This window comes from Cryptomeria japonica, chromosome 6 (assembly GCF_030272615.1).
Source record: "Cryptomeria japonica chromosome 6, Sugi_1.0, whole genome shotgun sequence".
Lineage (NCBI taxonomy): Eukaryota > Viridiplantae > Streptophyta > Pinopsida > Cupressales > Cupressaceae > Cryptomeria > Cryptomeria japonica.
In genome coordinates, this window is record NC_081410.1 from 178,641,816 (window position 1) to 178,713,904 (window position 72,089).

Below are 72,089 nucleotides of genomic sequence, written 5' to 3' on the forward strand. Positions count from 1 at the left end.
CAGAGAACTTAATCGACCATATGCTGTAGTACCATGGGATTACAATACAAGGATATGGTGTGAATGTTGTGGAAGATATGGACATATAAGTGCCAACTACTTTATAAGGTTTGGAATGAACAACCGAAGATCATGGAGAAATCATGGTATGGCATGTTTTCATTGTCACAAAGTTGGACACTTGGCTGGAGATTGCAGAGATCAACCTAGAGGAGACACTAAAGAAATAAAAGGCAAATTACAGATGATTTGGAAAAAGAAGGAAATTGTGTCAAATGAAGAAAGCACCTTACCTATCGAGTTAGGTGCACCTATTCCAAATTAATCGGTAAAGGTATGAAGGAACTGCACTCTCTCAAAGGTCAAATCTTAACAGTTCCTACTTTATTATGTACTTAAGTCAAAATCTGCATAGTTAAAGATGTATTAGTAAGTTTGAAATTCTATTAGTCTTTTGAAGCACTATACAGGAAACCTATCAAGTCGATAACTACAGGAAGCCTGTCTAGTCGGTAAATGAAGGAAATCTGGCTACTCGGTTAAAGCAGAAAAAGGAGAGTAAATCAGTTTAGTGAAACCGAGTGCATTTAATGTTTTAACCTAACCTGCACGGATCCCGATAAGGTCTATTGTGTACTTAAAGCATTTATGCAGTCATTTTCACTTACCAAGTTTTTGAGAGAACAGAGCAAAGCGAATCTAAGGCGATCAAACCTCTTCCGAAGTGAAATTCAAGGTATTTACATCAATCTCAATGCATTGTTAAGCTAGTTTATCGATCATATCTGTTGAAGATTTCTGTTTCATATTTGTTAAGAGGAAAAGCGTCTGTTGTTTGAAAGTTTTCAAACCCTAAGGATCTTTTGATAATTTCTATCTGAAATCTACAATGGCACCGAAGATCCAAGAACCCATTATTGTTAAGAATGTTGAAAAGCCCTCACTAAAATACTCTCTAACTCCCAAAGTAGCATCAGAACCAGATGACAAAACTGCACTTTCACTCATCCCGGATAGAGTTTTACTAGTTGAGGATGTCAGATTCTTCACCAAATGTCGAGTTGAAGAACTAGGTCATGTTGAAATCAAAGACACCTATGATGAATTATGCACTGATCGGAAATTGGATAGCAAGTATGAGAACATTAAGATCAAGGGATTGACTGAAGCCCTAACCTATCCCCGTGTCTTCAAACCCCAATGGGTCAAGTTTGTTCTAAGCAGAGTTCATGATGACTTCATGTGGCTAGAAGAGCAACTGTTTAAGATCACCAAGGAAATCATTCATTTGATCACCGGTTACCCTATTTATGATCATGCCCGAGCCCAAAAAATGATATCATAGAAGGAATTGATCAGTTTAATTGGAGTAGAATCAGATTGTAGAGGATTGAAACTAAATAATGTAACTTATGCAAAACTAAAGTTTGCTATTAGAGTAATAGGTTATTGTTTCTTCCAATCAGCAAGGGAATATAGTGTACCTTGTGCAGCAGTCAACTTAGCATACAAAATTGTGAAAAAGGGAATGAAAATTGATCTTTGTGAAGTATTGCTGAAAAACCTATTTGAGAATCTGAACACCATCAGGAAGCCGAAGAAGAACAACTTGGCTAATACACTAAAGTTTGGATCATTGTTATTATGCATGCTTTTCTATTTTGAAAAATTCTTTCCATCAGTCGATAAAGTAGTTTAGGAGCTACACCGACCAGTCACCCATCAAATCAATGACTTTATCAAACATCCAGGTGACAACTTCAATGATATTATGCATGATTATTTCAGCAAGTTTCAAGAGAAGATGCATAACATGTATAGAATTCCACCCTAGCTAGTGGAAAAATACAAAGATGACATATGTTTTGAAGTAGACACCGACTACTGCTATGTGAATGCTGTGGAACCAAGAACTCAATCTTTGCCACCTATGGGTTATGAGGTTGACTTTGACATCACACAACAATAGATAGATGCCTTTCTTACACTACTAAGGAATGCTACCAAGTTGAGGTATGGAACGTATGAAGAAGTGAAAGAGAAAGTAAAGATGAGCATTGTAGTACCAAAAACTACAAGAAAAGCAACAAAGATGATCAAGGCACTATCAGAGAATTTTGGAGAAGGTTCTTCCTCCACACCTGTCAAGGGCACACTAGTAATCATTGAGGAGGAATCAGAAGCCCAAGAGGCTGCCATTACACTAAGCATCGATTTGCCTAAAGGGAAAATTCTGAAGAGGAAGAAACATGACACATCAACAGCATCACCGACTCCCTCAGTAAAGTGCCCAAACACAAGAGCATCTGCAGTGTCATCGAGTAAGAAACCAAAGACTGTTGTTGTTCCTAAGGTAACAAAGACCTATAAGAAATCTACTCAAAGACTCATTTTGACTAAAGAGTCTAGTGACACAGAGTCTGAATATGCTAGTAAATTTCAGATTGTTAAGAGCAAGAAGGTAAATGTACATAGTGTTGAAAATTTTTGTGCTAATCTGAAAGAATATGGTGGATTTGGATAATTCAGATATGTAAAATATGAATCCAGATCTGATGATGAAAAGAGACAAATAGAAGAAGCTGTCATCTGCACACTATTGAAATTCTGATTGGCTCCATTGGATTTATCTAAGTCACTTCCAAATGAATTATATTTGCATATTGATAACATGTGGAAATATGCAATGGACTTGGAGAAATAGATTAGAGAAAGAAGTCTGGTACATCTCTTTCCAGACATGTCAGTAATTGAAATAAAAGAATATTTGACAACCTACAACTCAAAGTTCCTCGTCAAGCAAAGATCCTTAAAACTGATGAATGGTCTATATATTGAAGTGGAGAATGAGACAAAACAAAAGTGGCTGGAAATCTTTAGAATCAAGAATGCTGGTGAGCAAGCTACAGTTGAAATTGTTGATGTCACCAAGTAAGATCCTGATGTCATCGAGCAAGACCCTGCTGACACCATACAAATTGATGAAGACATCATGGACACTGAGGTGCCTTAACAGGAAATGATAGAAGGCAATGCCTATGCAAAACTGGTATCCAGTGAGTTAGTTTTGGAACAAGTTCAACCTTATCCTCTGGTCACTCATTCTACTGCAACCGAGGCCCCTCAAGATACTGAACAAGGTGCAGAGGTTCACAAGTTTATAGAAGGAGAAGCTACTCCTCATGCCACCGGGGAATAGACCTCTCAGGATCCTCCTAACACTGAAAATGTTGCAACTGAGACCCCAAGCATTGAACCATTGAAGGACTCAACAAAGGCTAAAGAAACCGATAAAAGTGTTGCCTCCACCGAGCAACCTACTGAGGATCGACAAGCCTCCCAAGCTATTGTATTGGTTCAACTGGTCAAATCTAAAGAAAAGAAGATGAAAAAGCATAGTTTCAAGGTAGATATATCGAAACCAATAGTGTTGCCCAATGTAGACATATCAAAATTAAAAGGGCAAGCACTAATTGAATTCGGTGAACTATGCAAAGCAAAGGCCGAACATGAAAAACAAATGGCCATACAAAAGAAAAATAAAGTACTTCAGAAGGTAAAGACACTATTATCAGATATGCTAATAGCAACTACAGTGTCAATAGATGCAGCCATCCATATTCAACTGGATGAACTCCTCAATCAGCTAGAGACATCTGGAGTAGATGCATCTGAATATTTGAGCAAGTTAAAGGACAAAGAGCTCACTGCAAAAATGATTGAAGAGGTACAAAAAGCTATTGCTATTGGCAAAGTTAAACTTGTCAAATTTATTGCTGAGTTGTCCCCTCAACTCAAGCACATTCTTTATTTATTTCAGAAACTCTATAAATTATCTTTATTCATTAAAGATATCAAAAATAAAACAGAAGCAATTGAGAAAGAGATCCCCGATCTCTCAAATAAGTTGACCACCGAGCCCAATTCTATTCAGAATTTTTATACAAAGTTACAACAGCTCATGGATCAACAATTGGAACTTAGGAATGAAGAGCAAAAAATAAGGATGGACATTATGACTCTTCAAACCTTATTCATTCCACACTTGTCCTTCGTTCAAGAACAGATCAACCGAGCCACTTACCTATCTACTACACAAGAGGGAAGCACATTAGATGGCTTAATTTCTCTATTGGCTAACATTCAAGAACATAATTCTTTAATGGACAGTGTCAAGGATGCACTCTCTGTTGCCCTCACCGAAGCAAGGACAAAGTATAAATCCATTTTTGACCAGTTGCCTCCACCAAATGGTAACTAAGTCTTGATGTTTGTCAAAAAGGGGGAGTGAGTATCATATCAAAGTATACAAGGGAATGTAGTATACAGGGGGAGTATACCGAGTAGTGAATAGAGCAGTAAGCAAAGAACAAGAGCAACACATAGAACATTGATCACTGAGCATGCAAAATCAGAGTTATGTACAGTATGTTGATGAGGGGAGTATATTTGAATATACTATTTCATTGACAAATGTATATATTGTCAGTTTAGTCAAATTTTACAAGTATATAGATTTTTTGAGTTATAACTTTGAAAGTAGTTTTTGTCAAACATCTCAACTAATTTCAAAAGGGGAGATTGTTACTACTTACTAAGATTTCCATTAGTCTTATGTTCAAAGTTATTCTATATATTCTAGTCGGTTACTTCTACCAAATCTTTTAGTCAGTAAGCACAGAACAATCAGTAAGCACAGTGCAATCGGTTATAGAAGAAAGTAGTCTCAGAGCGTAGTATACAACGAACACGACCAATTAACAGTCTATGTATACCAAGCAGCAAGAATGATCTACCAAGTGAACACACATCAAGTGAAACGTGTTACCAGATTCACTGAACCTAGACATATATGGGAAACATGTTACAAAGATCGAGGAACAAGTAATCATTATCACATTAGAAATTGCACTTAAAGATTGTGTATGATTTTGAGGTCATCTAACCAATGAAATATTTTGCATGGTTATTCATTTGATAAATCATGTTTGTAAGATCGAAGCAATGGACCAGATCACCAACATAAGAGATCTATTTATACAACATGAATTCAGGATTAGAAATATGTGCAAGTATATATGTGCATGTGTGTGTGAAGCAAGACATATTCAAAATGGAAAATCATGAGATATCACAGTGTGTTATGATTGTTACAGTTGACAGAGAAACATAGAGGTCATCGAGAAGAATTTCAGAGAATAGTCAAGGAATAGAGTAAACATAAGGGTTTACCGAGTTAATATATGGATTACCGAGGTATGCTATAAGCAAGGTAATATCATTTTGAGCACATAGAATCTGCTATAACATTCCAGATGTAAAGTTGCAGATATTTGTAATGATTTATTGTAATATTTTGAAGTTGTAAGAGAAACCTTTAATAGGGTAAAAGACTCTAACAAAGTCTATAAATTGTAAATCCTCTAACTAGGTGCAACATTTAGAATAAGTGTTGTAAAATCCTTTAGCAAGGCAGATCTAACAAATCTTGATACTCCTAACAGGGTAAGCTATCAAAAATAGCTAAACATGTAGCTCTAACCGAGCAACTTTTATTATTGCAGTAGTGAAGTTGTGGGTGTCATGCCCACCGCATTTTTTCTCTCTAACCAAGAGTTTCTGCGTAACCAAAATATGTGTTATGGAGTGAATCATGTATGATTGTTATTTATTTGTTTTAGCATTATATTATGTTACTGCACTATTTAGTTTATGTTTAATAGTAATTTTATTGTTGAAGAAATTTTTTGAAGTACTGATTCACCCCTCCCCTCTCAGAACATTAGCTTTCCATATTGGGCCTAACACCAACAAATCCGCAACACACGTTATGCCAAAATAGCTCTGGTCTAACTAAATTACCGGATATTGGACCTCTAAAATTGCTCATGAATCAACACTGCATACTAGGATCACAAAATAAGCTACCTCGAACTCTGAATCATTAGCCTTGATCACCTCAAGCAAAGTTACATCACCAAAATCAAGATGTACACATTGATCTCATGCTCTACCGGTTATCGAGTTCCACCTTCTAGACTTATGCCTTATGAACAAAATGACTTCCGCTAAACCAAATCTATGTACACTGGATGTGATTTGCAAATTGAGTTTCCATCAATGACAACCCCTAAGCAATAATCATGGACCAATCTTCACCAAAAAAATGTCTCTTGCCAACAATCTTCCCCTTTAGCATTGATGGCAACACTGTGAAAAATGAACTGTACACTCAAGGCTGTAAAACTTCAAAATTTCAAACTCACCAAGAATATAGAAGCTCCACCTAAGAATTGTCACCATTTTTCACTCAGCGCTCTCCCCCTTTGACAACAATGCCAAAGATAGGACTTCACCAAAATCTATATACAAAGATATGTACTGTTTTTCACAAAAACTTGAATATGTTTGTAAAAATTATTCGAAGGGGAAAAAATGGGTATCCCATGTCTTCTTTAAACTCTCCAAAATAATTATCATCCTACTGAAAAGGTAAGCATGCATCTCTGCTCCTCTTCTATCTACCAGAACAGGCTTATCCAAATTATCCTTAGCATCTTGCATGCTACTCATCAATGAATCTATCTGAGTGGTAATAAGACTCCTCACTTCTGACACTCTACCCAAAACTCTTTCCTTTTCTTGATTTAAACTCTTGATCTTATCTATTATACTCAAAACTTGGGGTTCAAAATTGCTAGTCAAGACTGATTATGGTGCGTATGACTATGATATATTCGCTAGCTAGCCTTCACATTCCCTTATTTTCTTGTCAATCTCTATAGTGAACTTAGGAAAAATTAGACATGACTTGTATAACTGATCACCTTCATCAAGTGCATCCTGAATACTTTTCATAATAGTAACTAGACTGACTCTATCATCCTCATTCATCTTCAAGAATTGTTTTAATCGCATAGCATTTAATTGATTGAAAAATTTAATATTTGCTTCCTTCTCCAAAGACTCAATTTAAGAACCTACAACATTCAACAAACCTTTGAGCTTACCAGAGGGATCAGATGTGTCTAGTTGGAAATATGACATAATTTTCACCAACATGTCTCCTACCAATGATATCAACTCTTTGTCAGCAGAATGGGACTTAATTAAGTCCTCAATAGATTTGGATTGAGTGATATTTGCCAACTTTAGTGCTTGAATATGAGATAAATATCTCAGGTCAATAGGCCCTTTGCCAAAATCATCTAAATCTATAGCAACTTGTTTCTCTTTATTAGGTACAATGTCTCTTGCCACTGTTACCGGAGCCTGATCTACCTTACCTTCTCCTTTCTCCTCCCTAGCAACCTCTGCACTATCATCCTTTTCATCTTTCTCACCATCATCTTCTCCCTTTTTTGCATCATTTATCTCCACAACTTCCTTATCTAACACAACTTCAATTACAGGAGGTTCCTGTTCAACTTCATCGGTGATATCATTAGCATCATCAATATCATTCTATGCTACACACCTTGGGCTGCTCTTCAAGAGTAGCTTTCTTATATGATTGGTCTTTCTGTTCATCAGGGATGGTTACGTGCACTTCCAAAAAAGATGTGCCATGAGATTGTTCTGCTGGATGCGTGTCATTGTGCACCAGATTTACATCATACCTCTGACTTATCAAAAAATGTCTCAAAATTGTTTTTGTCTCCTTGGTCACCTCATCTATCTTCCCGAGCATAAGCTCATTAACTCTCTTATTGCTTCAGAATCTTTCCTTTGCAAGTTTTAATAGTCTAATAACCTCATCTTTGGAGATGATAGACGATAAGTTTACTAGTACATACTCCTTTATTCTCTCATCCTCTAGGCTAGCTGTATGCCTCCTAGCATCCAAAATGTCATATAACTCCTTTGGAATCATAAATGATATTTCTATTAATGCCTTACTATAAACATCCATGTATTAAACAACTCCTTCCTCAACTTCTCGTTGATCTTTATTATCAAAATTTTCATAATATATAGGTAGGGTTTTCAAGTTTATTTCTTTTACAATTTCATTAATATTCACATCCAAGGATTTTGGGGGCACAATAGTATAAGAATCTTCAATATTACCCAATTTAAGAGATTCATCAAGTTCTAATTTATTCTTTTTGCTCGCTCTAGCCTTTCCGGATGACTCACTTTTTGTTTTAGGCTTCTTTGCTGGTTGAACTCCACCAGATAAAGTCTTCTTCACCACTTTGGCATAAGTGGCCATCTTCTTCACTTCTCTAACCTTTTCATATGATTTAGTCTCTTCCTCAATAGCTACATATTTTCTTATTGCCTTCTCCTTTCTCTTCGCTACACCATCGGTTGATGTTGTTTGTGACTTGGGTGGAGGGACGAGCTTTTGCATACCGGAGGTATGTGCAGACTGATATTGTCTTGTCTTTGATTGCTTTGAAGGGGTGGAAACAGGTTTTGACTTCTTGGGATTTTCCATATCTTCCTCCTTTAGTATGTTTTGTTCTCTTTCCCTTTGCACAACCTCCTTTGATAAACCCATTTTCTCTGCTATCTCCTCAACCTCCTTTCATACTTTTCTCCTTCTTGTCGGTTCGATAAAATTCTTGTGCAAATCAAGATCTTTTTCTTTGCAGGAACCAAACCTTTCTTCCATATCATCTACCAACTGACTAAATAGGTGTTGAGCATATGCATCAAGAGTGTTTTCATCCACCTCATACCCCATGGGCATGATCCAAATAGTTCTCAGCTCAACTACCTCCATGTGACATTGGTCTTTATCAACCATGAAGTAGATGGTTTTCTCATATTTTTCTACAATCTCTTTAGGGATCCTCTCTCTGCTTTGCATCATGGCTTGAAAGGATTTGAAATATCCCCACAAAGTATATTTATGTGCAATTGTGTCACCTAAACCCTATAATTCTTCCTTTATTTTAACTTCCACTAGTTTATCATAACCCCATTGAATCTTTCCAATACCAGGGATCTCATTCATGAAGGATAGTGCTATACAAGAAATTAGGGAACAAAATTAAAAAAAATTCTTCTTGTCCTGTTTTATCTTCAGTAGATTTTTCAATAGCTCACTAAGAAGAACTGCACAAAGATCATAGCTTTTGTCCTCCTTTAGCATTTGATAGGCTGCAAATATAGTAGTGCCAGATACAAAATTCTACCTACTGGATTGTGTCTACCCCAACTATAATGACAATAATAATACCTCTAATTGAAATCTCAATCCGAAGTTTGGACATTCATATGGTAGAGTTTACTATTCTCATGGCTGGTGTTCATTTAGTTGTCAATCCAGGAACGTAAAACTTGAAATAGGTCTGCAATATATATGCACTAGGCTCCTTAAATGATTATTCTTAATTACTGTAAGAAAGGTAGAAATGGAAATCATAAAGGCTAAATGAAAGCTTTGCAAAACTCTGCTGAAATGATCTAATGGAAATAACAGGAATCACACTATTCTGCCTTGGCTGCAGGAACAACCCAGTCATGAACTTCTACTACAACTAAGTAAAAACTAACTTCAATAATCATAAACATGGGATCACTTACCAAGTGGGCCCCCTTGGATGAGTGATATCAAACTCTCAACAAAGAACTATTAATAGATTAGAATAACATATTTTTATTCATTTCTTCCTAAAAGATGATTACATATTCAAAGAGAGAAAATTCATAATACTTGACAAAAACTCTACTCAATCCCTTTTCATTCTATCTAACTCTTAGAAAAGAAAGAAGAGCTTATTATAAAGAAAAGACAGACTACAATGGACAACTCTAGTTACACCTGGAAGAAGAGGTGAATAGTTGTCAGATGAAGGGGATAACAAAGAGCTTGGCTGCAGGAACTATGGATCTGAAACCAAACCACAGTCTTTGCACGCCAAAGAGATATTTTGAAAATTAAACATGCACCGGAGTTAAATTCCCATGGTGAAGTACAACTGCTCTGATTATGCCATAGATTGTGCTCACTTGAATCTCCTTCAATTTGACCTCCAGCTATCTGAACGTGATTCTCCAATCCTTAGGCGCAAAAGAGAATTCTCCATCGCAGTATCAATTATTATCTGCACTAAAACATAAACAATATACAAGGACATACATATGTATCTTACTTAACTAATACATTCATTAACTCACATATGAAATCATCCTAAATAATCCGCATATAACAGGGACAAACCATTTGGCTGCAGGAATAAATTGGCATGATTGCAGGAATTAACAGACAAGGTTCAAACATGATTTCTTAAGTTCAGTTTTAAAACATGGATTACGTATAGTCAATTCACAATATTTTACTATCACAATGCAACCCAAAAGATACCAAAAAAATAGGAGTCCTGATAAAAAACATGTCAATACACCGACTTATCATGCCCCCCAACTTTAAGGGTTTGCTGCTCCTGTAGCAAAAGGAAAATTTTTGATTTTTGCTGAAACCCTGAAATCACCAACAGTGTCCTGTCCGGTTTCCTTAGAAGGCAAATTCCAATAAAATCCCTTCATTTTCTCCAACCTAGACCATCTACCTGTTTCTTCCACATCTATATCATAATTCTGTTTTGTTGGTTGGCATGGCAAAAGTGGCCACATTAGGATAGGATTCTGAAAGATTAATGGTAACCAATTATTGGATTTCTCCCTTCCTAGCTGTATGTACTTGGAGGCTCTTTGTATAGCTACATGAAAATTTTGTAATGAGTAGGGTCCTCCTAGTTTTAAATGATCTGGTAGATGATTCCAGCATTGAGTTAGTCCCTCTAGTGCTATTGTCCTATGGGTCTAAACTAATTGCTCATACGCTTGATAGACTTCCTCTCTCATTGGAAGTACTATCTTACTAACATCATCTCTTATTAGCAACATTTGCCAATCATAATATAGAACCCTGGGTGCTTTTGATTCCCTCCTCAATGGCAATGGATAGTCATTTTCCAATTTTTCAAACTCCCTGGCTTGTGGTCCTATAATTATTTCATTTTGTATCCAAGACATTAGAGCTCTGAGATGGATATCCCCAATGTACAACAAAGGATTCCATTGTCTGTCCTGGGGTACATCATAATTATGTAAATATAATTCACATAACAGGTTCCTTATAGAATGTGGGGAGGTTTGATAAGCATGATAGAATTCCTTAGGTGTTTCCAAGGATGGATTAAGGTCCCTTACTATGTGGTTTAATCTAAAATTCAGATACCGTTCTTTCATGTGCACTGCATAAATTCTTGGGGGAGCCCTACACTGCATTATCTCAGGAACCATACCATAAATCTCTTCTACCTTAGTCTCCAATTATTTAATTCTATTATCTTTCTTCTCAATCTCTTTTTGCTGCTTATTAATTATCCCTTGCAACCTATCCTTCTCTATTTCCCATTGCCTAAAGAATGTTAAAGCAATTGATAAGCTAGTTAGGGATGAAGGAGTTCTTATGGGTCCTACCTTAGACCATGGGATTTCTTCAATAACTTCCTCATTCTGGATTGACATATTTCCCACGTTTTCTTCAGGTTGCTGTGGAACATCATCAATAATATCCTCACATTGCAATGCCACTGAAGCCAGATTTGTATGCTTATCCATTACAATTTCTTCCTGAATTTCTTCTTGGATTTCTTCTCCTGTAGGGTTTTCTTGAAATTCCTTCTCTACAACATCTTCTTCTTCTGAAGTTTCTACTGCAATCACCTCTACTAGATTACTCACTGGTTGAGTCTTCTATGTCCTCCTTCTTATTCTCCTCACATACACTTTTGAAACAGACATAGGAATTTTTGTTTTTGTTCGACGCGTCTTGGCTGTAGGAGGGATATGCACTTCATGTGGCCAGATAACAAATTCTTCATCTGACTCCTCCTTTTCCAATTCTTTTCCTTCCCTCTACAAAATAGGTGAACCTCCTTGAAGAGAGGTAGAGGGTTGTCCTTCGATTGGCTTTGCTTCAATATTTTCTTCTAAAATAATTGCAGCTCCTTCAGCAACCAGCAAACCCTCATCTTCACAAGAAAGACCTTTTGCAGCTATCTCTTCTTGAACCAGTGGATTATTTTCAATAGGGGCTTCATCTACCCTAAATTGCAAAATATCTTCAAACACACCCCACTCCTGTGAAACTTCTCTCAGGGACCGTTGTACCAACAACTTCACTAGTCCATGATGGCTAACATAGTGATTTCCATATTTTTTAGTCTCCTTAGCACTTATAGAAATGAGATAATACAAGAAATTTGGGACATTAACTTGCTGGTCATGACACAGATGACTAAGTAACTTGAAGTGAGGCGAATGGAGATTTGAATACCATCCTTCATAGGTAATATATTTCATAATATACAGAGCTACCTGAGGCCAATGTGCTGGCAAAGAAACCCTTCTAGTCCCTTGCCTATCCACCATTAAGGGTTTGTCAGTAGAAATTGTGAACTCTGCATTGGCACTCCTTGCATCCTTCGATTCTAGAAAGAGTTCTCCTTCCTGCAGCAACCCTGTGACCTTTGCAATTCACTGCTCTGTTGCAATTACCCTCAACCCCTTAACTGTAGCTTCTCCTTCGTCAAAAGAATGCATAAATTCCGTAGCTATTTCATCATTGAAATCCCTGGTTCTCAAGAAATAATCCAGCCAGCCATGGTTTTGGAAATAATTCACACAGACAACATCCTGCAGCAACCCTTCATGGATAGTTGGTTCATGGCGAATCAGATCACCACCCATCTTTTACTCTGATACTTCCATAGCTTCACCAAAATGTTTGACAGATTCACAAAGGCTAAAATCTACATATCTTAAATTTGGTGACAGAACTTATTATTCACTCGCGTGAAATAATAATCATCATAAGTAATGTCAGTTAGGAAATCAGTTTGGGATAATAAATCTTACTGGGAAAAAGGACCATAAAGTAACCCCCCCAACTTAACCTAGCACGTGTCCACACAGGCTAACGAGATTTTGAGTTTGAAGCGGATTAAAACAGGGTTAAAATCATAATGAACTAATAAATGCAAAATTAAAATAAAGTACAATATACACGTATCTACAGTTGGACGAAAATGATGGCGAAATGAAATGAAGTGATAGGTAAGAAAGTGGGATGGAATGTAGTGGATAGAACTTTATGTAAAAAGAACAATATTTCACATGGAAATATTTGATTATGATACGGTAAATAAGTTCACTGCAGAGGCTGCAGGAACATCACCTTTATCAACATGTTCAAGTGCAACAGGAAGCTCATGAATTGTTACCGAATCACTGGCAGTTGCTGTAGGAACATTGGCAATTGCTGCAGGAACATTACCAGTTGCTGCAGGAACTTGTATTTCATTTTGAGGAGCAAACTGCTGCAGAAACTCTTCTCTAGGAGCTGGCTTGTGATAAAGTCGTAGTCGGTGTCCATTCACTAAGAGTTTAAATCGAACAAGATCTATTGTGGACAACCGAACTGCTCCATTGTGAAAAAAAATTTCTACCTCATAAGGACCCAACCACCTTGTTTGGAGTTTTCCCATAACATCCTTATATCTGGAATCATACAAGAGTGCCCAGTCACCGACTTTGAATTTCTTTTCTCTGATATATTTATCATGCCATCTGGCTCTTTGGTTTTGAATCAACTCTGTCTGTTGAACAACTATCTTTCTCCATTCATCAAGAGAATTTAACTGTTGAATGTGTTCCTTCTGTGCTTCAGACAATGTCATATTCAGTTGTAGATCTGTTCTCAAGGTTTTATGCTCAAATTCAATAGGCATCATTGCTGTTTTGCCATAAACCATTTCAAAAGGTGTGAATCCAATTGGTATTTTCCATGTTGTTCTATATGCCTCAAGCTCTTTGTTGGTAACTTCTACTTGGCCATTAGACTGTGGATGGTATGGAGTAGATTTCCCGTGTCTTATATTATATTCATTGACCAAAGCTTTTATCAATGTTGATGTAAATTGAGGTCCCTGATCTGAGACAATTTCCCTGGGTACTCCATACCTTGTAAATATTTTTTCATAGAGAAACTCAGCTACCTTATTATCTCTTGCATTTTGCATAGCTCTAGCTTCTACCCATTTTGTCACATAGTCTATACATACCAAGATATAAGATTTTCCATTAGAAGGTGGATCAATAGGGCCAACAAAATATAATCCCCATTTGTCAAATGGTGTAACATATATTTGAGGATATAGTGGCATCTCATCAGATTTTGTAGGTCTGCCCATTCGCTGACACCTGTCTCACTTCATTGTGTACTAAGCTACATCCTTGTGTAGTGTAGGCCAATAATAACCAGTATTGAGTATTTTCAGTGCTATCCTTTTGGCGGCAAACTGACCTCCACATGGTTCATCATGACATGCATGCAAGATGTCATATGTTTCATCTTCTCTGACACATCTTCGCATAACTTGATCAGGTCCAGTATAAAATAGACAATCAGTAATCCATGAAAAGTTAAAACTTTTTTCAACTAGTAACCTTCTTTCCTTAGGAGAAAAAGAAATTGGCATCTTAGCTGCAGCTAAATAGTTGGCAATATCAGTATACCAAGGAGTATGAGCTTGTATGAGAAATAAATGCTCATCTAGAAAAGTGTCATCTATCATTGTAGAGTGTTCCTACAATTGAAGACCTGGAAGATAATCTGCAACAACATTAGACTTTCCTGGCTTATCAACAACTATGATATCAAATTCCTGCATCAACAATAACCAGCGAGCCAGTCTACCGGTGATGGATGGCTTATTCATAAGATATCTAATTGCAGCATGATCTGTATACACAAATATTGGATACCCTGTAATATAGTGTCTAAACTTGTTAAGGGCATATATGACAGCTAGCATTTCCTTTTTAGTAACTGTATAATTCAATTCAGGTCCTGGCAAATTCTTGCTAATATAATATATTGCATTTTCTAACTTGTCAACTTTTTGTCCTAACACTGCTCCTATAGTATAATCAGATGCATCGGTATGGATTTGAAATGGTAGAGACCAATTAGGTCCTTTAAGAACTGGTGCCTGAGTCAAAGCATGCTTAAGCTTTAAAAAAGCTTCATTGCATGCCAAGATCCATTTAAATTCTACATCGTTGGTAAGCAGTGTATATAAGGGACTTGCAATTTTGCTAAAATCTTTAATGAACCTTTTGTAGTATCCAACATGGCCAATAAAACTTCTCACATCTTTCTGCTTCACAGGGTCATTAATTTGCTGAATAACCTCAATCTTTGCTGGATCCACTTGTATGTCTTGTACAGATATATGATGACCAAGGACTATTCCTTCTTCCATCATAATGAAACACTTTTCACTATTTAGAGACAAGTTGTAGTCTTCACACCGCTACAAAACTTTCTTCAAATTATCTAATGCTTGATCAAATTCAGAACCATAGGTTGTAAAGTCATCCATGTAAATTTCCATTATGTCTTGAGAAATATCAGAAAAAATACTGATGATTGCCCTTTGAAAAGTGGCTGGAGCATTACACAACCCAAAAGGAAGAACAAAATATGCATAAGTGCCCCATGGACAAGTAAATGTTGGTTTCTCCTGATCCTCAGGAGCTATTTGTATATGATTATAGCCACTGAATCCATCCAAAAATGAAAAATATCTCTTACCAGCAAGAGAATCCAATACCTGATCTACAAATGGCAGTGGAAAATGATCCTTCCTTGTGGCTAAGTTCAAGGCTCTATAATCAAAACATACTCTCCATTTGCCTCCCTTTTTAGGAACTATCACCAATGGTGTTACCCATTGACTATTAGAAATAGGATAGATAAATCCAGCTTTCAACAATTTCTACAATTCTTCTTTAACTATCTCCTTCAGGGCAAGATTGACTCTTCTTTGAGGTTGTCTGAGGGGACAACACTCATCCTTTATGTAAATGTGATGAGTACAAACTGCTGGATCAATTCCATTTATATCCTTGTAATCCCATGCAAAGGCATTTCTATGGAGTTTTAGCAAGTCCACCAGGCTATCCTTCTGAGTATCTGCTATATTCTTGTTGATGTTCAAATATTTATTCAATGCAACCTCTATCTTGATAGTAAGATCAATCTGATTTATATTAGAAACATGAGAATATGACAATTCTTGTGGCAACAAGGTATGCAAGATATCAGTGGCTGCAGGAAAATCCAATCCTGCAATATTCGGAACCAATTCCTACAATTCTTGGTCTTCTATTAATTCATTTGTCAGAACCTTATAAAGGATTGATTCTTCATCATATAACTACATGAGTGGCACTCGATTAACCATCATAAGGTGATTAATAGAGTCAATTTCTTCAGATTCCTCTCCCAAAATAGGCCAAACAACCTGTTGTTGCTCAAGTTGAGGTTGTGCAGGGGAATACAACGCCAATGTTTTTGTGGAACTGCCATTTGAAATAGTCATGTCTCCTGATCTACACCCAATATATGCATTAGCTATGGAAAGCCATGGTCTTCCCAAAATGACTGGATATCCCCCCAATGTTGCTTTTGGGGATAAAATCATAAAGTCTGTAGGATATTCCCAGGAATCTAGAATGACCACTATATCTTCTATCATACCATCAGGTCTTACTGTAAAGCCATCAGCAAGTTGAAGAACTGTGGGTGTAGCCCTTAAACTATCTATCTCTAGATGTTTCATTACTTTCCTTGTTATTACATTAATGGCTACCCCTAGATCAACTAAAACATTCTTTATTTGACTGTCATTAATGACTATACTCACAACAGGACTGTTTGGATCAGAATACTTTGGAATAGCAATTTTTCCTAACATAATATCAACCAATTGACCCATAACATGAACTGTTTGTGGATCCTTTTTCTTTCTACTAGGTTTCATTAGGCATTCCTCTCTCAATGCCTTACCATATATTGGAACATCCATTATTGCTTGCAGCAATGAAATTTTAACACAAATGTGCTTCAGTTGATCAAGAATATCAAAGCTTTGTTGTTGATCAGTTGAAACTTCTTTGTCTTTCAATCTTTGGGGAAATGGTGGTAATATTTGATTATGAGGTATTACATCATTAGGATCAGAGATTGGCTATTCTTCTTGTACCTCAGTAATAACTGACTAAGAGGGATTAGGTAGTGTTGTTCTAGATCGGAGGTGAAAATCATCTAGTGATAAAGAATAGGCTGGGTATTGATTAGCATAAGTTGAATAAGCTTGTTGTTGTTGCTGAGATTTGATATTTGGATTAGGCAACGGTTCAGTAGGCAATTGTGTTGGCTTGGGAGGTGGTGTTGTGACTACAGGAGGTGGCATTAAAGAAGGAGGTTGTGGCTGCTGAATAGGAGGCTGATATCCAGAAGATTGGGATGACCATGATGGGTTTCCCCTCCATTGAGAGGTAGGTTGTCAATTCCCTTGAAATTGGTTCCCTGCACCCTGAGGTGGATACCAATTTCCCTGTGGATGCTACCACTGGGGTATTTGATTAGCAAATTGCTGTCTTTGGCCTTGTGATCCATACCAATGTGGATAATTACCAAAATTTTGAGAATACTGTGGTTGCCATTGGTTATTTGGTGCATAAGAATTACCACTATAACCAGAAAAGGAAAGTGGATTAGGTGGCATACCTTGTCTCTGAAAATTTGGTTTTTTCTAAGCAACATAGAAGACTTGTTCATCATCCCCTTGAATTGGTTTGAAATCAGGTACTTCAACATTTGTAATCATCTTACATCTACAATCTTTCTTTCGCTGCTTACAATGAGGACATAATTTTGCAAGAAATGCATCAGCTTCCTCATGCTTCTTCTTAGTTGCCAAAGTATCCAACTGAGTAGCCATATTGTTTATAATGTCCTCCTTGAAATCTTTTAACAAATGACTAAGTTCCAATCTAGAAACTCCAGTTCCAGATGATGATGATGGTGCTCCTGGCTTAAATCTCCTATTCTTCTTAGAAGTAGATCTGGAATACTTCTCGCAAATTTGTCCTATTTCAGCCCAAGTAGATTGTGTAATGTCACCCCCCCAATTAGATCTAAGGAATCGGTGCATTCATCACTGATACCTCTTAAGAATATCAATTTGAGATAATCTTCATTTAGAGTACTATGCCTGGACTTCTTGACACTAAACAAAAACCTTTCCAGATAATCCTCAAGGCTCTCATCTTTAGTTTGTGTCATTCTAAGGATATCATCCCCATGTTGATCAGTGCCTCTACAATAATCTTTATATTTTGCAAGAAACAACCATTTCATCCCATCCCATGTATTGATTGTGCTACTACCCAAGCTCATGAACCATCTCAAGGATGACTCCTTCAAAGTGGCTAGAAAAATTTTGAGTCTATGGGCATCTGTAGTATAGTCAAAACTCCTATAGAGAACATCAAACTCAAACAGAAATGTATCCGGATCCTCTGTGACCAACCCATAGAACTTAGGAAGTGAAGATGCTGGAATGTTCTTGAGGTTAGCATTAGCATGCTGGTCAGAGATGGGAAACTCAAATGTTGGACCAGGTGGTGGTGGTGGTGGTGGATTATTTCCACCAGGAGGTGGGTTCCCTTGCATTGGACTTATGGGGGTTATTACAATAGGCAACTCTTCTTCTTGTGGACCAAAAAGGAGCTGAAGACTACCTTCTGGAAATTCGGACTCAGGGTGATTCAAATTTTGTGGGACTTGATCCAGCTCAGAAAAAGGGTTTATATCTAGAAAACTATCTTCTGCATGAGTAGATGAGTGGGTAAAAATCTACTTCTGGCATCTCTTCTTCTATTATGCATGCAGATTCATGAAATTCAAACAATTAACTAGAAACTAAAATAATCATAAAAGGCTCTTAGCTTGACACCATCCCCGACAATGGCGCCAAAAATGTCTACCCCAACTATAATGACAATAATAATACCTCTAATTGAAATCTCAATCCGAAGTTTGGACATTCATATGGTAGAGTTTACTATTCTCATGGCTGGTGTTCATTTAGTTGTCAATTCAGGAACGTAAAACTTGAAATGGGTCTGCAATATATATGCACTAAGCTCCTTAAATGATTATTCTTAATTACTGTAAGAAAGGTAGAAATGGAAATCATAAAGGCTAAATGAAATCTTTGCAAAACTCTACTGAAATGATCTAATGGAAATAACAGGAATCACACCATTCTGCCTTGGCTGCAGGAACAGTCAAAGGATCTATTTCTAGTGGCTGCAGGAACAACCCAGTCATGAACTTCTACTGCAACTAAGTAAAAACTAACTTCAATAATCATAAACACGAGATCACTCACCAAGTGGCCCCCCTTGAATGAGTGATATCAAACTTTCAGCAAAGAACTATTAATAGATCAGAATAACATATTTTTATTCATTTCTTCCTGAAAGATGATTACATATTCAAAGAGAGAAAATTCAGAATACTTGACAAAAACTCTGCTCAATCCCTTTTCATTTTGTCTAACTCTCAGAAAAGAAGGAAGAGCTTATTATAAAGAAAAGACAGACTACAATGGACAACTCCAGTTATGCCCAGAAGAAGAGGTAGATAGTTGTCAGATGAAGGGGATAATAGAGAGCTTGGCTGCAGGAACTGTGGATTTGAAACCAAACCACAGTCTTTGCCCGCCAAAGAGATATTTTCCAAATTAAACATGCACCGGAGCTAAACTCCCATGGTGAAGTACAACTGCTCTGATTATGCCATAGATTGCGCTCGCTTGAATCTCCTTCAATTTGACCTCCAGCTATTTGAACGTGATTCTCCAGTCCTTAGGCGCGAAAGAGAATTCTCCACTGCAGCATCAATTATTATCTGCATTAAAATAGAAACAATATACAAAGACATGCATATGTATCTTACTTAACTAATACATTCATTAACTCACATATGGAATCATCCTAAATAATCTGCATATAATAGGGACAAACCATTTGGCTGTAGGAATAAATTGGCATGGCTGCAGGAATTAACAGACAAGGTTCAAACATGATTTCTTAAGTTTAGTTTTAAAACATGGATTACATATAGTCAATTCACAATATTTTACTATCATAATGCAACCCAAAAGATACCAAAAACCTAAGAGTCCTGATAAAAAACATGTCAATACACTGACTTATCAGATTGGTACACTTTATATCCAGTCACCATCAAGGCAAATCTCACATCATGCTCAATTATATCGCTGATTGTCATTGACCGATTGTCATATTGGGATCCGGTAACATATGTCACTATAGTGTTCTAAACTTTTCTTAGATCGAGGATCTCACCGATTGCATTCAAATAGGTATCTGCCTGAATGGCTTGCTTGGTGACCTTGTAAGGTTGGTCCAACCATATAAACTCATTGTGGACTCGACTCAGGATATATCAAACCCATTTAGATTCATCAAACACCAAAAAATAAATAAACTGGATGAAACCTTTATCTTGTAATGACTTGAATTTTGGCTTTAAATTTATCATTCCATCCATCATATGCTTGTTATACAGAGAAAGCATTGTAGCGTCCTAAAATTGTGACACTTGCAATTTCGACTGCATTGGGGTCTTCACGATGGCGATACAACACGGAACCTGAATGGAGACCCCAAAACCTGTTTACAACATCAAAAACTGCATTTTTCAGCACCCTGGCCTGATCCTCCTTGCACCCTGCTGTCCCTGGAGGTGGGACCATGGCACCTAGTGCCCTGGTCCTTCAGGACTAGGGCGCCCAGCGCCCTGGTCCCTGGCCCTATTTTTGGGCCCGGTCTCTTTTGGGTCTCGGGTCTTTATGTTTGCAAATTGGAAAATAATCTTCCCAGGTCGGCCTAAGGTCAGAAAAATCAGTCTATCAGCCCTAATTGACAAGTATATAAACTACATTTCACCTCTCAAAAAAAGGGAGGACATATATGTGCAAAGGCGCGAAAGCGATATTCAAACATTCAAGCATTCAAGCATTCAAGCATTCCTTCAAGCAATTGAGCATTCTAAGTCTCCATTCAAGGCTAGGTGTTGCATTCAAGACAAGGATTCAACCATTGAAGAGGAGATCACATACAACATACAACATACTACATACATTAGACCTTTGCATGTAAGAATACAAACATTCTTACAACAAGGTATCAGTACTTGTTTACATTACAAACATTTACATTTACAACATTCTCATCTCTTGGTTAATTCCAAAACCGGGGTTTGACCTAAAGGCAAACCCCTCATCCCTAACCCCCTAATCGTCCTCTCTTTTCTGTGTGTAGGTTGCAGGTACGCAGCTGTAATTGAAGATCTAGAATCCTTGTGCAGAGACGAACAGATCCACCTTCGTTTCGCGGATTTTTCAGAGGACCATGTGCACGCCAGGCGCCATCGTCCCGTCAACTTTCGCTCAAATTTGCAAAACAGCACCGTCTCGGCATTTTACTACTAATTCCAGGTCTGCAGATTCATACCATATCCCTATCTCTATTTATAAGCGAATCTTTCCTACTTTACATGCATTCCTAGTTCAATCTTTCTATCTACATTCTTTACAAAAGAGGGTATCCTGTTGGAAATATGGATGGAGTAACTGAGAGGAGAGGGGTGAATCAGTTACCACAAAAAAAAATCCACAAGTCCCTTAGATGTCTTAAATATAAACTGTTGAAACTCGGTAAATTAACTTATCATTGTTCATTAAACATTAACATGCATAAAACAAATAACATGAACACAAGTAACACCAGATATAACGTGGAAACCTAATTTTGGGAAAACCACCAATGTAACTAGTTACTGATTTTCACTCTTCTGAAGTGAGCCCTGTTAGGAGCCAACCCTGTTAAAGGTTACAAAACACACTGTTAGGTGTGACCCTGTTAGAGGATTTAATCACCCTGCTAGGAGTGGCCTTGTGAAAGGTCTTAAGAACAATTCAACCGAATTGTCACCTTGTCAGAGGATTTACAAAAATGGTTGTTAGACCAACTCTGTTAAGAGATTTCAGTATCACTTCTATAATGGTTAGAAAGCAACAATGAAGTGATCTGAATTAAATACAACTTATCTTGCTGATACAGATCTCTGTTCTGCGCCAATAGATCCTTACTGATCACATATATCTTTTCTGCACCTCAAGGATATCACTGATCCTTCATCAGAATTCGCACATTTCTGCTCCTTCACATTTCCATACTTCTCACACTTCCTCACACTTCGAAATTGCAACTTGATCTCTCATATATACCATTCAGGTTACCAAGTCGGCCCAATTACAAGTTACAATAAATATTACATAGGTCGGCTACATATACAAGTTTCAATAAATATTGCTTCGGTCAGCTGCATAAACATTTCACTGATGCTCGGTGAACACTGCTGATTCTTCGGTAACCGACTGAACTCGGTAAGTACTGCGAACTCGGTAAAGACTGACTTTCCTTCACATATTCTTCGAAGACCGACTGAACTCGGTAAAGACTGCGAACTCGGTATAGCATTCTGGAGTGCTAGGTAGACTCTGTAACTTGCTTCTCTTACCGTCTGAACTCGGTAGACTCTGTCTAACTGCCTTGCCGAAAATTCTGAGCTCGGTAGACTGATATGACATTTGTGTAACATCAAAGACAATACACAATTAAACAATTGTATCCAACATATCCTTGATGTCTTAACCCTTGAAACTCATATAGAATCCAATCTTGCATTGCGTGGGATTGGATCTTGTGGGTTTCAACCCCTCTTTTGAATGTAAAGTCTCTCCTAAGTGAAAATCGTCAACCCTAGTGACTCTCCCTTCTCTCTCCTTGGAGTTGGGGAGGGTAGAACAACTAGGGTTTGATTTTTCTGCTTTACATTTTGGTGAACCCGACGTGAACATCCTCATTCTGATTATTCATGGTTAGGTCTAAAAATTTGCTTCCTTAATTACATTTCCATGTTTGATCTTGTGCAAATTTTAGAGGTTGATTGCATAGAAAACCCTAAAATTTTCTTTTTAGTAATTAAACTTGTGAAATGTTTAATTTTTAATGCTTGTTTCAGATCTACCCTTCTATTGCAAATTGTCAATTGATATTTGTGCTTTAATTCTGAAAATTAATTGGTTAAATGTCAAAACCCTAATTTTTAAGACCTTCTTGATGCAACCTTTGATTGATAAATTCACTAATCAAAACACCTCCAAATCGGCTATAATTTTGGATTCCACAACAAAATCACAATATCTTTCATCCTTGAAAATTTGGAAAAAAGTTGCGAGGACCGTGTGCACCCCGAGCGCCATCGTCCCCGACATTTTTTCTGAAATTTCGGGAGCTAGATCTTACTGTATTTTTTTGCTAAAATCCAGAATTTTGGCTGATTTTATCAATTTTAACACTTTCAAAATTAAAGTCAAAGTTGGTCTACGATTGCTTGGATTAAGGCTTCTAATCATTCAAAAATCATTGAAATTGAAATTCATATCAAAATTGTGTTTCTTACAGTCCTAAATCTGAAAAGTGTGTTGGCATTCATTCAAAATTTCAGTGTTTTATTCAAATTTTTTGCAATTTGTGACTTTTGAAATTAAGTGTTTAATTGCAACATCTTTGATTTCCACTTTCAAATTCGAATTTTGCATGAAATCGAGTCAACTTTTAAATTTCAAAACTTGCATTGCTTTCAGCATTCCCTCTAAAATCATAAAATTCAAAATTTCAGTTTCCCTCTCTTTTTCAAAATTTAAAATTTGCATTTTTCAACAATCTTGGTAGGGTTCAATTTTGAGATTGCAACTTTAATTTGGCCTATCTACAGATCGTAAAATCACTCAATTTTTTCAGATTAGCTTTAAAATCATCATAACTTTCATCCCTGAAATTTCAAAAAAAGTTGCGAGGACTGTGTGCACTCTGTTCGCCACGGTCCCGGACATTTTTTCTGAAATTTCGGGAGATTGTCCTGATTGCATTTAACAGCTTAAGTCTAGGAGATTGGCTGATTTTATTGAAATTTGCTACCTCTAAAATTCAAAATCTTCTCTCTTTCTTTAGTGCATGAGTTTTACAACAATAAGCCCTACTTACACTATTCCCGTTAGACGAAGCCTTAGAATTAAGTCTTTCCAAGGTTTAATTACTGAGGAGATGGAACCTAATTTGAATGGCCTTTTTAGCGAGGACATGGGTAATTCCTCTAATCCTCTTAATGATGAAGAATCTCTCCATGAGGTTTCTCTAGAACAACTTTCGAAATTGGATAACCAATTTGATGATTTTCAACAATGGATGTCTCAAGAATACCCCGATAGCGAAACTCTTTCATTAATTGAGGGTCTAAAACGTATGGTTCAAAGTGATAAGAATGGAATTGATATTTTGCGTGGTATTGCACACATTGTGGATTCGAATGTGGTGCCGATGAAAATTTGTGCCGAAACCTTAGGTTATACACAACCTCCTAATCAAGTTAATCATTCTATCCCTTTGACAACTTCTATTGCTAGTATACCTACTTTTACATCAAACATAATGACTACTTCAATACAAGACATTCCTCATATGATCACTAATCATGGGGGCAATCCCTCTTCTTCAATCAACCCTCTTCCTTCATTCAATCCGACTTCTTCATTCATTCCTTCAATGAGTGTTCCTATTATATCTCCACAAATGAACCTAGCGCAAGGGGGTAATTCATTTAATCATTCCATTCCTCCTTGTAGTGTTCCTCCTTTCCAATCATCTCCTATGACTAACTATCATAGTGTCCCGCCACCTTACTCTCTACCTTCTTTCAATAACATAACACCTCCATCACAATCTAACTCTTCGACTGAAGCGACCATTAACAATCTTGCACAAACTGTCTCTTCTTTACAGCAACAAATTGCCTCTATGAATCAATCTAAGTTTAGTGTGCCCACATTTGATGTTGCGAGCCCACTTTCTCTTGACATTGTTCGAGCTATTCCCCCTAAACATGTTGAAATTCCACATTTGGAGCTTTATAATGGTAAGGGTGATCCTCTAACACATGTTAAGACCTTTCAAACAATATGTACTGATTTTGCTTATGACCAAAGGTTGCTTGCAAAATTGTTCACTAGAACATTAAGAGATAAAGCCCTACAATGGTATTGCTCGTTGCCTTCTTATTCTATTACTTCTTTCGAACAACTTGCAAATGCTTTTATTCAACAATTTCAAAACAATATAAGTCCTAAAGTTACTTTGATTGATTTAATGCATTGCAAACAAGGTGTTAAAGAAAAAGTGACTGATTTCATTGGTAGATATAAGCATTTGTATGCTCAAATTTCTTTTCCAGTGCCTGACAATGATATTCAAAGAATCTTTATTTCTAATTTACAAAAAGATATTAGAGAAAAACTCCTATTTTCTAAGTTTACTTCTTTCCAACAGTTGTGTGCAACTCTTCACAATTATCAACTGACTGTGAGTCAAATGGAACAAGCAAATCCTATGGCTCCAGGTGATAAGGGTGATAGTAGTCAACAACCATTTGGGAAGTTTAAACTGAACAGAGAGTCCATTAAATTCAATGAAAACATCATCAACAACAATGTGAATGCAGCATCAGGTGTGCCTCCTATTTCTAAGTTTTTCAAGAAAGAAAGAAAGTTTACTCCTTTGAATGAATCATTGCATAGTATTATGAATAAATTATTGGAACAAAATGTGCTTACTCTTCCTCCTATAAGGCAAATAGATCCTACAAAGATTAATTCACCCTATTTTGATAACAAATCTTTTTGTCAATTTCATCGTCATCCTGGGCATGATACTGAAAAATGTTTTGCTTTAAAGGGTAAAATTCAAGATTTGATTGATAATAATACTATCTCTGTTTCTGGTGTGAATGATAAAGGCAACACATCTGTAGCTCCTCCTAACCAAAATCTTAAGATTTTTACTGATCCATTGCCTTCTCATACCTCTAATGCGATTGATACTACTGATTCCTCTGTCTCACCTGATGATCTTGTGTTTATGGCTCCGAATGTGATTAACTTTGTAGAGCAACAAAAAATCCCTAAAGAACCTTCCATCACCTTTGATTCTAGTGAAACTATCAGGGAACTTGATGGTCCTTTATATATAGTTGCAAAAGTCAAGAATACACCTTGCTGTGGAGTGCTTATTGATCCTTCTTGTATGGTTAATATCATTACTGAAGAATTTCTTTTTACTTTGCAATTGAATCAAGTGATCTATGATGAAACAAATGTGGTTGTGAAATTATTTGATGCATTTTCTTCTCCTGCAATTGGTTCTATTACATTACCTATTGAGGTCCATAACAAATCCCTTGATGTGGACTTTGATATTATTCCATCGTCCGAACAATTTCGTGTGAAGCTAGGCTATCCTTGGCTATCTTCCATGAAAGCTATTGCTTCTCCTATTCACAAGTGTTTGAAATTTCCCCATAATGGTGAAGTTGTTACTATCAATCATAGTCTCTTTAAACCAGCTGAAAGAACTTCTAGCGTTCCTATTGATTACTTTTGGCCTGAACAATTCCAATCTCTTCCTCCGCGAAGTGATCATCTTTTCAAATCTTATCAAAAGTGGAAAAAAGATATGATCCTATCTCTAAGTGAACCTAGAACACCCAAACTTGACATTCCTATCGTTCTTGAGAAGGAAGTTCTTCCTTTGAAAGATAAAACTAATATCTTTCCTCAAGAAGATTCCCAACCCATCCCTATGAATGTGACTATGCCTATGTTTAATAAATTTTCTAAAGGTAGACCTATACCTCCTCGTCATGATGGACTTGGTCTCCTTCCTAAACCAAATATTCCTCCTTTATATGGAGCAGTTCCTCCTCCTTCCTCTTATGGAGAGAAGAGACCTTCCTCTTCTCCTATTGTTCAACCTAAGAGACCACAACCTAAACACCCAAGTGCTAAGGATAAGAACATTCCTCCTCCTCAATCTTCTCAACTTCCTACTAGGACTAGACGAAATCATTCTACACGCGAACGCCGACGAAAGCATCATCTTAGAGCTCAGGCAGTTGCTTCTCAAACTTTGCAATCCACAAAAACACCTTCAGCCAGTATTATTCCATTTTCTCCTCAGCCGACGATTGAGCCGAAATCTCCTAAACATAAGATGCATGATGGTCTTGATCCTGTGCGAGTTAAAGATCCTATTTTTATAAATCTTGATGATGATATAGATGAAAATGTTATTCATGATGAAAATGTTACTCCTGTTCATTCTGATAGTGAATATGTTGATGTTGATAACCATTTATCTAATGAATTTTCTAAAGAACTTATCCTAGCCCCTAGACAAGAACAACGTGGCTCGGAACATGAACATAGCCCTTGTTTGGATCTTGTGATAGCTCCATCTGCTGTGTTGGATGTTCCTCCTCTAGCGTGTTTCCTATCTTCCTGAAATATTGATCAGCAAGATCAGGGGGTAGATGACGTGCTAGACTAGATCATTAGCATAGCAGATTCTCTCCTCCTCTCTTTTGTTACTTATTCTATGTGTTATTTTCATTCTTCTATTTGTTGTCCTTAGTGTTGTCTAATTGAGGACGATGCAAAGCATTGAGATCTCTTTTGGTCTCTCTCATGTTGACTCAAAAGACACATGTGTTCCCTTCTTCTAGGTGACCTTCCTTGATTGGGGAATGAAGAACAATTATGCATACATACATATGATATACATGAATTATCATACAGCATACTGACCCCGAGGAAAGCGAAGTCACCTTGTGCTTTGTGTTCTGTGTCTATTATCCTTGGGCTTATCTCACACTTGGGGGCTAAATCCTTGTGATAACGTGCTCCTTTCTCATTTCTTATATGTATCACTACCTTAAAGCAATCACCCCCGGTGAGGCATGTGCGATCGCTTTAATGTAGGGGGGCATACATCCCGTTCATATCTTTTCAAGATACTTGAAAATTTCTTGACAAATTTAGCTTTGCCTTGAAAATTTTTGATATCTTTCTTGCATGACTCATGGTGAGGGAACCTTACTACTGACAGTCATGGTTCTCCCTCGTGATCTTCCCTTTTACTTTGTCAATCGAATTCGTAAGATCCTTAGTCCACTGGGGGCTTGGTGTATCTTGCTTCCTTGATGTGGTGAAAGTTTTCCAATGTTGTTTCCTTGTACTTTACCGGAAGTATTGGCATATGTTTATACTCTCGCTAAAGTGGGGGCTAAATGTAGCATCTTAAAATTGTGACACTTGCAATTTCGACTACATTTGGGTCTTCACGATGGTGATGCAACACAGAATCTGAATGGAGACCACGAAACCTGTTTACAACATCAAAAACTGCATTTTTCAGCACCCTCGCCTGATGCTCCTTGCACCCTGCTGTCCCTGGAGGTGGGACCATGGCACCTAGCGCCCTGGTCCTTCAGGACTAGGGCACCTAGTGCCCTGGTCCCCCAGGACCATGGCGCCCAGCGCGCTAGTCCCTGGCCCTATTTTTGGGCCCGGTCTCTTTTGGGTCTCGGGTCTTTATGTTTGCAAATTGGAAAATAATCTTCCCAGGTCGGCCTAAGGTTGGAAAAATCAGTCTATCAGCCCTAATTGACAAGTATATAAACTACATTTCCCCTCTCAAAAAAAGGGAGGACATATATGTGCAAAAGCGTGAAAGCGATATTCAAACATTCAAGCATTCAAGCATTCCTTCAAGCAATTGAGCATTCTAAGTCTCCATTCAAGGCTAGGTGTTGCATTCAAGACAAGGATTCAACCATTGAAGAGGAGATCACATACAACATACAACATACTACATACATTACACCTTCACATGTAAGAATACAAACATTCTTACAACAAGGTATCAGTACTTGTTTACATTACAAACATTTACATTTACAGCATTCTCATGTCTTGGTTAATTCCAAAACCGGGGTTTGACCTAAAGGAAAACCCCTCATCCCTAACCCCCCAATTGTCCTCTCTTTTTTGTGTGTAGGTTGCAGGTACACAGCTGTAATTGAAGATCTGGAATCCTTGTGCAGAGACAAACAGATCCACCTTCGTTTCGCAGATTTTTCGGAGGACCGTGTGCACACCGGGCGCCATCGTCCCATCAACTTTCGCTCAAATTTGCAGAATAGCATCGTCTCAGCATTTTACTACTAATTCCAGGTCCGCAACTTCATCCCATATCCCTATCTCTGTTTATAAGCGAATCTTTCCTACTTTACATGCATTCCTAGTTCAATCTTTCTATCTACATTCTTTACAAAAGAGGGTATCCTTGATGTCTTAACCCTTGAAACTCATATAGAATCCAATCTTGCATTGCGTGGGATTGGATCTTGTGGGTTTCAACCCCTCTTTTGAATGTAAAGTCTCTCCTAAGTGAAAACCGTCAACCCTAGTGACTCTCCCTTCTCTCTCCTTGGAGTTGGGGAGGGGAGAACAACTAGGGTTCGATTTTTCCGCTTTACAAGCATGTCTGCATTTCCAAGCTCCCCAATGTTGTAGTGGATGTATGCCCTAATATCTTCCTTATGTAGTACACCATATAGGACAGAGGACAAATCACCTTCCGGATTATCTTCAACATATTTTAATGGATGCCTCTTTAATATAGGCCTATCTCTCTTAGTAATCTTGATGACAAGTGGAGTCATAACATCAGATGTAGATGACATTTCAAATTTAAGGTATGAAAAGATAGCCGAGGAAAACAAATAAATTCCTTTTGATTCTCAATCGGATGCAAGGAACCACTAACTGATCGCTTCAATCTCTTCTATGACTGCTCAATCTCATTTGATTCGGTCTTCTTCTCTTACTCTTTGTTCACAATGTGAAGAATTAATGAGTGAAATGCCTTTTGATCTTCTGAAAACCTAACTTAAGTTGTAATAAATGCACAACCCTAAAAGCTTCTAGATACCCCGCATCTATAGGAATTCATCATCGGATACTCAAACCACCATGGAATCTTCTAGTTTTCATCTGCACAACTAATATCCATCATCTGCAACCATCCTTGACTAGTTACAGGTCTCTGAAAGGGGGTTCTAAAGATATGCATGAATAACTTCCCCCTAAGGCCAATATGCCTTAGTTACCGGATGAGGTTCCAACACCATAATCAAATGTGGAGCCATTCTGCACATTTGAATCTTCCTTTTTAACCCACATCTTCTTATGCTACTCTCTCATCTCTTCTACCTTATCTTAACCCTTTTCATTTGATTTATTCTTGTCTACTAGAGCATTCCTACTTCTGCAATATCTTGCAATATGATCAGGCTTGTTGCATGCATGACAAACAACACTTCTTTACATAGGCCCAAAGTTCATCTGATTTGGTCTCATCCTGCATTGGTTAGAAATATGTCCAAACATTCCACAATCATAACATCTCTTATTCTGAAAATTGTTCATCAGTGTTCTACACACGTTTGATTTATGAGAAAAGTTGTTGCATATGAAACATTAACTGATAAAGGTAGAACCATTGCTCATCAAATTACTCATCATCCCATTATTCATCTTATTTCTGCATTGATTTTCCATATGTCTGAATTTACCTCAAACAAAACATTTATCATTGAATTTATAGGCACTAGGTTGTCTTATTAGAGGTTTCTTGTTCTTTTGATGATTGCTTTGTCTAGAACCGAAGGATTCTCCTTTCTCAAATCCAAGTCCTCGCATATCTTTCCCATGTCTCTAGCTTTCCAGCATCTCATCTAACCGAACTGAACTAGATTTGAGTTTTTATTTGTACTCATTAGCAGTAGAAATATCATCTCTTAGAATTATGATCTCCCTTTCAAGTTCTTGTGCATCATTCTTGCATTGCACCAATTCCAGCTTCAACTGATCATTCTCATATATCAATCTACAACATTCATCGGATCTATCCTTCAATGACTGACTCAAGGTTTCTTCATTTTTCTTTCGGTCTTTAATCTCCTTTGTCAGCTTCATCACAATAGATTGCATCTCATTCTTCATGACTGCATTCTCTCTAGCTTCTTTCATTCATATGTCTTGTCTTATAGGGCTTGATTGTCAACACTTTGTTCTAGCTTATCTATTAGCTCCTTTATCATTTCTCTAGAAGTACTCAGTTGATCTTTCAATGTCTCAATGAAGTCTTCAGTTGCATTTAGATTTATTTTTAGAGATCTTACTTCGTTTCTTGCTACATCAAGATCTTCAAGTGCCACACTAAACTATCTTTGCAAATAAAATTCCATTGATTCAATATTCTGAATCTTCCTCAAGCTGTTAGGCTTCTTCTGAGGCACAAAGATCTGATACCAATTGTTGGAATCAATGAACACTAAGAGGGGGGGGGGGCATGAATCAATGTTTTACAATTTTCAAACTTTCTAATCTGATTCTTACACCACCAGATGCATAAGAGTGAAAGAAAAATGCATAAACATAAAGTAAGTTACCACACAATCATAACACCAAGATTTTTACGTGAAAACTCAAAAAGAGAAAAAAACATGGTGGGATTTGGACCCACAATATTATTATACTATGGCCAGAAGTATGATAATATTACATGAGGGGAATGCACCTGCATTCAGGCACACTGCCTAGAGCTCACTAATCAATTACAAAAGGGCTACAACTTGGAGGAAGGCTCAGTGCCTTACAAGATATTACAAATTATTACAATAATGGATGAACTAAAGTATAGCATCTAACCATGCTAGAAAGCAGTTTCGGTTAGTCTCTAATTATCTCCTGCAACTGATCTGTCATTCTGCTCTATTTTCTTGCTTTGTCACACACCGGAGCACAAAAATATTCAATTACATTCACCAACCTTACAATTTCACTCACACAGACTTCATTCACTCACAACATGCATCAAAATGATCAACCAACTTGATCTTATATATCTGCACTCATTTACTAAGTTGACTTCCAAAAACCGCATAACACACAACATTAAATGCATATCACCAAGTCAGCTCAATCCATCCACAAATCCAAATGCAGACCAAAACAAGATGATAATAAGCTTCCCATAAGTCGGCCCAATCACCTTGAACATTGAACTGACCACCAAGATCAACCGAACAAATCCACAACACACGTTACACCAAAATAGCTCTTCTCTAACTAAATTACCAGATATCGGACCTCTAAACTTGCTCACAAATCAACACCACATACCAGGATCACAAAATAAGTTGTCTCGAATTCCGAATCAACAACCTTGATCACCGCAACCAAAGTTACATCACCAAAATGAAGATGTGCACACTAATCTCATTCTCTACTAGTTACTGAGTTCCATCTTCCAGACTTATGCCTTATGAACAAAATTACTTTCAGTAAACCAAATCTATGTACACCGGATGTGATTTGCAAAATGAGTTGCCATCAATGAAAACCCTTAAGAATTAATCATGCACCAATCTTCACCAAAACAATGTCTCTTGCAAACAATTGGAACATTTCTCTTCTTTGATACTGGGAGCACCAATTCAAGATTATCTTTGTCATTCTTGGCCATTGAAATCATGCCTATCTTTTTGGGACTCCCTCAAACATGAGATATAAAATAGGAGAAGAGAACCTCATTTGAGAAGGATAATGGAGAAGGAGAAGTGCAGATCTAATTATGAAAGGTCGTGTCCCTTTTAAAGTGGAGAAATAATGAAGAGTTGCACTCTTTCAAAGGATTCTAATGGTGAAAGGGTGTGTCTCTTTCCAAAGGGAATACATGATGAAGAGGTGTGACCTCTCCATCACATTTAGAGATATAAAGGAAAGGAATCAAAAGCATCTAGTGATCATTACCATGAATCAAATGTGATCATAACTATGATTAAGTTATAAGCAATAAAATGCTTGTTCTTTATGGTATGCATGGGGATATGCTTAAAATCTAGTAGATTAATTATGGTTAAAACATGTCTAAACCTAGTAGGGTACATCACAAATGGCATCAGAGCTTTGATCCTGCCATCCTGCAAAGTAAGGATAAATCAATGAATTGTTCTAATTAATAAGAATGAATATAACAATGCATATATTGAGTGGATACTTTGAGTATGCTTTGTCTCTTTATGCATTCATGTGAATACTTCCTACATTAAGGAATTACTTTATGCTTGAGTTTATTAATATGTCTTATGTATTCATGTAATCACTTCATGTCTGATATGTTTTCAACATATGTCTTTATGTGTGCCTCATAACCAATGTTCCTTCAACATGTAAATATACAAAAATATAGTATACATATTACAATATTTGGATGCACATCAATGATAAAATTGTCAAATAAATTCCATGTAATGATCATAACTCATACCACTATGCAAGGCCTATCGTAAAAATTAATAAATGCTATTGGATTTTAATTTGATAAATCCACAATATGCTATAATTGGATCACATTTCAATTGTAAATATTTAAGTTTCAAAGTAAAAAGGCATGCACACAATGAACAAATTAGATTGAATATATAATTATATATATATATATATGCACAATAATTGTGTATGTATACAAAAATGACATATATACCAAGTCAATAAATTTTTTACAAATATGTGGCATATGCCATGTCCAGATCAATATACAATAAAAATGTCTAATATATACATGTATTAGTCCTTCAATGACCGCAACTAGCACTATATGATCCTATAGTTATGGTGGATCATGAAAATTGAGCCTCTTTGATGCAATACGCAACTCTATAAATGGCTACACAACCACAATTCAAATGTCAAATTAGATTCCTTTTGTAAAAAGTAGTTCACAATTATCAAAATAACTATATATTCAATTGTAATTTCTTTGCAATTGAATTGTAGATTACCTCATGTGTGGGATCTACCATCTTTGCTCTCCTTGCCCTATCAGTCTTAGGAGTCCTAGCAAATTGGTATGGGAGAGGAACCATGTTATGGCCAAACCATGAGGGGGCTTTTTGCAAGTTAAATATAATTAGTACAAGGTAATAACATATATAGATAAAAAAACACTAAATATCTACAATATATAGAACAAAAGCATACCGAAGCCTGAGATGGTTCTCTTGTTGACCTAAGAGGGCTCATCATTGATGAAGCAACTATGGCTATTTCCTGTATGAAAAATGATAATATTAGAATTTATCTAAAGTTCACATGTACATGTGCATATAATCATGAAATCAAGAAAATAAAGTAGAGATACATACCTCTTCCCTCTCTTGAACCTCCTGCATATTAGGTGCATTCATCAGTTCTACAAAGCCCAATTACTACTGTTTATAAAAGAGACAAAAAAGACTATATCAATCTACAAGTTCCAATTAAGGCTATATCAATCTTTTCAAAATATTGTTTCAATTAAAAATGTGTTCAATTACCTTTTGATGTTTAGGTGTCCTCGAGGATTTCTTTCACCTAGGAGGTGTGATAGTCACACGTGGGGTACCTTAAAAGAAAAAAATTAACACAAGAGATATCAATGGATAATATTAAATATAATTTAACACATCTAAATTTAAATAAATCACATATTCAAAAAAATACATAAATAAGAGGTGTGCAAAATATGACACCACATAGCTTTCTAGGCCAAAATCAATGGCCAAAAGCATGACATTATCAATCTGGGACATTTGATCCCTTGACAACACCTATAAAACACAAAATAAATATAAATTAAAGAGAGTTAGTATATCTTATAAAAACATATTTTGAATTCAAGGTACTATTCTATTTTAACACATTACAATTTTTTTACCTCAAACGTCGAAGATGCAGTTGCAACAAAAGTGGGAGGAATATGAGATGGTGTATTAACACTAGCTATTGCATCCTGAAATGCATATTGTTCACATAAATTTAAATCGATCTATAAATGAAAATTTATTTATATTTAGAATTTTTAAGTGATTAATAAATAAAATGTTATCATTTCAAATCAACGCACTTGTGTTTGCGTCTGGCCCACAAACACCATACCCTCTACTATGCTAGCCTAACATCTAGACCTACAACATATACACACATGGGACGTGGAACCATCTATATGGGCATCACTATCTGTCTTAGAGCATATATCTAAGCAACTTGGATGCACATGCTGAATGGGCTCACCAGGGCCAAATGGTTCAGCTACTACATCATCATCTGGGCCAAGAGGATGCGATAAATGTGTACCATGTTGTATGATGACATGTGTTGAGTTGTTGAAATTTTTGGGGAGATTGTTGTAGTCTATTAGATTTGGTTGTTGAATTTGGATATGTTGTCATTGATGTCAACATATTCCTGTGGGTTAGTCTGGTGAGTTTGGGAGGATTTTCTGATCTGGTTTGTTGTTCTTTGGTTACTGGTTCTTGATGTTCTTGTTGGTGTTCCTATTAGTATTTCCTCTGGTATATTCTGCTATGATCATATCTTGTGTTGTGATTTTGGGATGTTGTTTGGGATGATCTTGTTTATCTTCATTTCAGATGGTTCATGATTTGGTGATCCGCAAGTAATCTTTCTTCGTGACAATTGCTTCTTGGTTGTGTTCTTGATCTTTGACGTGTTGATCGATGAAGATTTGAAAGGTGGAGTTGGTGCAACTATTTTGAATGATTCTAATGTGTTTATTGGTGTTTCCTAATCATGTCTTATTTTTTTTGGTGATCCTCATTGATTGTTGTGTGAGTTTTGGTGATTTATATCAACCGATGATGATTAGTGTTCTATGTGGTATTTCCGGTGTTGTAACATGCTGCAGTGGATCTTGGCGTGATTTCCAATGGATATGTTCTTTTGAGAATTTGAATTAGGTCCATGCTATATAATGTAAATTATAATATTGGTCTGGTGGTCGATCCTTGTATCATGTAATGTAATTTTTGTATTTATGAGTTGAGGGTTGAGGGTTTAGCCGACCTTGCTATCAAGGTTGATGATTTGTATATAGGTGATATATTTATATAATTTAGGTGTTGGTATTATATATATATTATCACAAAGAGTTGTATGTGTGAACAAGAGATATATCATCCGATGAAGTGTTGTGGTGAGATTAGTGTTGTAGAGCAGACAACTGTGCGTAACCAGAACTGACATTTGGCATATGTAGATGCTACTATTGCAGCTCATTTCTTCCAGATTGTAGTCCGATTCATTTTGTAAGTCAGTGAGACTTCCCTAAGGGTTATAGCCTTCTGAACATATATATTTTGAGTAGTAAGCTCTAGGAAGTGTGCCTGAATGCACATGCATTCCCCATTGTAATATTTTCACATACTACTACGAAGTATCATTTTTTTGTGGGTAGATTCCCACCATGGTTTTTCCCTTGACCAGTTTTTCCACGTCAAAAATATTGGTGTTGTACTATTCATTTTCTTATCTTTCAGTTGTTGCATTTTATCAGTTTATGCTTTGGTGTTTGATTATATGATTTCTGGTGAAGGTCGATTCACCCTCCCCTCTCAGTCTTCCTTCTTGATTGCTGCTAAAAATTACTTGGGGAGATCCCGACTGACAACTCAAGGTATTCTTTTCAAGAAGGACAATCTGAGGGTTGATGGAAACAACTATACTGTGTGGAAGAACTAAATGGAGGTGCACTTGAAATGTCTTGGAGAAGATTACTAGAAGATTACTAAGAATGTCTATGTTGTTCCTCAGAATGGACCATCCACTCCTAATGAAGTTAAGGAGGCTGAATATAATATCAGAGAAAAGGAAGAATTACTTAGTGCCCTGACTGATTTTGAAATGACAAATGTAATGGAACTTCAAACCACACATGAGATCTGGGTGAAGCTTGAGATCCTTTGAAGGTGATAGTCAAGTGAAAGTTGCCAAGTTGCAGAGCTTGAAAGGAAAGTATGAGACATTGAAGATGGGAGATGATGAGAACATACATTCATACATGGCTAAGGTAAATGAGCTTTTCCTTGGCATCAAATGTGTCAGTGGGAAGATTGAGGAAGATGAGATTGTTTCTAAGGTGTTAAGATCTTGCCTCTTGCTTACAAACATAAGGTTTCTGCTATAGATGAAATCCAGAGTGTAACTATAGTAACAAGAGATATGTTGGTTGTAAGACTTGCTGCATTTGAGCTGAGCAAATTTGGAGAATCACATGGAAAGTTTGTGACAATATTTAGAGCATCATTATCTGTTTCTGGTAAGCAGAAGTATGATCCTGAGGAGTGTAGGATATCCAGGTATGAAAGATAAAGAAGAGAGATTGCAGAGCAAGAGATAGAGCTTGATGAGCTTGAAGCATTGATTGCCCAGAGATTGCCTAAAGGTGTCGGTAAGTATGATGGAAAGTTGTCTTTGAAATGTTTTACTTGCAATAAGATATGAAATTTTGCTTCTAGATGTCCGGAGAGAATGGCTAAGTATGACAGACATGATAAGCTTGATAAGTATAATAGGAATGATAGATATGAGAAGCATGAGAAGTATGATAAGCCTTACAAGTCTAACATGAAGTTTAGGAACCAGAAGAATTGTTATTATGTTGCAAATGAAGGTGTTACAGATGAAAAATCAGAAGGAGATGAAGTTATGTTTATTTCCATTAAGGAAGATGGGCTTGTGCCTATTGATTCCACCAACTGTTCTGTTGAAGAAAAGGCTTTGGCTGAAAAAGTTGAAGAAAAGAGTGTATGGGTGATTGATAGTGGTTGCCAACATGATATGACTGGTGATAAAAGAAAATTTGTAAGTTTGGAAAAGTATGATGGTGGAATAGTTATATTTGGAGATCACAAAGCCAGTGTAATCCATGGGAGAGGTTCTATTTCTTTTGATTGTGTAATCCATGGGAGAGGTTCTATTTCTTTTGATGGTAAGCATACCACTGATGTTGTCTTGTATGTTTAATATTTGAAGCATAATATTTTGATTGTTGGACAGATGGTTGACAAAGGTTATGATATGTAATTCAAGGATGATAAGTGCAAAATCTTGAATGCCTCCAATATAGAGATTGCATATGGGACTAAGACTGAAGTTAACACTTTTCATTTGAATGCTAGTGAAAGAAGTTGTTTGATTGCTAAGATAGATGAGAGTTGGTTATGGCATAGAAGAGCATTTCATGTAAACTTTGATTCACTGATCAAGATTAGCTCTACACACGCCGTTAGAGATTTGCCTAAGATTGTTAAACATGTTAATCTGGTATGTAACGAATATCAGTTGGGTAAGCAAACGAGAATTTCTTTCAAGAACAAACGATATACATCTGATGGATTACTGGATCTTGTGCATACTGACCTATGTGGACCTACAAATGTTAGAAGTGTGCAGGGAGATATATACTTTATGTTGCTAATTGATGATTATTCCAAGATGATGTGGGTTGTCTTTTTGAAGGAGAAATCAAAAGCATTTGAGAAATTCAAGATATTCAAAGCTAAAGTTGAAACAGAGTCTAGATTGAAGCTAAAGTGTCTAAGATTTGATAGAGGTGGAAAATTTTGCTCCAATGTGTTCAATTCTTTCTGTGAGATGCATGTAATCATAAGACAACTTTATGCTCCTAGAACCCCATGACAAAATGGAGTTGTTGAAAGGAAGAATCGTACTATTTTGGATGCTGCAAGGACTATGTTGATTGAAGGAAATGTTCCAAAGATCTACTAGAGAGAATCCATTAGCATTACAGTCTACACATTTAATAGAGTTCATATCAAAGGTGATACTGGTAAGAGCCCTTATGAGCTTTGGTTTGGTCATGTTCCTATTGTGAAATATTTTAAATTTTTTGGTAGCAAATGTTATATCAAGAGAGATGAGGATATTAGAAAGTTTGATGCTACAAGTGATGAAGGTATCATTTTGGGATATTACACAAAGAGTAAAGCCTACCGGTACTACAAGAAGAGACTGAGAAAGATTGTTGAGAGTGCATGTGTGAAGGTGGATGAGAACCTTGGAAAGGAGATCAAAGCTTATGATGAAGGTTGGCATGTTGTTTTATCTCCTATTCAGCCTGAAGGACCTAATCAAAATGATCTGGTAGAGACAGAGACTGTTAATCCGGATGTTGTTGTTGTTGGTGATGATGTGCAGGAATCTGAGAATCAAAAGACTCCAAGGTATGTTAGATTAAATCATTCTGAGAATCAGATTATTGGTGATAAGAATAAAGGTGTGATGACTAGAAGAAGGTTAGTTGCAGAAGAGGTATGTTTGATATCCAAAGTTGAACCTAAAGATGTTGGTGAAGCTTGTAAATATGAGAATTGGATAAGGGCCATGGAAGAAGAATAAAATTAGATTGAAAAGAATAATACTTGGTAACTTGTGCCTAGACCTAAGGATAAAAATGTTACTGGTACTAAATGGGTTTTTTAGGAACAAATTGAATGAAGCCAACGAAGTAGTCAAAAATAAAGCTAGACTAGTCTACAAAGGGTATTCACAACAAGAAGGAATTGATTATGAAGAAATTTTTTCTCTGGTTTCTAGAATTGAAGCTGTTAGGTTGTTACTTGCCTATGCTGCTGTAACGTCATAAATTGTACACACTTGCTAAAGAAGTACAATTTAACACCTAGTTTAGCACCCGCCTTGGCGCAGTTGCATTTTGCATTGCATTTCCCCTTCAACACTTAATTAGGTCTAAAGGTTCTATTTCATCATTTTCCACATCATAAACTCGGGCCCTTTCATTAAAGCGTGCCCCTTTCATTTTATTCTTCCAATACACTACTTAATCAAAAACCCTAATTAGGCCCTATTCTGAGCTTGGGGGCTTGATTTCGGGGGTCCAAACATCTCAAAATCACCTGTAACTTCGGGATTCTCTCTAAAAATCATCATATCTGACGGCCCTGAAAATATGGTGAAAAGTTGTTGGGACCGTGGCGCCTGGAGTGCACACGGTCCCGGACATTTTTCTCAAAATTTTAGGAGCGTGATCCAATCATAAAATAAAGCTTAACCCCAAGAAATTGGTGGGATATTCAATCTCTAGGTCGGCCAAAAGATGAAATTACGACCTAGGGTTTCATACATAAGAGCTCTCTTTCTTCATTTGAAGGGATCCGAATTTTGTTTTCAAGAACCTGATATGCAGCGAAAGAGCAGATCTTTGAAGACTTCAACAACATTCAACATCCCTCTATCAAGCATTTATCAAATCTATTCATCCATTTAGGGCTTGGAAGACATTGAAGAACAATAGGAGATCACCAACTGAAGATTGGCTTGTACCTCTCCCTTGGGGGTTGGGTATGGTTTCATGTTGTTTTCATGTCTTTGCATAAGCTTCAATATATCATTTATCCATGCTTTAGATCACTTTACATCTTGATTTAGAGCATTTACATTATCATTAACAAGCAATTAGGGTTTACTTTCTAGGTTGCTCTAGTTTGCTTACTTGCATTTTAGATCTTGCACACACACAAGGTCTGCACACACATTACTTTTACAATACAACTTGGCTATTCGTGGAGGTGGAAATCACCGAAGCGGGGGTTTGACTAAGGCAAAACCCTATATAGCTGCCCAAACACCTTTTTCAGATATAAGTGCAGGTTTCGAGACTCGGACGATGCCGTAGGTTGCAGATTCGGAAAAAGCAGGTCAAGACAGCACCCCACATCAAATTCCAGAGCAGAATACTAGGACAGGGGCGTGGGGCGCCCTGGTCCTGCCAGGACAGGGGCATGGGGCGCCCTGGTCCTGCCAGGATAGGGGCGCTGGGTGCCCTGGTCCCTGGGACAGAGGCGCTGGGCGCCCTAGTCGTCCTGACAGATAGCATTTCAGATAGTTTCCAGAGTGCAAAATAGCAGTTTCAGGTGCAGAATCAGGACAGTGGCACCCGCGCCCCCGTCCCGAACATTTCCACTCAGATTTTGACTCTGGGTACGCATTTGCATTCTTGTCTTATCTTTGTATTTACAGCTTTCCATTGTTTAAGTTCAATTCTGCAATCTTGTTATTAGTTCATACTTGCATTTTAGGGTTAGGAATTGAACTTGCATAATCTTACCTTTCAATTACAACAAAGGAATAGAAACCCTAATAGGTAGCCCGTGGCTCTCTCTTTCACAAAAAGAAGTAGCCAATTGTGTGATACCTCTAGGCTCTTTCGTATTCTGTAATGTGTGTCAAAAGGTAGGATTAGGGCATGATAACCTAGTCTCGCTTTTTCCCCCACACAGCTGCTTATAAAGATTTCAAGGTATATCAGATGAATGCCAAACCTGTATTTTTGAATGGTGATCTAGAAGAAGTCTGCATTGAACAACCTGATGGAATTTCACTGACGGATGATGGTGATATGGTATGCAAGTTGAAGAAAGAACTTTATGGATTAAAACAAGCTCCTAGAGCCTAGTATGCTAGATTAGATAAATACTTGTTGAAATTAGGATTCACTAAAGGTGCTGCTAATAGTAATCTGTATTTTAAAATTGAAAATGATAATATTTTGATTGTTGAAGTCTTTGTTGATGACATTATTTTTGGTGGTGATGATGATATGAGTAAGAAGTTTGCCAGTGATATGCAAAAGGAATTTGAAATGTCTATGATTGGTGAGATGAATTTTTTCTTAGGTTTGCAGATTGCATAGACAGAAAAAGGTATCTTTATATCTCAAACCAAGTATGTGAAGGAATTGTTGAAGAAGTTTGGACTAGATGATTCCAAACCGGTTGGAACTCCTATGGTAACTGGTTATAGATTGTCTAAAAATGATGAATCTCCTAGAGCATCAGAGTTTGTATAGATCTATGGTTGGTGGATTATTATATCTTACTCAGATTAGGCCTGACATTATGCATGTTGTATGTATGGTTTCTAGATATCAAGCTGATCCGAAGGAAAGTCATGTTATTATTGTTAAAAGAATATTCAGATATCTTAAGGGAACTGTAGATTATGGTTTATGGTATCTGAAGAAAGATAATTTCATGTTATGTGCTTACAATGATGCAAATTGGGGAAGTGATGTAGATGACCAAAAGAGTACTATCATTGGAGCATTCTTTTTGGGTAAAAAGTTGGTTTCATGGGCTAGCAAGAAATAAGACTCAGTATCTTTATCTATTGCTAAAGCTAAGTACATTGCTGCTGCTAGTAATTGCACTCAGATAGTTTGGATGAAACAAATGTTGAAAGATATCAAAATTATTTATGATGAGCCTACTGTTATATACTATGATAATTCCAGTTCTATAAACATGTCAAAGAACCCGTTACAACATTCAAATACTAAGCATATATCAATCAAATATAATTACTCAAAAGAGCAGGTTAGTGAACAGAAGGTGAAGCTGGAATATGTATCTTTAGTGAACAGAAGGTGAAGCTGGAATATGTATCTACAAAGGAATTTTTTTTTTGATATTTTCACTAAGCCTTTTCTTGTAAATATATTTGTCTATTTGAGAGATAAGCTAGGGGTAACCACCCCTCATGATGAGAACTAGATGCATTGAATTGCATCGATCCAGTGGATTTCAAAGCCTTATTCTTTTTATCCAGATTGATGTGTTGATGTTGCTCCTCTGCTAGAGTATTCTGTTGATTTGGTTGTTTCATATTCATGTTTCTGTGTTTTGGAGGAGAGAGATCCATGTTTCATATTCAAAGGGGAAGAGTGTGTTTAGATTTATTTTTTCTAAGAACTTTGGCATTGTTGTCAAAGGGCGAGAGATCATGTGAAAAAATCCATTATCTATCTTGATCTTAGGGGGAGTTTGCTGGTGATATCTTCTTTCTTTGCATTGATTGTTTTTCACATTCATATGTTGCCATCAATGCCAAAGGGAGAGATTGTTGAGTTGTTGAGATTCTTGGGGAGATTGTTATAGTATGTTAGATTTGGTTGTTGAATTTGGATATGCTATTGTCATTGATGTCAACATATTCCAGTCGGTTATTCCAATGAGTTTGGGAAGATTTTCTGATCTAGTTTGTTGTTCTTTGGTTACTAGTTCTTGGTGTTCCTGTCGGTATTTCCTCAAGTATATTCTGATAAGATTATATCTTGTGCTCATATTTTGGGATGTTGTTTGAGATGATATTGTGTATCTTCATTTCAGATGGTTCATGATTTAGTGACCCACAAGTTATCTTTCTTCGTGATAGTTGCTACTTGGTTGTGTTCTTGAGCTTTGAGACATTGATCAATGAAGATTTGAGAGGTGGAGTTGGTACAACTGTTCCAGATGATTCTAATGTGTTTGTTGGTGTTTCCTAATCATGTCCTATTTGTTTTTTGATTGATATTGATCATTGTGCAAGTTTTGGTAATTTCTATCAACCGGTGATGATTTGTGTGTTATGCGGTATTTCTGGTGGTGTAGCATGTTGTAGTGGATCTTGGCATGATTTCCGGTGGATACAATCATTTGGGAATTTGATTTAGGTCCATGCTGTGTAATGCAAATCATAATATTGGTCCGGTGGTTGATCCTTGTATCATGTAATATAATTTTTGTATTTATGAGTTGAGGGTTGATGTTTTAGCTGAACTTGCTATCAAGGTTGATGATTTGTATATATAGGTGATATAATTATGTAATTTAGGTGTTGGTATTATGTCTTCATTATCAAAGAGAGTTGTATGTATGAATAAGAGATATATCATTCAATGAAGTGCTGTGGTGAGATCGGTGTTGCAGAGCAGACAACTGTGCTTAACCAAAACTGTCATCTGGCATATGTAGATGCTACTATTGCAGTTCATTTCTTCCAGATTGTAGTCTGATTCATTTTTTAAGTCAGTGAGACTTTCCTGAGGGTTGTAGCCTTTAGGGCATATATCTTTTGACCAGTGAACTCTAGGCAGTGTGCTTGAATACATGTGCATTCCCCATTGTAATATTTTCACATACTACTGCAGAGTATCATCTTATCGTGGGTAGGTTCCCACCGTGGTTTTTCTCTTGACTGGTTTTTCCAAGTCAAAAATCTTGGTGTTGTGTGTTGTGTTGTTCATTTTCTTATCTTTCAGCTGTTGCATTCGATCAGTTTATGCTTTGGCGTTTGATTATCTGATTTCCGGTGAAGACTAATTCACCCCCCTCTCAGTCTTCCTTCTTGAGTGCTACTAATAACATTAGTTAATGCGACGACCACCTAAAGAGTCTATGCCTCCATAGTCTCTTTTAGGGCTACCAAGACCATAACATGGACCATAGGTTTTTTGCTAGAGGGATGTGATATTGGGGGTTTAGTACCCTCTAGGCTTTAGTTCCATCTTGGGCAAAGCCTCCACCTCTACCCTGGAAGTCTCTCATATCAAAATAGTTTGGTCTTTGATTGAGGACAAACTAATAATATAGTTTCTTCAAAAAATATAATGGAACATCAACATTATTACAAGGTGGTTGGTCGAAGACCATCCACCACCTATCCCAAAAAGAATTTTTAATACCCAAATGGTTACACCAGTGTATAGGAAACCTGTTTGAATTAAGAGAAAGGTCTCATTGGTTTTGGGGTCATTAAAAAGAGCACATATCTATACTTTACTTATCATTTTTATTTTCACTGCATCATAGGAGAACCCACTAGCATAAATGCATGACATCGATCCTTATAACTTCCCTATTTTGTAACTTGTTTGGAAGCTTCTTGGCACTATTAGCCATTGATTCTAGGGTTGTGGAAAGGGATTCATGATGTTCATGCTCAAAGGTCTTCAATCTATTCACCAATCTGGTTATTTTTGTAGTGTTTTGTGTTAATTGGTTTATCAAATCCTCATGTGTTGTTTGAGAAGGGTCTATCGGAGGAGATGAAGGGTTTGTATCTTGAGGGTCTTGTTGTTGGTTCTCCTATGGATTCTGCCCTAAATTATTAGGAAGTATGTTTCACTAGGGGGCAATGCTTTGAGAATGTAACATATATTAAGAACAAAAAATAATAAAATAATAAAAAACAATGAAACTACATTCAAATTTCAAATAAAATTAATCAAATACATAAAATGGATAAAAAATAATGAGTTACATACCTCCTCGTCACCGTAGAAATGTGTATGATGTTTTTTGGTCAAAAATCATTCATGTATATGTGATTTGGACTCCTCTTCAAAACCCTTCTCATGCAACCGCGGGTGAAAATGAACCAGTCGACCACAAACAAAATTTTTTATTGACAGTAAAACGTGAATAGGTTTTTAAAACTAAAAAATCGATCGAGTTTTTAAAATAAAAACCTGATCAGGTTTTAGACTTGGCAATACAAGCCTTACATCCCACAACTTATTTAAATTTAAAAATAACCCGTTCACGTTAGTAGTTTTTAGAAGTTTTTCCTAGAGGGTGTGCATTTTTTTGCATAGAAACTTCATGCACTTACCCACATGCATATGACTCAAAACTGGGGGAAACATGAGCAATAGATGTTTAAGCAACCACAAAGAAAAAGCTATCACTATATCCAATTGTACAATAAAAGCTTGAAAACGAATTTAACAATAAAACAAATCAATGAATCAAACTCCATGTTGAATCCAAGAATGTGACTTTGATTACTTTTCTCCTCCTTGATGCATAAGATGGTATTGGCTCTCAGAGTTGCACAATACCTGCATAATGTAAGCACAAGAAATCAAAGAATGCGATTAAATCCATGATTGATAATTGATGTTGAATTTATATATTTTCATAATTTGAATTAACAGATGAGGTTGATTTGACAACAAAGTCAATCAATGGTTGACAATTGATGAGACAAGTTGGTTGGAGATAATGACTCAACCTAGCCGAATTTGATTTATTTGATAACTGATTTGATTGAATAGTTAAGAGAATTGATTGATTAGTAAAATATAAAGGTGATTTTGAAAAGGATGGGTTGACTAACTAATTAGAAAAGGGTGATTGCTGACTCACTATCGGGAACTGAGAGTTAGTGGTATTTATCCATTTTCAACATGTGATGTAGGAAATTGAGATGAAATTGAATTTGGAGGAAAATTTGGCTTTACAAAATGTGAAATGAAATTGAAATGAGAGGGAAATGAAATTAATTTGAATTAGGATTTTTTTTTAATTGAGAGGATATTATTAGCTAATTAAATAATTTGGGGTAATTATTTAATTATCAGAGAATAGTAGAAATTGATTTAATTAAACAATAAAGATCATTAAATAAAGTAAATAATCAGGATTAATCAAATAAAATTATTTTATTAATATTACCTAAGGGAAATTATTAAAGATTAAGTGATTATGAATTAGAGGGAAATTCAAATTATGAATTTGAAATTGAGGAATAATGTTAATTGGAAGTTAGATTAATTAAACAATTAAAATTATTTAATTAACAAATAGAATAATTAGTAACTTTAGAATTCACAAGTGAGGGACAATTTTAGGTGTTTACATTTTGCCCCAGTCATTTTAGGGTAATATGGTGCCCTCTCGGGAAATTGCGCAATTTTTTTAATTTGTAGGCCAATTTGATGATAATATGACCAAGGGTCTAAAAATATAATTTGTGCAGAAAACGATATCCATAAGATCAACTTAAAAGGCTTGGCATTCAAAAATGACTACATAATCAGTACATTAGGAAACCCTAATTAGGGCACATTTGGGCTATAAATAAGAAGTTGGAGGCTCATTTGGGTTCATTTGTGCATCATAAGCTTGGACAATTTGGAGAGCTTAGAGGACCTTTTGAGTATTATTGTGAAGCTATGGTATGCATCAAGAAAGAGTTGCATCACGCTGATCAAACCAAGACATTCAGTAAGTGAGCTAGGACAAGTGCTAGGGTATGTGCTCAATCTCATTTTGTTAATTTGATTCATTTATTGTTTGATTTTGGTTTGAATGTTGCATTTGTTTATTGTGTCGCATTTGTGCTAAGTGTTCCACAATCGATTTATATGTACTGCATTTGCCTATTATGATATTCATGACTTGAGTGTGCTACACTTGCATAATTGATGTTAGATTTACACATTTTCTTTGTTTTCTATGCATTTGAAATTAAATAAAACACATTTGAATTTCTAAGTTTTAATTGACGAGGTAAATAGGTGAATAAGCTATTGATTAGTCAATGAGGTCATATGATCTGCATATGCTAATATAAGGTATGTTTTGGACTTAGATAGTCTTCCCTGTGTTGGGTACATGCAAGAGTAGGCCTAAGTGCCTATCTTTCCACCACGAATTGTATGGTATTGAGTGAGGGTACTTACAAGAACATGGGCTATATCATGTTTTCTATATACCCAAGATTAGGGCAAACGATGTGTTGATAACTACACTTATACTTGAGCAATGACACTGAGAGACCTGTTCATTCCACCAACAGATTGGAGAGGCTATTGCCATTCTCAAGGATATTTTGTGTATTATTTGAATCCCTATGTTGAACTTAAGGTAGGATTGAGAGGGGGGTGAATTAGTCCAAACATAAATTAATGTAGCACATAAGAAATTAATCAACAACACATATCCAACACATGAATGCCAAGATTTTCTATGTGGAAAATACAAATAGGGAAAAAACCACAATGAACACTTGCCCACAAAAATATATCCACTATGTATATCAGATTACGATAAAAATATCTCACTTCTCAAGACTTCCAAACCAAGGCTAACTGCTCTTGGGGTAAGATACAAAAGAGGACATGTAAACCTGAAGCTAATTTCAATAGGGTAAGATACAAAAATGATATGAAAACAAGGATATCATGATCATGAAGTTGTCCTTGAACTCTGCATCAAGTGAACAACATCAACACACACAACTCTGACCTCAACTATCATATCTCTATCATAGTCTCATCATAGCTTGCATATAATTCAAACACAACTCTTCTTCTTTTCTCTTCACCGAACCTCAGTTACAAATAACACATCTACACTTCACACCTCATCTCTCACTTAGCTCAATAAAATTCATTCTTATATACAAGATAGATCATCAAAGCTTGAACCAAGTTGGCTTGAACCAAAATAAACCTTTTGAACCAAAAACACACATGTTGATCCACTCCAGGAGAAAGAGGGAACCAAAACACATTTTCTAAAGATCAATTAACCGATGTTCAATCACTGAAATATAACAAACAATATATCAAAACTCTACGCATTCATAAATATCCTTCAATGCAAATAACTCTAATTCAGATCTCCACACGCTATGATGAGACCCCATAAAAGTTCAAAACATATTCCATAAATTATATTCGGACCTAAGGATAGGTATAACATAGAATATCACAACCAACTATGAATAATTCCACAACACCTAGAAAACAAAACAATATTTTCAAACCATATAACTATCATATCCATGATACCAAAACTATATCCACAGAAGATAACAATAACAAACAACACTAGCAACACTTTTCAGACCCGAACACTTCCGAAACAATCAATAGATCAATTGCATCATCAACACAACAAGATATCTTTGCACCATAGACATTCCAAACCAACACTAATTCTAAGCAATGAGTTTTACATTAATGACAACCACAACAACATATGTTTCCAACAATCTCCCCCTTTGTCATTGTTGGAACCACTTGACAACACTCAACTGAACTCAACAAAATAATACTTCTCTATCTTTATCTCTCCTCGAAATAAAGAGACCTCTATCTCTCCCCAAAGATCAAAAAAATTCTCTATCTTTCCCCAAAGATTAAAAAATTCTCTATCTCTCCCCCTTTGCCATCAAGGACAAAGGCCTCAACAACACTACACACACCATTGCTCCCCCTGAGAACAACCATAACATCAATACAGGAAAAGAAATAGGCATGAAATATCTCCCTAGAAAGATGCATCTCCATAATGCACCTAGATAGAAGGAGGGGCAATAACCCCAAGCTTTTCCCAAAGAAACTCAAATGTATCCTTTGCCGATGCCTTAATGAAATTTTTTGCAACTTTCTCTTTTGTAGAAATGTACTCCAACCTTGAACTTCCTTCTCAGCAAATTTCTCCCTTAAGTAGTGATATTTGATTGAAATATGTTTTGTTCTTGAATGCATAAGTGGATTCTTTGAAATGTTTATTGCACTTTTATTGTCACACATAATAGGAATTGATTCATCATATGTTACCTTGATATCCTTTAGAGTCCATCTCATCCACATTACTTGAGTACAACAAGGTGTCGTTGCAATATACTCTGCTTCACTAGTAGATAGGGAAACTAAATCTAGTTTCTTATTGAATCAGGAGACTAATCTATCCCTTAAAAAGAATGCATCACCACTAGTACTCTTCTAGTCATCAACACTTCCAACCCAATCTGCATTAGTATACACTTTCAACATGAAGTATCCACCTTTTTGTACCAAAGTCCAAAATCCATAGTACTGTTCAAATATCTGAATATTCTTTTCACAACTTGCTCATGTGTCACCTTCACATTTTCTTGAATCTAGCCACCAAACACATAGCCTACATGATATCTAGTTTAGACGTAGTCAAATACAACAATCCACCAATCATTGACATGTACTTTTTCTATTCAACTTTTGGAGACTCATCATCTTAATTTGCTCAATTTGCACCCAATGGTTAAAGCAGTCGTAATTAGTTTGCAATCATCGAAGCCAAATTTCTTCAACATTTCTTTCACAGACTTGCTTTGAAAGATAAAAAATCCATTTTTAGATTGAATAACTTGCAACCCAAGAAAGAAATATACCTCATCGATCATTGACATCTCAAATTCTTTCTGCATATCTTTAGCAAACTCTTTATGTAAATTATCATTTCCTCCAAATATGATATCATCAACATAAACTATAACAATTAACAACTTATGTCCAACAATCTTGAAATAAAGGTTACTATTTGTTGTACCTTTCTTGAAATTATGTTGAAACAAATACTTGTCCAATCTTGCATTCCAGGCTCTAGGTGCTTGTTTGAGTCCATACAATGGTTTCTTCAGTCTACACACCATATTTGGTTATTTTGTCAGTCTGAACCCATCCGTTTGCTCAATGTAAACTTCTTCTACTAGATTTCCAAAAATGCTAATTTGGCATCCACTTGATAAACTTTAAAGTTTTTGTAAGGAAAAAAAATAAGAAACATATGTATAGCTTCCATCCTTGCTACCAGAGAAAAAGTTTATTTCAAAGTCTATGCCTTGCACTTGAGAATATCCATACCAATCTTTCTTTATTCTATGGCACTCGTCCTTTCTCATTCAACTTATTGCTAAATATCCACTTAGTTCCTATCAAATTTTTCTTCACCAATATAGGTACTAGCTTCCAATTCTTGTTCTTCTAGATTTGATTTAGTTCTACTTTCATTTCTTTTATCCAACTTTCATCTTTACTTGCTTCCTCATAACTCTTTGGCTTAGTCATTGATATAAAATAGTAAATGGCTTGTTCTTGAGCTTCTACAATCTTCCTTATTGTTTTAAGGAAGTTAAGTAGCAGAACAACTTCCTACACTAACCTTGAGAGGAGGGTAATGCAAAAAATTCTCTAGATCGAAAAATTCTCCATATCGTTACAACAGTTACAAAAACTTAACAAAAATAGACATAATAGAATGCATACCACAACATAGTGATTTACGTGGGGAAAATATTTTCAGGAGAAAAACTCAACACTCCAAAAGCAACTCAATATATTATTCAACAATCAATAACATCTTATAATATAATTGTAGAAAAAACTCTTCACAAGAGTACCACTAATACGAGATTTAGAGGTAACTCAATACCCATAAGACTCTTACACATAACCTCTATCTCACACACCTCATATATAGGAGATACAATATAAGAAGCCGTCAAACAATATTACAAAACAATGGGCTAAAACCACCTAATAAAATAAAACCGATCTTATCTCTAATCTAGATGCCCTATAATGTGTCAAAACACATATTAACACATGTCCCTCCCTTTTACATCTCATTTATGTGCCTGATGCATTTTATATTTCTTATTTTAGGAGTCCAAACTTCTAGAGGGCATCACTTGTGAATTGGGTATCCGATTGACGAACTGTTTGAAGTGTCGGAAAACTTGTGAAGTTCTCTATCACCTCATAAACCACTATGATAGTTATGACCACTTTTTGGGGTGTTTTAGAGGGCATAAAGTCCTCAAAATTAAATTTATTTTTTCATCACACCTTCTAAAAATGGAAACTTTAATATCTTCAAAACTAGCTATGATCTTGCGATGAAAATTTATCGGCATGCTTATCTAGCCAATTTGAAGCTTTGGGAAAAGTTTCACACCTTTTTGTGCTCAAACAAAAACTTACTATAAATATTAACTTATGTAAACACAAGGTCGAGACACTAATATCCCAACATTCTACCACTTGTCGAACACCTTGCAAGAGAAAAGGAGTATATACACAATACATTATTTGCTAGGGGCCATGAGACCCATAGACTTTGAACACCTTCTGAACTTCTCTGTGCTCACACCCTTAGTTAGAGAATCTGCAACACTCATCAAAGTCTCTACCTTAACTAGCTTCACCCTGCCATCTTTGACCATATCTCTGACAAATGATATTGAACATCAATGTGCTTGGTTTGGGCATGAAATGTTAGATTCTTAGCTAGGCAGATCACACTCTAATTGTGACTATACCTTATTTTATTCCAATATTTGAATACAACATTTTAAGCCAAATGGATTCTTTACAAGAATGACTAGCTGCCATATAGTTTTCTTCTGTAGTGGAAAAAGCAACCATATCTTGTCTCTTACTCATTCAACTAATCAGACCACCAAATAAAGTAAACACATGAGCACTGGTGGATCTTCTACTATCAATATCATTTGCCAAGTTTGAATTAACATGACTATGAATATCAAGGGAAATCATGTCTCCTACCAAATTACTATGATAACACAAAGAATACTCTGAGGTACCCTTCAAATATTTGAAAACTCTTTTTATTGCATCCTAATGAACTCTACCAGGATTATACATATATTTGGAAAAAATTCCCACTGCTTGGGCAATGTCTAGTCTAGTACATAACATAGCATATATCAAACTTTCAACTGCACTCTGTTAAGACACTCTTCTCATGTCTTCCATCTCCGATGAATATGTAGGACAATATGAAACAAATAATTTCATTCCAACTGTAAAAGGAACACAAATGGTCTACAATCTTGGATGTTGAGCTTCCATAAAACTAAATTCACATACTTACTCTAGGCTAGCCATAACTTTTTGTTCACTCTAGCTCTTCTAATTGTCATCCTAAGAATGTGTTTCATTTTGATAAGATATTTCATTTCAAATTTAGCAACAAGTTTAGACTTTACTTCTGTAATCATACCTTTCCCTTTATCAATGAATAACATATCATCAACATATAATGCAACATACAAGAAATAATCACCATTAGATTTTTAATAAACACAATGATTTGATTTAGAATGTTCAAATCCCAAACTCAACACATATGTATCAAATTTAAGATACCACATCCTAGGACTCTGTTTCAGGCCGTACAAAGATTTCTTTAATTACAGTCAAAATTACTTTAACCTTTCACCACATAGTGCTATGGCTATGCCATATAAATATCCCCCTTCAAATTAGCATGAAGGAAAGTAGTTGTCACATCCATTTTCTCAACCTCTAAATCATAAGCAACAACAATAGAAAACAAAAATCTAATGGATGTCATTTTTGTAATAGGAGAAAATATCTCACCATAATCAACATCCTCAACCTGAGAGTAGCCTTTTGCAACGAACCTTGCTTTATACTTCTCAATGCCTCCATCTGAACCAATTTTTTTCTTGAACACCCGTTTACAACCAATAAGTTTTCGTCCTTCAGGAAATGGTATAAGATCCCATGTATTATTCTTTTTCAAAGTTGTAATTTCTTCTTCCATAGCAATATTCCAGGATTCAGCATCATTCATACCTAATGCCTCTTCTATAGATATGGGTTCATCCATATTAGTATTCAAAGAAAAAATACATCTCCAATCATCAAGTGTATACCTTTCAGGTGGTTGTCTATGTCTTGCTGACCTTCGAACAAGATGAGTTAGAGGTTCTTCCTCCTCTTCTGAAGATTCCGAGCTAAATGAGATCTCCTCAACTTCTTGGCTATCTAGGGGTTTCAATTCAACTCTTTCAAGCGAAGAAGGAAATTGAATCACATCTTCTTGTTTAGTCTATTCTGGTTACAATGTAACAAAAGGTGACCTTATTTCTCTAAAAATAACACTTCTACTATGCATTACCTTTTGTGCAATAGGGTCCTAAAGCTTGTATCCTTTCACACCATAACTGTATCTGATGAAGATACATTTCACAACCTTTTTCTCCAACTTTGTTCGCTTCTCCTTTGGCACATGTGCATATTCCTCGCAATTAAAAAATCTAAGATGTCTCAATGAAGGCTTGTGACTTGGCCATGCTTCCATAAGCGTTTTATCAACAAGAGCTATAGTAGTAGACCTATTAATTAGGTGGCAAGCAATGGCAATAGATTCAGTCCAAATTTTTTTTCTAGTCAAACACCACTCAACATTGTTGGCATTTTGATTTTATTGGCATTTTGCATAGAGATTGCATTAATGATATGTTGTCATTGATGTCAATTGAACCGGTAAAAGGTATTCATGTTATTGCTGATATTGTTATTTTTGATATTGGTTAGTAACCAGTAAGAAGAGAGTTGTTGATGATATTGTAACTGATATGTAAAGTTTGTGAGTTAAATCGGTGAACCAGTGTAAAGGGTCAAACCTTTCTATGTAATGTAACCGATAAACCCTATCAGTTGTTAAACCCTAACCGATCAAGTTTGTTGGTTTATTATCTGATGAGTGGTAATGATGGAGACACGTTTGATCATTGTATGAGGATAAATTCAAACTGGTTTGGCGCGTTTGCTTATTGTCTAGGGAAGGAGCAAAGTGGATTGCATTTAATGCACAATATGTGATGAGTTACAAAGTCCAATGGAGCGGTTGGTATTGTCTTGAAGAATGTGAAGAGATTGTCATGATTTCTAATGACCAAGATTGAACCGGCTTGTTTGTAATCTCAATGATGAGAATTAGGGTTTTGTTGTGTTACCGACCTAATTGATTTGTATTTAAGGTCGATGAAGTTGTTTGTAAAGGTTGTTGGAAAGATTGGTAGAAAACCTATTGAGTGTGTGGTTTCCAAACTAGTGAACGGATCTGCATTTTTGAATGAAGGCAAATTGAAGCTTAGAAGGATTTGATCAAGCAAATGTAGTTCTACTCAGACAGATCAAGAAAACCTGTTATTTTCTAACAATTACAATAGAAGTAAAATCCCTTTACCGGGTAAGCTCTAACAAGCTTGGTTACTCATTAAATCCTCTAACAAGGTGTTCCATTAGCTTGGATTCTTAAATCCTCCAGTGAGGTTACTCCTAACTGGGTATTGTGCTTCTAACAAGGCATATTTTTAAATCCCTTAACTGGGTGATTCCTAACCGGAATTAGTTCTTAACAAGACTTATTGTAAAGCTCTAACAGACTTTGGCTCCTAATAGGGCGAACTTTGAAAGAGTTTAGATAGCTATCATTGTGAGTCCCATCTCACCATTTTTTTTACTTATTTGGGTTTTCCATGTATAAACCTTTGTGTGAAGTGGTGAATGCTTTTGTGGTTGTGATCTTATTTATTGATTTGGTTAATTTCTGATAAGGCATGTTAAGTAGAAGCATTGAGAGATGAATATGTTGAGTTAAGATTAAGCATTGTGGATGTTTACAAGATTGAAGGTGTTTACTACTAAAAGTTGTCATAACAGTTAAACCGATTAATATCAAGTATTCCTAAGATTATTGATCTTGATTGAGATATGTTTACTTTGTTTGACTGAGTTTGAGCTTGAGAACTTTGTATCAGTTTTTCAATATACTGATTCACCCCCCTCTCTCACTATTCTACCGTATACTTATTCTTTCATCATAACATCAAACATACTCTTAGCCTTCTCCATCAGTGTCATGTTCATTCTTTCTACAACTCCATTCTTTTATGGAGAATACAAAGTTGTCTTCTATCTATTAATGCCACAGTCTTTACAGAATCTATCAAAATCATAAAGAAAAATTCATTGCCATTATTAGTCCTCAAATATTTAATCTTATTTTCAGTCTGCAACTCAACCATTTATTTAAACTTTTAAAATTGATTGAAAAAGTTAGATTTATTCTTTAAAAAATATACTGATGTCCTTCGACTGAAACCATCAATAAATGAAACATACTATGTGGATTTTCCAATGGAAGGAACATCTACAAGACCAAACACATCAGAATGAATAAGATCCAAAACACCACAAGATTTATGAGAACTCGAGTAAAATTGAACATGGTTTTGTTTTCCATAAATGCAATGCTCATAGAAATCAAAATCAAGATTACAATCATTCAAACCTTCAACAATATTTTTATTTTTCAAAGTCCTTAGACCTTTTTCTCCAATGTGGACAAGTCTCTGGTGCCATAGTATAGTCTTCTCTGTAGGTAACTTTTATTTAGAAGAAAGAGCACCCTTAGGTACCCAAAAGCCATGTCCATCTGCTGAAGGTGAAATCCTCAAATATTTCGATGAAGTATCCACATATTTACCTTTTATAGGAGTTCTATTACACTCAATAGTGTATGCCTCTAGCTTATACAAAGTGCCAAACCTGACATTTATAGCAATAAACATAACACCTTTAATCATCTTACATCCTGCATTGGAAAAGACTACTTGCACACCCGCATCTATCGGTTTAATCACATATAATAAATTTCATTTTAATCCAGGGATATTCAACACACAACTAATCCTTTTTATTCTACCATCAGGAAAATTGATCCTAACTTTACCACGACCAACAATATCTAAATGTGAATCATCACCCAAGTACACCTTACCTCCATTAAATTCTTCATATTCTAAAAACCAATCTCTATTAGAAGTCATATGAAAAGATGCACTTAAGTCAATTAACCTTGCATCATTACCTACATGAGTAGCCATAGCTGCAATGAATGCACCACCATCTTCCTTCTTGGACTCAAAATTAGAATCAAATTTCTTCTTTTCTTCTTTGCAGTCTCATGAATGTGATATGATTTATGACAATTCCAAAAAATTACTTTGGTCTTTCTAGGAGATTTCGATCTCTATATAGATTTGGACTTATTGCGCTTCTCATTCTTTCCCTTTTCCTTAGGTCTTCCATGAATAGTTAGGGATTCCTTCAAACTGATGTATACCTTCATCCGCATCTCTTCACCAGATAGGGTACCCACCACATCTTTATACTTCAAAACAATAGAAGTACTATTCATAGCGATAACAAGAGAATCCCACGAATTAGACAAAGAACAAAGCAATATCTGACATCTCTCCTCTTTGTCCATCTTAACACCAATAAATACCAATTGAGATACTAACATATTAAATGCTTCTGGGTGGTCCATAACTCATCCACCCTCTTTCATTCTCAAGGAATACACTTTCTTCCTCAAGAAAATCCAATTCAATATAGATTTCACTTGATACATTTCACCAAGCTTAGTCTATAGCTTCTTTGCAAAGATCTCTTCATGGATATTGATTAGAATAGAGTTTGCCAAGCATAATCTAATTAGACCATTGGCTATTTCAGTCTATAACATCATATTGAGCAACCAAAGTAGGATTTTTAGGTCTTGAGACATTCATATGAACGACATCCCATAGATCTCAATCTATTAGCAGATCTTCTATCTTTAGCTTCCACATCTCAAAATTACTTATAGAAAATTTCTCCACCTCTATTCTTCTCAATGAACTTGCCATTCAAATATTCCTACAACAAGATGAAAAAATATATTCTACACAAGCTCCCACTCAAATCTAGATTAATTCAAGAAACCCAAAAAACCACAACTGAAACCAGAGGTGATCAGGTTCTGATACCACTTGTAGGGAAGTTAAGTAGCAAAATAACTTCCTACACTAACTTTGAGAGGAGTTTAATGTTGGCATTTGATGCTTCTGTGAAGATTGGTGATGCTTGATATATACAGATTCTTAGGAGTTGTCATTGTTGGCAACTCAGTTAGTTGTCTTGATCCAATATGAAGATTTGGCTAACTGGTGATCTGGAGTATGTCTTTTGTAACCAGTCTACCCGGTAATACTCTGTTTACAGTCCTTGAGGTTGATCTCACTTCCAGTGAAGTAGATTTTTTGTTCGGTGATTAGGTTTGATTGTTAAAGTATTTGGAGATAATAATCATGCTAATTAAGCCTACAATATTGATTGTGGCATGTGATTGAAGATCTGGTATTCGGTAGAACAACAAAGCGGGTTATTCATCATATTTGTTGATGTCGCATGTATTCAAATTCTCTCAGTTAATTTCGGTGATTTCAGTGATTGGTAATATGTTCGAGGTGATTGGAAAGACCTTTAGGAAGCACGTGATTGTTTTTTTAGGTCCGGTGTAAAGTTTTGATAAGGATTGAAGATGACTTGCAGCTACACGTTTCATATTTTCCTATCTCATGAAGCTGACATGAAAGAAATTGATTTTAGTGTATGCGAATATATAAGACTAATTTGGTAAATGATTTTTGGGTATGATGATGATGTGGAAAACCTTTTTGTAGCATTTGAGCGCAGTTTCACTTGCATATTTTTGATCTCAGTTGATCTGGTGAGCAGAACAGAGTAGAGTAGAGCAGTCAAGCAGATTAGTGACAACAGATCATTTACACTTAACCAGAACTGATTCTTGGCATATTTAGATGCTATTTACCAGTTCATTTCTTATTGTAATATTTTGTAAACAACAATAAGGCAGTGTGCCTTCCTCTAGGGTTGTAGCCCTATTTTTGTATTGAGCAATGAGCTCTAGGCAGTGTGCATGAATGCAAGTGCATTCCCCTTTTGTAATATTGTTTTTCTACTAGCTATAGTGGAATAATATTGTGGGTTCAAATCCCACCATGGTTTTCCCATTTGGGTTTCCACGTAAAAATCTTGGTGTTATAATTTTATGGTTGGTTTTTTTGTGTTTCTGCATTTCAGTTTCATGCTTATGGTTCAGGTGGTTTAAAGTTAAATCAAAAAATTTGATAGTCGATAGAACATTGATTCACCTCCCCTCTCAATGTTCCTTGATTCCATCAGGTAATACATAAACTTTTACACATCATTATAGTAGTTACAATTACTTAAAAGAAATATAAATAATAACATGCATACCACAACACAGTGATTTATGTGGGGAAAACCCTTTTGGGAAAAAAAGCCCCCACCCCAAAAGCAGCTCAATATATTATTCAACAATCAATAACATATTACAATATACTTATAGAGAAATCTCTTCATAGGAGTACCATTAATCAAAGATTCAGAGGTAACTCAATAGCCATAAGACTCTTACACACAATCTTTATCTCACACATCTCATTTATAGGGGATGTAATATAAGATACCGCCAAACGATATTACAAAACCATGGATTAAAACCACACAATAAAGTAGAGCCAACCTTATCTCCAATATAGATTCCCTATGACATGTCAAACATACATCAACACATGTACTTCCCTTTTATAATTCATTTATGTGTCCGATGCATTTTATATTTCCTATTTCAAGAGTCTATTTTCTGGAGGCCATAACTTGTGACTCGAGTGTTTGATTGGCGAACCATTTGAAGCACCAGAAAGCTCGTGAAATTATATATCACCTTGTAACTCGCTACACCAGTTACATCCACTTTTTAGGGCATTTTGGAGGTTATAAATTCCTAAAAAATTAAATTTAAACTTCATTTCACCTTCAAAACTAGCTATGATCTTGTGACCAAAATCTACTGGCATGCTTATCTAGCCAATTCATTGGGGAAATTTTCACACCATTTCATGCTCAAATAAAAACTTACTATAAATAGTGGTGTCATGTAAACATAAGGTTGAGACACCATTTTCCCAACACTTGTTTGAGCACCTTTTGTCTTGTCTCCAATTATTTGATTTTCTGAATGATGCTTCTGAACATACTTAGCAGGAACTTTTGTTGAGTCTTCCTCTTCTTCTTCTTCATCATTTATTTCCTTCTCTTTGCTCTCTTTCTAATCACTTGTCTTCTTTGTAATTTCTAGAACAATCTCAACCAATTGTTCTAGCAAACATTTATTATCCTTTCTATCCTTGATGTAATATACATTTCCTGTTCTAACACCTTCTGCAATTCTTTTACTAGTCTTCTCTTTTCTGATCACACATCTGGTGCTACTAAATAAAACTTCATAGGCTTTTCTACACATTTGAATAACAGTTAACAAAATATGTCTCAATATTTAAAACATAGTAAATGTCATTAATTTTATGCTTACCATCAATAAAAACACTTCCAATACCTCAAATAGTTGCACCATCTTCTCCAGAAAATTTCACTGAACCTCCATCATACGTCTTAAGATTAATTAACCTATCTTTATAACCAATCATATGATTTTTTACTTCTAGAATATATAATATATGTATTCAGTTCTATCTTAGTATCATGTAATGCAGTCTTGGTTTTTCTCTTTGGTTCTGGTTTCTCCAAGGTATTCTCCTTTTCTTCAATTGCTAGAAACAATGATTCTTTATTTAAGTTATCACCAAATTCATCTTCAAATGCATGTTCCTCAATAGAACATAAGTTCTTCTTTCTCTTTTCTGTTAAAGTTTCATCTTCTAAACTTATGTTTCTTCTCATCATCATATGATCTCTTATAGTCTTCTTTGTAAGAGTAATTAGAAGCATAATGTCCAATTCTACCAAAAGAAAAATATTTCAGAGGTAACTTACCTTTGTATTTTTCAGTGCCTTGCTGCAATATTCTCACAAAGTTTTCTGTAGCTTCATCTATATCTCCATTGCATTCTAGATCATCATGTCTTGAAACATTAAATGCTGCTTCTTTCTTTTCTCTTTTCTCTTCCTCCATTTCTGAAATTTCAAAAGCTACTAAAGTACCAATAAGCTGATCAATGGTATACTTACTCAAATCATTTTTGTCTTGTATAGAACACCTTGTAGGTTTGTAGGATTTAGGGAAAGTCAACATGATCTTATGAACAACATCACATTCATCCAAATTTCCACCGACAACTCTAATGCCATCAACAAGATCAGTCACTCTATGAATATAGTTGTCAACACCTTCATATTCAAGCATTCTTCGATATGCATACTTCTGTTTTAGATTCATCAGTGTAGCCTACTTTATCTTTAGATCTCGTTCAAATGACAAAAACATCATGTTCCACACAACTTTAGCTTCTTTCAATTCTTTTACCCTTCCAAACATTGAATCACTTATACAACTAAAAAATAGAGATCTGGCCTTCACATTAGTCTCCTTCAACCTTATCTCATCTAGAGTTTGAGCACCACCCAATGAAGGTGTACATCCAGTTTGAATGATTTCCCAAAGTCCATTGTGCAATGTCTCCAAATATGATTCCATTATCTCCTTCTTGCACAAAAAGTTTGTACCATCAAAGATCAAAACTTTGTAATGCATGTCTTGTGCCATACCAAATCTACCTCAAGTAGTTAAACTTACTCAATAGGAACCTTGCTTTGATACCAATTATTGAACCCAAGGTTGGACTGAGAGAGAGCGAAATCAATCCAAACATAAATTAATGTAGCACATTAACAACTAGTCAATAACACATATCCAACACATGAACACCACGATTTTCTAAGTAAAAAACCTAAATAGGGAAAAACTATAGCAAGAACCTACAAACAAAAATATATCCACTATGTATATCAGATTACAATGAAAAGAGCTCACTGCTTTGGAATTGCAAACCAAGGCTGACTACTCTTGGGGAAAGATACAAAAGAGGACTTGCAAACCTAAAGGTAACTACAATAGGGCAAGATACAAAAATGATATGAAAAGAAGGATCTCCTAATCATGAAGCTATCCTTGAACTCTGCATCAAGCGACCAACATCAACACACACAACTTATACCTCAATTATCAATACTCTGTCTCATGTCTATGTCACAGTTTCAGCATATCTTGCATATAATTCAAACACAACTCTTCTTCTCTGCTCTTCACCAAACCTCACTAATTATCTTCACATCACACATCTACACTCTACACCTCATCTCTCACTTAACTCGATCACATTCATCCTTATATATAAGGTAGATCATCAAAGCTTGAACTAAGTTGACTTGAACCAAAATAAACCTTCCGAACCAAAAACACACATGTAGATCCACTCTAGGAGAAAAAGGGGGCCAAAACATATTTTCCCAAGGTCAATTCACCGATCCGCAATCACTGGAACATAACAAACAACATATCAACACACTAGGCATCCATATAAACAATTAACATTCAAAACATATCCTGCAATACAAATAAATCTAATCCAAATCTCCACATGCTACGATGAGATCCCACAACACATCAAACAATCTTCCACAAATCATATTTGAACCTAAGAATAGGTCTAACAAATAATATCACAACCAGCTATGAATAATGTCACAACGCCCAAAGAACACAATGATATTTTGAGACCACAAAACTATCATATCCATAATACCAAAACTATATCCAAAGAAGATAACAATAACAAACAAAATTAGCAACACTTTCTAGATCCGCACATGAATCAATAGATTAATTGCATCACCAGCATAACAAGATATCTTTGCACCATAGACATTTCAAACCAACACCAATCTAGAGCAACAAGTCTGACATCAATGAAAACCACATCAACACATACTTCCAACACCCTATTCATGGTGAGAGGGTGGTTTATGAGTCACCCTAGTATTGCTACTTGGTGCAAATTCTTCATGTGTGATGTTGTTCACCTATGTATTGATTGATTACTAGGAGATCTAATGGGGGACTATGATGTGCATGTATGATAGGCATATCGTTGTTCTTGGTGCGCTTGTTGTTGGGATATTAGCTCTAGATAGACATGGGCATGGATTTCCTATGGGATGGAGACAAGTATTGGAGGGTATGATTTATGCAATTCTTGATCACAAACTTCATGCAGTTTCTTATTTAGGTGCTCAATCTCTCTTAGCTATGGCATTGCTCTATTGCAGATTTGGGCATGGGAGCATATTACAATATGCCAACTTGGGCTAGGGCTTCTATATGTTTACATCTACATAGGGGCTATGACACAGTGTTAGGTGGGTCACTTACTATACTGGTAACATGAGTTCACTAGTATAAAAACAATAATAAATGACTAAAAGAACTGCTAAAACTTGCATATAGATGACTAATCTTGGTCAATGACCATTAGTAGTTTGTTGTCGGCGATTTATAACATGACCAAATCTATGATCAAACGATTTTAGTCATTTAATGGTTGTTTTGAATGATCAATTTGGTAGTATATTTAGTTATTTTTATTCTCTGATTTTTGTCCATTGATAGCATATTTAGTCATCTATATTAACTAATTTATGTCAATTGGTAGTATTTTTAGTTATTTTAATCATTATTTTTCTAGCAATAATTTTGGTCATATGCTTAATAGTATCTTTTGGTCATTATTTTTCTATCGATTGGTAGTATATTTAGTCATTTTTTTTACTGATTTCCATTAATTGGTAGTAAATTTAGTCATGATAAGAATAATTTATCAAATGCCATAAATTGTATAATATAGAAATAATTTTTTTTTTTATCGTTAAAATGTAGCAGAGCTGCGAGGAATTTCTATTAATAATATAAAGTTTTTACAAAAATCTTGGGTCTAACCTAGTATCCATTGATGTAGACCAGATAAAGCAAAGCATCCCCAAGAAAAAAAAAAAAACCCTAAGAGCACTGATCTACAATTGTTGAAGTAGACCAAAACATGGCGGAGCAAACGCCTATAGAGAAAATCGAAATATACAGACCGAACTATCACCTACAAAATGTAGCTCTTATTTGCAGAATCAAAAGACAACCAAAACATGAAACACGGTATCTCGATCGTGCCTAAAGGTGGCTGGGGCCAGAAAAATTGTTGCAACAACTTGGCTTGGACCAGAAACAACAAGGTCATCTTTAGAGTCCTCTTCAGGCCAAATTTCATCTTCAATAATTAGTCCCTGAGCGTCCAGCTCATATTTGCTTGCCAAGCCATCCTCAATGATATATTCCTTAAACCACTCTTTTTCTTTGTTAAATTTTAGACCCAAGACTTTCTGGATGAACCTCATGTGTTTGAGAATTACTTGCCTCCCTCAAATTAATCAACAAAAAAACCAGAGAGAATGTACCACTCTTCCTGCTCGGCGAGTGAGGAAATAATATTTTGGCCAAAGAATAGTGAAATGATCATCAATGTTGGCAACAACATTAGAAATTTCTCCCAACAGAGAAATGTCAAAGAGTTTCTTGCAAAGATGCCTGGCTGTCACCTTTAGCTCACTAGCTTTAATGATGGCGGCGAGAAATCTATCTGGGATGTTTGTATTAACTCTATATCTGTGGGACGTTATTATGAAGGCCTCCCCCAAAATCTCCTTGACTACATGGATGATAAGAGGACTAGAATAATTTACAACGTAGCAAGCTTTAAGAAATGAATTTTGCCAAATGGAATACCATGAGTAGGTTGTCCTCAACTATAAATCACTTATAGTTATTATAGGATAGTCATAATTAACTCATGATTAAAGTGAATAAATGATTATATTAAACTTAATATTTTTAGCAATAAGACAATCCAAACCAAAACCTAGCTAGGTGGTGTCATTAGGTCACAAGAAATGACAAAAATAAATAAAAAAGAACTAGTATATAGTCAAAAGAGGTTTTGTTACTAATCTATAAATTTAGACTAAGTTGACATTGCACCATTAGGGTCATGTCAATTTAGATCATTGGAGTGTAGAGACATTAGATAATGAAATCAACACAAAGAAAATATATAAGATGTCAAAATAATTTTGTGCAATTCATTGGTGATAAGGAACTCCTCTAAAACGCATTTATTTTGAGTTACTTTTACCTTTGTAAGTTCACTTTTTCCTATTAAAAGATGTTTTATTTGACATGGGAATTGAAGTCAATATTTTGATTAGAAAGGAAGTACAATGAGATGATTCATCTTATACTAATTATATCACCACATGACATATAAAAATCCAATGAGGAATATATTATTGAAATATTGCATATTGAGGAGATAATATTGGAGGATATTTATTAAATAAATATGGAGAAAATAGATAAAATCCAATCTAATTTTAAAGGATATCTACAATAGCGTAGACCTATGAGACATTATAATGTGTGGATAAATAAATTTAGAATTTGTGGAGATGTAATTTTCCAAGGGACTTGCAATAGAAGTTCGATTAGAATTGAGAAGACTGGATAGTGAATTGTCCATAGAGTACAATTAGGCTATCTCATCCTTTAGATTTATAGTGTGGAGACTTTTCTCACTTGTTTATTCTTCATGGATAGATGTGATTTGGGTCCACAATTATATGATATGTAGCACACAAACTATGTTGAGAAGGTGGCATGAACAAAAGATATAAAGATTTAAATAGGATATTCCTTAAACTTTGAGATTCAATTTCACCAATCGCACAATATTGTCTAGTTCATTTTTGGCTTCACACTCCTCCATAAATTTGAGCTTTTTCTTCCTTGGTATTTACTATTCTATTCTATACCAATCTAATGTACTTAGTAAAAAAAAATTAAAACAACCATTTTTATATTATCAAATTCAAACAAGAAATATGTTAATTATTATTCCAATGCTAGGAACATGAAAATATTAGTTCATAGAATCAAATTTAGTGTTAAAATATGTAATTTAGTTCTACATTTACAAAATGAAAAAAGGTGGTGGAATTATTGGACAATGATTGATATTTTGTAAGCATCATGAAAAGTGTGTTTCTATGTTAGATAAAGAATGTATCATATAAAAAACAAGCCATGCCAGTTCTAATTCACAGGATCACCATGCCTTTTATCCTTTTTTTGTGATTTGAGTAAATGTGCTTGCATTTTAACCTACTTTAAGAATTACAATAGGGAGAGAGAGAGAGAGAGAGAGAGAGATAAACAAGGCAACCAAATAGACTTCTAGGAATCATGCCACATCTCACCACATTAAGGCCACATAATACACAAATTGGAAAATATCATATAGGATAGGGGAACTATGTATGGGTGACATCCCATCTTGAAGTTGTAAATATTGTAAGACACATTCACTAGTAGTAAGATGCATATAGGGAGATACAATGAAATTATAAGGATTTATAGAATATACGAAGGGAAGAATAAAATATGAATGTATAAAAATATATAAGAGTGTATATGATTGTAGTGTAGGAAATTCTCACCAATCCAATTTACACCTCATGTGTATGACCCTACCTTAGCGTGTCCTATCCCTATCCCTTTCTAGGTCCATTTGTGCCTGTTCTCTAGTTTTGAGGCCATGAATAGCCTTTTGTAGGTCCTACCATAGGATATCCACCCTCTTTCAGCATTGATTATGGTGGGACCAAGGCATGGAGTGCCTTGGTCTAGACCATAGCATCCCAAATTGCCATGGTCCTGCTCAATCTAGCCCCAATTTGAAATGGGGTAGGGGCTATATCTCATTGGTAATGTTTGATCCTCATGGCTCCACATGACCGTTGGAGGTTGGCCTAATCGGTAATTTACCTATAAAGCTCTATATAAATACATTATATCAATTCATTTTAGATCTAAGTCTCCATTTACACCTTACCTAAAGTATTCATGCATCCATGAAGCATTCATTGTCAAGTATTTTCAGAGAGCTTCAAGGCTGCATGTTCATCATTCAACCATTGTGGAGAAAAATTACATAAATCTTATGCAAACATGTGTGTGATTAGGGGTTTGTCATATTCATGCCATTTCATAAAACATTTGTGATTACATTCAAAGAGAAAAGCATCATCATCAACAATTGTAGATTTGAGGTATATCTATACAACATTTATTTCAGTATTTGCATCATTTCATTCAAGTTTAATTCCTAAATCAAGGTTTGACTTAGGAAAACCCCTATTCTAAACAATTTCCCCTTTATTTATGTGTAGAAGAAACATGTATAGAGCTACATTCGGGATGGTCGACAAAATTCATAGAAACGAATAGGTTCAACTTTCGACGGTGAGAAATTCAGAGGAATATGGTGAATTGACACTACCTAGTCCCGAAAAAATTAGGTTGAACTTCTGGGAATAGATCTGAAACATATTCTTTTTCCCAAATCCAAGTTGTGGCTTCACATGACATCTGTAGCTCACTATTTTTGCCAAAGTGCTTCAATAATCACCTATTTTTCCCTAATTTGCAACAATCCAACTCAATTCAATTTAGGAAGGAGAAATCCCTATCAAAAGGAACCAGGAATCTGATCAAAATCCTAGCCTTTCAAGGTTAGGTCTATTAGATTGCTCTCCTCCCTAATGTAATGGTTAATTAGGCCATTTAGTGGTTTTATTATCTTAATTTAACCCTAACCCTAATTTTCCACCATTGCAATGATATACTATGTGAATGCAATCAATAAAATGAATTTTAGGTCTCAATATTATGTAGTGTATATGTTACTTGTATTTTGTTGACTAAATAACTAATCATCTAGATTTGATTTTTTGCCTTTATTAACAGGACTAGGTTTGGGGAGTAAGACAATAACAATAGAAACTCATTAGGGCTAAGAACTCTTGTTGATGTCCCTAGATATTTTGCTAACAATGAAAGATAGATTTCTAGAGGGATAGTTAGAGAGGGAGGTGAGATATAGAGAAATAGAAATAGGTATAGAGAAAGGAAGAGAGAGAGAGAGAGAGAGAGAGAGAGAGAGAGAGAGAGAGAGAGAGAGAGAGAGAGAGAGAGAGAGAGAGAGAGAGAGAGAGAGAGAGAGAGAGAGAAATAATTAGATAGGAAAGGAGGGAGGGAGGGGTAGAGTTAGTGAGAGGGAAAAGGGGAGAGGTAGAGATATAGATCAAATAGTTAGAGGGATAGGGAGAGAGAGGTTAGATTGAGAGAAGTAGAGAGGGAAGGATAGAGGGAAAGATAGGGAGAGAGACAGGCTTAAAGAGAGGGAAGGAGGGAGGGAGAGGGAGGTGGAGAGAAAGGTTTAGAGATTGAGGGAGAGAGAGAAAGATAGAGGTAGAGAGAAAGAGAGAGAGAATAGAGGATTCAAGTGAGATATTTATGAAGAGAAGTGGGATGTTCTTTGGGATATTGGTTTTTTTATAAGGATGAGATGACTTTTATGGAGATGAAATAGAGTGAGTTAGGATTTGTGTATCTTAGCCTTCATAATATTTTTCAAAAAACTCAAATTTGATCTTCAAATTCTTCTTCTTCTTCTCCACCACCTTCCTTTTATCCACTAATGGTTATTGTCCTAAGTCATCTACATGTACTATTTTTTAAATAAAGTTCTACTTACATGGTTGGAAGCATAGAAGTGGAAGAAGATGGCTTTTATTTATGTAATGTATCGATCCTTTTCTTCTTGTTCTTTGATGATTCTTCCTTGTTCTTGATTAATTCCTTCAATTTATTTCTCAACCAATATATGCTTCTTTTGATTACAATGTGTTGTTTCCTCACTTGAATTGTATTTTAGAATAAACCAATTAATTAGAGGAATTTTCTTTATATCAAATATGTATTATTTATTATCTAGAACACTTTATAATCATCATCTAATATTTCTTTAGGCACATCTCTTATCCCAAAATTTAAAATATAAAATATTGTGAGTCCACAATAATCTCTTTTCTTATATTATTCTCATCATCATAATCATCTTGAAATTAATCCTATCTTTTCTTATGCATGTATTATGGCCCTACATGTTTTTCTATAAGGTCATATGCTACTATCCTTTTAAGGGGTGAAGACTCACCATAGCCATTTCTACCTCTACAACTTATGCACTTGCATAATTTTTACAAGTGAAATAGTCAATTACTAGTGGGGATTAGATGCTTGTTTAATATTTTTTAGATAAGAATTTGTACTATTAAATTTGTCAAAAATTTATAACAAGACTATTATATCATTCAAATACCTTAGAAGTCGATATAAAATGCTAATAAATCCTCTAACTCTAATGTATGAGAAATTAAGAAACTAAACCCACCACTTTCAATAATAATAATAATAATAATAATAATAATAATAATAATAATCGGAATGCCCCTTTAAACCCTACCACTGCTAAAGATTCCCCTTAGGTTTTGGTAGGATCTGTTCGTCACCCCAAGGAGGTTATTAATAATATAGCTCAAATTAAGCAGAATACTACGGTTAATGAATTTTTTCAGGACTTGGTTGGGTCTGTTTGTCAACCTAAGTTGGATTTTAACAATTTTGCTCCTCTTAATCATAATTCTGCTACAGTTGAGCTAGATAGGGACAAAATTAATTTATCTCAGGTTATTTTAGAAGTTTCCCAATCCGGTGGTCATGGTAAAGATGGCCAATACATGATTCAATTGTTTGCCCTGCTCCACCTGTTTCGATGGAGGGACTGGGTGCTACGTTAGGGGATGAGGTTCCTAAATCTTTACTACGATCGTCTAGTCCTCCTTTAGATTTTGGGGTCATTGCTCCGGTTGTGTCAACTCCTTTAATTCATGAAGAGGAGGTTTTAATTCAACAAGTGAAAGAGTTACTCCATAATGAGCCTTTTAGGGAATGTGACATGCCTCAGTCTCTGCATATTTCTCTTGATGAACACATGGCTCAGCAAGTTGAGTTGTTGCTTAAAACTAATATGGATCTTGTGGAAGAGGAGATCTTTGAAAAGGTTTTGTGCTCTTTGGGAAATGACCTAGATTTAATTCATAATAGCCTGCCTTTTTCTCCTTTGTTAAATCCTTCTGAGGTCCCTATCAATTCCCCCCAGGTTGTTTCAAATCAAGTGGTTCTTTCATCCCCAGCCAAAACACCCATTAGATCATCGATTGCTCAAGTTTAGCTAAATTTCCCTAATGTTCTAGTGTCCCCAAGTAGGGGTAGACCTCCAAAGAATCATAAAACTCAGCTAGAAATAGATGCGGGCATTCAACAAGTTTTGTCATCTTCGTTCAAGAAGTCTTCCAAGTTGTCATTAGGAAAGGGAATAAGTGGTTGTTCTCTTAAAAAGAAGAAAATGTGTGTTATTAGTCCTCTGGTGACTAGATTTGTTGCGGTGAAGCGAAGCTTGCATAAAATCTTTGGGGAGAATTCATCTCCCATTTTAGAAAAGAGGGGAGCTTCGACCTCCCCTCGAGAACAATGAGGTTTATTTCATGGAATGTTGGGGCTTAAATGCCCCTAACAAGAGATGCTTGATCAAGTCTCAGTTAGACTTGGTTAAGTGGGATATAGGTTTGTTCCAGGAGACCAAACTCTCGTTACAAAATTCGGATTTAGTTTTTTCATCTTGGAAAAAGTGGAATTTTTTCTCATGTCCGGGTGCTAGAGCATCGGGAGGCCTTGCATTGTTATGGAATGATTTTGTAGTTGATGTAAAGATGGTAGCATCCGAGCCAAATTCGATGTTGTCTTTGGTTTCCCACATAGCTTCTAGCTTTAAAGTATGGGTGTTTAACATTTATGCCCCCCTAGGTATCTTGGCCAAATATGATCTTTGGCAAGTAATCATTAGGGTGTTAGCCCCCCTTAGGGATCATTCTTTTGTCATTTTAGGGGGAGATTTTAATGCTATCTTGGAAGTTTCTGAAAAATCAAGGGGGATTATTCGAAACAAGAAGTCAATGGAGGATTTTAATGCATTCATTTCTGACATGTCTCTTTTTGATTGCAAACCTAATAATGGTCTTTTTACATGGACTAATATGAGGAAAAATTTCTCTCAGATTGCAGAACATTTGGACAAATTTTTACTCTCTTCTTATGGGTTTGATTTTAACATTGACTTTTTTTCTTCCATCCTTCCCCTGTCTGGGTTGGATCATTTCCCGGTTTCACTGACTGTTGTCAGGGATAGATCTTCCTTCAAAATTCCATTTAAGTTTGAGCCAATGTGGTTCAAGGATACCTCTTTTCTTCCCCTCCTACATCAATGGTGGGGAGAGGCTCCATTTTTAATAGGGTCTAGAATGTTTCAGTTGGTCTAGAAGATCTGTTTTCTTAAAAAAAATATTAGGAGTTGGAACTCTCATCACTTCAAGAATATTTTTGAAGAAAAACAAAGGATTTTAGATATGTTAAAAGTCCTGAATAGGAACGTTTTGTAGCATGGTTTGGTTTGTAAGGTATTAGACGAAATCAGGTCCCTTAGGAGTGAACTCGATGAAATTTTGGCTAGAGAGGAGGTCTATTGGAGACAAAAATCTTGGGAGTTATGGCTAGCTGATGGGGATAAGAATACAAATTTTTTTCATGCAAGCACTAAAATGAAAAGGGCCAGGAGTAGGATCTTGCATCCAGGATAGTCAGGGGAATATTCTCTCAGATGATGGGGATATTTCTAGGGAAGCAGTTAAGTTTTTTAAGAATCTTCTTTCATCTGAAAATATTGATGTTTCTAACAATATTCCATCCTTCATTCCCTCTCTTGTCTCTCCTAAGGATAATAAAATGTTAATGTCTCCTTTTTCTTTAGATGAGGTTAAGAGGGCGGTTTTTGCTATGAATCCAGATAAGGCTCCCGGGCCTGATGGTTTTACTCCTTTATTTTTCTAGAAATGCTGGGATTTTGTGGGCCAGGATGTTCTTTTGGCTTTAGAGGAAGCTAGGAGAAATAGGTCTATTCTTAAAGAATTAAACACTACCCTAATAGTCATTTTACCTAAAAAGGAGGAAACTAAAACCTTTGCAGATTATCGTCCTATAGCTTTATGTAAAACTATTTATAAGATATTTTCCAAGGTGATTTCTTTAAGGCTGGCTATTCTTTTACCAAAAATTATCTCCCTAGAACAAGGAGGATTTGTTCTGCATAGGGAAACTCCTGAAGGGGCTATTGTTGCTCATGAGGTCTTACATTCGATTTCTGCCCAAAAATATCTTGCCATGATCCTTAAGTTAGATATGATGAAAGCCTACGATAGGGTCGAATGGAAGGCATTAAAAAATAGTTCTGGTTAGGTTGGGTTTTTCCTTGGCTTGGATAAAATGGATTATGGCTTGTATCTCTTCGGCAAGGTTCTCGGTTCTCATTAATGGGTCACCTTGTGGTTTCTTCCACTCTTCTAGGGGTTTAAGGCAAGGGGACCCGCTCTCACCTTTTTTATTTATCTTATTAGCTGAAGCTCTAAGTCGGGCAATTGGCTCAGCCCGAGAGAATGGTTTATGGAAGGGTATCAAAATTCAAAATTTTGATTAGAGGATTTCCCATTGTCTTTTTGCTAATGACACCCTCTTATTTGGTTGTGCATCCTTGAAGGAGGCTCGAGTTATAGATCAAGTGATCAAGAATTATGTAGCTTTCTCAATCCAAATGGTTAATAAGGAGAAATCTAAGATCTTTTTCTTAAATACTCACTCTCTGCTTCAGGATAAGCTTCAAAGGTTTTGGGGTTTCCAACAGGGGGTTCTACCTTGTACCTATTTAGGAGTTCCCTTCTTCACTAATAAGGTTAAGGTTAGTTTTTGGGATAAAGTTGTTTCAGGGGTGTCGAAGAAATTTTTGGCATGGAACCAAAAATGGATCACCATGGCTGGGAAAATTGTGCTGATTAAGTCTGTTTTGAATGCGGTACCAATTTACTTAATGTCAATTCTAAAAGCTCCTAAGGTTGATATTGTTAGTTTAAAGGATACTCTAAGGTCTTTTCTTTGGAATAATAATAGGGATGGGAAGTCTAGGATCCCCTTGTTAGCTTAAGACAAGGTCTGTCTTCCTAAAGAACTAGGAGGGGTTGGCATTCGTAGTTTGGAGAGTCAAAATTTGGCTCTTGGGCCCAAATTATTATGGAAACTGTATGAAAATATGCTTTCCCTTTGGGCTAGAATCATGTTCGCTAAGTATCTGTCTAATGGATCTAGGGAGTCTATTTTCAGGGCCATAACTTTGCCTAAGGGGTCGGCTATTTGGAACTTCATGGGTAAATGTAGAAATGTCCTACTACAATATCTTTCTTGGGTCGTGCACAATGGTTCAAAAGTTAGATTTTGGGATGATGCTTGG